The following is a 72,089-nucleotide window of genomic DNA, read 5'->3' as shown; positions in this document are numbered from 1 at the left end:
GTTTGTATATATTTCTTTAATGCTCATAGTATTATGGTAGTAAATACTTGCATGTGCATGTTAGATTGAATAAGTTTGGTAAAAACAACAAGAAATTTTCATGAAATCCCTTTTAGGGCATGCCATTGATTGAATTGAAATTATTTTCTTTCAACTCACTTGAAGTATCCTTTTTCATAGAACATAGAAAAAGAGCTAGAACAACAAACCTTGTGAGATTTGAGCCTTAAGTGTTTGGTTGCACATTAGAATTGAAATTAGTACATCATATTCAAAAGTATTGAAAATCTTAATTTAAAAAAATGAGAAAAAATTTGGGAAGGGACATTCAATTTTAGGGACTAAAATGAGACATTCAATGCAAGATCAGAGAATTTGCCTCTACATTGAGGAAATAGCGGATGATATGTGGATGAATACTGTTACAGCACGTGACACAAACTGACATGTGACCAAATAGCATCCTGACATATGACACGACTATCCACGTCAGCATACCACGTGTCATTGGTCAACATATCATCATACCGTTATACGTGGTCAAATCATAAAGTGACATGTGTCACTAATAGTCTACGTCATCAAACAACACTACAAGAAAATACGCTTTCTGCCACGCTTTTAAAGCGTGCCGAAGAGTGCAAAAAAAGCGTGTCGATAGCTTTTCGCCTCACTTTTTGAGCTATCGGCACGTTTTCGAAAGGGTCACATCCGCCAGCGTGCCGGTTGCTCTATTGCCACGCTTTTGTGGATCTATCGGCATGTTTTTTTTGTTGGCACGCTTTAATCTCTTGGTATTCTTAAAAAGCATGGCCATAGGTCTTAACCTATAGCTATGCTTGAGAAATGTACCGAAAAGTGTACATATCGCCACGCTTTTAAAGCGTTCCAGAATGTTTGTTTTGGGTACTTTTTAAAAGCGTGCCGGTAGGAGAAGATATGGCTACACTTTTTAAACGTGCCAATAGGATAAACATATGGGTATGATCCAAAAGCGTGGCTATTTATAAATACAAAAAGATACAGCTACGCTTAAAAAATGTGCCAATAGATAAAGATATGGGTGCACTTTTAAAGCATGCTGGTTGCCTAGCTATGGCCACGTTCATTAAGCATGCCTGTTGAGCCCAACACTAAGATATAGCCACCCTTTTTAAGTGTGGCCATAAATTTGGTCAAAATTTTCTTTTAATTCATCTTTGATGAGCGGATAATTTATACGCTTTTTGGCATTGTTTTTAGGTAGTTTTTTATAGGTTCTAGTTACTTTTAGGGATGTTTACATTAGTTTTTATGCTAAATTTACATTTCTGGACTTTACTATGAGTTAGTGTATTTTTCTGTGATTTCAAGTATTTTCTGGCTGAAATTGAGGGACCTGAGCAAAACTCTGATAGGAGGCTGACAAAGGACTGCTGATGTTGTTGGAATCTGACCTCCCTGCACTCGAAATAGATTTTCTGGAGCTACAGAATTCCAAATGGGGCGCTCTCAACGGCGTTGGAAAGTAGACATCCAGAGCTTTCCAGCAATATATAATAGTATATACTTTATTTGTTATTAGATGATGTAAACTGGCGCTCAATGCCAGTTCCATGTTGCTGTCTGGAGTCAAACGCTAGAAACACGTCACAAACCGGAATTGAACGCCCAAAACACGTTACAACTTGGCGTTCAACGCCAAAAGAATCCTCAGCTCGTGGATAGATCAAACTCAGCCCAAACATACACCAAGTGAGCCCTGGAAGTGGATTTATGCATCAATTACTTACTCCTGTAAACCCTAGTAGCTAGTCTAGTATAAATAGGATAGTTTACTATTGTATTAGACATCTCTGGATGCCTAGTCCTTAGACCTTCATGGGGGCTGGTCATTCGGCCATGCCTGGACCTTTCACTTATGTATTTTCAATGGTGGAGTTTCTATACACAATAGATTAAGGGTGTGGAGCTCTGCTGTACCTCAAGTTTCAATTCAATTACTACTATTTTCTATCCAATTCGATTTATTCCTATTCTAAGATATTCGTTGCACTTCAACTTGATGAATGTGATGATCCATGACACTCATCATCATTCTTACCTATGAACGCGCGTGACTGACAACCACTTCCGTTCTACCTTAGGCCAGGCGCATATCTCTTGGATTCCTTAATCAGAATCTTCGTGGTATAAGCTAGAATTGATGGCGGCATTCATGGGAATCCGGAAAGTCTAACCTTGTCTGTGGTATTCCGAGTAGGATTCCAGGATTGAATGACTGTGACGAGCTTCAAACTCCTGAAGGCTGGGCGTTAGTGACAGACGCAAAAGAATCGCGGGATTCTATTCTAGCCTGATTGAGAACCGACAGATGATTAGCCGTGCTGTGACAGAGCATTTGGACCATTTTCACTAAGAGGATGGGAAGTAGCCATTGACAACGATGATGCCCTACATACAGCTTGCCATGGAATGGAGTAAGAAGGATTGGATGAAAGCAGTAGGAAAGCAGAGATTCAACAGGGACAAGCATCTCCATACGCTTATCTGAAATTCCCACCATTAATTTACATAAGTATTTCTATCCTTTATTATTTAAGCAAGTATCTCTTTATATTTCCCATAACCAATTATTATCTGCCTGAATGAGATTTACAAGATGACCATAGCTTGCTTCATACCAACAATCTCCGTGGGATCGACCCTTACTCACGTACGGTATTACTTGGATGACCCAGTGCACTTGCTGGTTAGTTGTGCGGAGTTGTGACTAAGTGTAATTCACGTGTGAGAGCTACCAAGTCATTGGAGCCATTGTTGATGATCACAAAATCTGTGCACCAAGTTTTTAGCGCCGTTGCCGGGGATTGGTCGAGTATGGACAACTAACGGTTCGTCTTGTTGCTCAGATTAGGTAATTTTCTTTTCAAAAAGTTTTCAAAAAAAATTTTCAAAAATTTTTTTTCTTTATTTTCGTTTTTCTAAAGAATATTTTCGAAAAAAATAATAAAAATACAAAAAAAATCATAAAATCATAAAAATAAAAAATATTTTGTGTTTCTTGTTTAAGTCTTGAGTCAACTTTTAAGTTTGGTGTCAATTGCATGCTTTAAAAATTTTTCTTGCATTTTTTGAAAATTCATGCATTCATGGTGTTCTTCATGATCTTCAAGTTGTTCTTGACAAGTCTTCTTGTTTGATCTTGATGTTTTCTTGTTTTGTGTTGTTTGTTGTTTTTCATATGCATTTTTCGTTTGTTAGAGTCCATGCATTAAAGATTTCTAAGTTTGGTGTCTTGCATGTTTTCTTTGCATAAAAAATTTTTCAAAATTATGTTCTTGATGTTCATCATGATCTTCAAAGTGTTCTTAGTGTTCATCTTGACATTCATAGTGTTTTTGCATGCATCATGAGTTTTGATTCATAATTTTCATGTTGTAAGTCATTTTTATTGTTTTTCTCTCTCATCATCAAAAATTCAAAAATAAAAAAATATATTTTCCTTAATTCTCTCATAATTTTCGAAAATTTGAGTTGACTTAGTCAAAAAAATTTTTAAAATTAGTTGTTTCTTACAAATCAAGTCAAATTTTCAATTTTAAAAATCCTATCTTTTCAAAACTTTTTCAAAAATCAAATCTTTTTCATTTTTATCTTATTAATTTCGAAAATTTTAAAATTATTTACAAAATCTTTTTCTTAATTTTATTTCAAAATTTCGAAATTACACTAACAATTAATGTGATTGATTCAAAAATTTGAAGTTTGTTATTTTCTTGTTAAGAAAGGTTTAATCTTTAAATTCTAGAATCATATCTTTTAGTTTCTTGTTAGTTAAGTAATTAATTTTAATTTTAAAAATTTAAATCTTTTTCATCTTATTTTTTTATCATATGTTTTTCAAAATTTTATCTTTTTCAAAAATTTGATTTCAAAATATCTTATCTAACTTCTTATCTTCTTATCTTTTCAAATTTGATTTTAATATCTTTTTCAACTAACTATTTGACTTTTTGTTTGTTTCTTATCTTTTTCAAAACCAACTAAATACCTATCCCTCTTTAATTTTCGAAAATATCTCATCTCTTTTTCAAAAATTCTTTTTTTTAAATTGTTTTAAATTTTAATTTTAATTATATCTTATCTTTAATTTTCGAAAATCACTAACTACTTTTTCAAAATTATTTTCGAAATTCTCTATCTCTCCTCTTCTTCTATTTATTTATTTATTTACTAACACTTCTCTTCACCTCTCTTCATCTCCAATCACTGCCTCTATCCTCACCCTTATGATTGGATTCTCCACTTTTATTCCTTTCTTCTTCTACTAACAATAAGGAACCTCTTTACTGTGACATAGAGGATTCCTCTTTCTTTTCTTGTTCTCTTCTTTCCAATATGAGCAGGACAAGGAAAAAGGCATTCTTGTTGAAGCTGATCCTGAACCTGAAAGGACTCTGAAGAGGAAACTAAGAGAAGCTAAATTACAACAATCCAGAGACAACCTTTCTGAAATTTTCGAACAAGAGAAGAAGATGGCAGCCGAACCCAACAACAATAATGCAAGGAGAATGATAGGTGATTTCACTAAACCAACGTCCAAATTTGATGGAAGAAGCATCTCCATTCCGGCCATTAGAGCAAACAATTTTGAGCTGAAACCTCAATTAGTTGCTCTAATGCAACAGAACTGCAAGTTTTATGGACTTCCATCTGAAGATCCTTACCAGTTTTTAACTGAGTTCTTGCAGATTTGTGAGACTGTAAAGACGAATGGAGTAGATCCTGAAGTCTACAGGCTCATGCTTTTCCCTTTTGCTGTAAGAGACAGAGCTAGAACATGGTTGGACTCACAACCTAAAGATAGCCTGGACTCTTGGGATAAGCTAGTCACGGCCTTCTTGGATAAATTCTTTCCTCCTCAAAAACTGAGCAAGCTTAGAGTGGATGTTCAGACCTTCAAGCAAAAAGATGGTGAATCCCTCTATGAAGCTTGGGAAAGATACAAGCAGATAACCAAAAAGTGTCCTTCTGACATGTTTTCAGAATGGACCATATTAGACATATTCTATTATGGTCTGTCTGAGTTCTCTAAAATGTCACTGGACCATTTTGCAGGTGGATCCATTCACTTAAAGAAAACACCTGCAGAAGCTCAAGAACTTATTGACATGGTTGCAAATAACTAATTCATGTACACTTCTGAGAGGAATTCCGTGAATAATGGGACGCCTCAGAGGAAGGGAGTTATTGAAATTGATGCTCTAAACGCCATATTGGCTCAGAACAAATTGTTGACTTAGCAAGTCAACATGATCTCTCAAAGTCTAAATGGATGGCAAAATGCATCCAACAGTACTAAAGAGGCAGCTTCTGAAGAAGCTTATGATCCTGAGAACCCTGCAATAGCAGAGGTAAATTACATGGGTGAACCTTATGGGAACACCTATAATACATCATGGAGAAATCATCCAAATTTCTCATGGAAGGATCAACAAAAGCCTCAACAAGGCTTTAATAATGGTGGAAGAAACAGGCTAAACAATAACAAGCCTTTTCCATCATCTTCTCAGCAACAGACAGAGAATTCTGAACAGAGCCCCTCTAACTTATCAAACATAGTCTCTGATCTGTCTAAGGCCACTTTAAGTTTCATAAGTGAAACAAGATCCTCCATTAGAATTTTGGAGGCACAAGTGGGCCAGCTGAGTAAGAAAATCATTGAAACTCCTCCCAGTATTCTCCCAAGCAATACAGAAGAGAATCCAAAGGGAGAGTGCAAGGCCATTGATGTAATCAATATGGCCGAATGCACAAGGGAGGAGAAGGACGAAAATCCTAGTGAGGAAGACCTCCTGGGACGTCTATCAAGCAGGAAGGAGTTCCCTATTGAGGATCCAAAGGAATCTGAGGCTCATATAGAGACCATAGAGATTCCACTAAATCTCCTTCTGCCATTCATGAGCTCTGAAGATTATTCTTCCTCTGAAGAGGATGAAGATATAACTGGAGAGCAAGTTGCTCAATATCTAGGAGCCATTATGAAGCTGAATGCCAAGTTATTTGGTGATGAGACTTGGGAAGGTGAACCTCCCTTGCTCATTAGTGAACTTGATACATGGGTTCAGCAAACTCTACCTCAAAAGAAACAAGATCCTGGTAAATTCTTAATACCCTGTATCATAGGTACCATGACCTTTAACAAGGCTCTGTGTGACCTGGGGTCAGGCATAAATCTTATGTCACTCTCTGTAATGGAGAAGCTGGGGATCATTAAGGTACAGCCTGCCTTATTCTCATTACAATTGGCAGACAAGTCATTAAGACAAGCTTATGGATTAGTAGAGGACGTGTTAGTAAAGGTTAAAGGCCTTTACATCCATGCTGATTTCATAATCTTAGACACTCGGAAGGAGGAGGATGAATGCATCATCCTTGGAAGACCTTTCCTAGCCACAGCAGAAGCTGTGATAGATGTTAACAGAGGAGAATTAGTCCTTCAATTGAATGGGGACTACCTTGTGTTTAAGGCACACGGCTATCTTTCTGTAACAAGGGAGAGTAAGCATGCAGAGCTTCTCTCAATACAGAGTCAAACAGAGCCCCCACAATCAAACTCTAAGTTTGGTGTTGGGAGGCCACAACTAAACTCTAAGTTTGGTGTTGAACCCCCATATCCAAACTCTAAGTTTGGTGTTGGGAGTCCACAACATTAACCTGATCACCTTTGTGGCTCCATGAGAGCCCACTGTCAAGCTATTGACATTAAAGAAGCGCTTGTTGGGAGGCAACCCAATTTTTATTTATCTAATTTTATTTTTATTTTATTGTTATTTTGTGTTTTAGCAGGTTCATGATCATGAGGAGTCACGAAAAAAAATATTAAAATTAAAAACAGAATCAAAAACAGCAGAAGAAAAATCACACCCTGGAGGAAGGACTTATTGGCATTTAAACGCGAGTAAGGTGCATCTGGCTGGCGTTCAACGCCAGAACAGAGCATGGATCTGGCGCTGAACGCCAGAAACAAGCAACATCCTGGCATTTGGACGCCAGGAATATGTCCTGAGGAAAGCTGGCGCTGAACACCAGTAACAAGCATGGAACTAGCGTTCAACGCCAGAAACATGCTACACATGGGCGTTAAACGCCTAGAATGTGCACCACTTCGGCGTTTAAACGCCAGAATGGTATGCTAAGGCATTTTAAATGCCTAATTGGTGCAGAGATGTAAATCCTTGACACCTCAGGATTTGTGGACCCCATAGGATCCCCACCTAACATATTCCCACCTTATCTCCTAATACTATAACACACTTTCCCAAAAACCCTTCACCAATCACCTCAATCTCTCTTCCCAATTACCCCCTTCACCACTCACATCCATCCACTCATCCCCATAAACCCCACCTACCTTCAAAATTCAAAAATCTTTCCCACCCAAACCCACCCTAAATGGCCAAACCTACCCTCTCCCCCTCCCTATATATACCCCTCCATTCTACTTCATTTTCACACAACACAACCCCCTCTTCTATACCTTGGCGAAACCTACACCTCCCCTTCTCCTCCATCTTTTCTTTTTCTTCTTCTTCTTCTCTTCTTTCTTCTCTTGCTCGAGGGCGAGCAATATTTTAAGTTTGGTGTGGTAAAAGCATAAGCTTTTTGTTTTTCCATAACCATTGATGGCACCCAAGGCCGGAGAATCCTCTAGAAAAGGGAAAGGGAAGACAAAAGCTTTCACCTCCGAGTCAGGGGAGATGGAAAGATTCATCTCCAAAGCCCATCAAGACCACTTCTATGATGTTGTGGCCAAGAAGAAGGTGATCCTTGAGGTCCCTTTCAAGCTCAAGAAAAATGAGTATCCGGAGATCCGACATGAGATCCAAAGAAGAGGTTGGGAAGTTCTAACCAACCCCATTCAACATGTCAGAATTTTAATCGTTCAAGAGTTCTATGCCAATGCACGGATCACTAGGAACCATGATCAAAATATAAACCCGAGTCCAAAGAATTATCTTACAATGGTTCGGGGGAAATACTTAGATTTTAGTCTGGAAAACGTGAGGTTGGCGTTCAACTTACCCATGATGCAAGAAGATGCACGCCCCTACACTAGAAGGGTCAACTTTAATCAAAGGTTGGACCAAGTCCTTATGGACATATGTGTGGAAGAAGCTCAATGGAAAAGAGACTCCAATGGCAAGCCGGTTCAACTAAGAAGACTGGACCTCAAGCCTGTGGCTAGAGGATGGTTGGAGTTCATTCAACGCTCTATCATCCCCACTAGCAATCGATCTGAAGTTACTGTGGATCGGGCCATCATGATTCATAGCATCATGATTGGAGAGGAAGTAGAAGTTCATGAAGTCATCTCCCATGAATTCTACAAAATAGCCGATAAGTCCTCTACTTTGGCAAGGCTAGTTTTTCCTCATATTATTTGCCATCTATGTTACTTAGCTAGAGTTATCATAGAAGGAGACATCCTTATTGAGGAGGACAAGCCCATCACTAAGAAAAGGATAGAGCAAACAAGAGAGCCCACTCATGGAACCCAAGAGACGTATGAGGAAGCTCATCACCAAGAAATCTCGGAGATGCCTCAAGGGATGCACTTTCCTCCCAACAACTATTGGGAACAACTCAACACTTCCTTAGAAGATTTGAGTTATAATGTGGAACAATTAAGGGTGGAACATCAAGAGCACTCCATCAATCTCCATGAAATAAGAGAAGATCAAAGAGCAATGAGGGAGGAGCAACAAAGGCAAGGAAGGGACATAGAAGAGCTTAAGGACATCATTGGTCCTTCAAGAAGAAGACGCCACTAAGGTGGACTCATTCCTTGTTCTTATTTCTCTGTATTTTGATTTTTATGCTTCATGTCTATTTATGTTTTGTGTCTCTACTTCATGATCATTAGTATGTAGTAACTATGTCTTAAGGCTATAAATAATTTCATGAATCCTTCACCTCTCTTAAATAAAAAAAAAATGTTTCTAATTCAAAAGAACAAGAAGTACATGAATTTCGAAAATTGTCCTTGAATTTAATTTAATTATATTGATGTGGTGACAATACTATTTGTTTTCTGAATGAATGTTTGAACAGTTCATATTTTTGATCTTGTTGTTTATGAATGTTAAAATTATTGGCTCTTGAAAGAATAATGAACTAAGAGAAATGTTATTAATGATCTGAAAAATCATAAAATTGATTCTTGAAGCAAGAAAAAGCATTGAAAAAGCAAAAGCTTGCGAAAAAAATGGCGAAAAAAATATAGAAAGAAAAAGAAAAAGCAAGCAGAAAAGGCCAATAGCCCTTAAAACCAAAAGGCAAGGGTAAAAAGGATCCAAGGCTTTGAGCATCAATGGATAGGAGGGCCCAAGGAAATAAATCCAGGCCTAAGCGGCTAAATCAAGCTGTCCCTAACCATGTGCTTGTGTCATGAAGGTCCAAGTGAAAAGCTTGAGACTGAGTGGTTAAAGTCGTGATCTAAAGCAAAAAGAGTGTGCTTAAGAGCTCTGGACACCTCTAACTGGGGACTCTAGCAAAGCTGAGTCACAATCTGAAAAGGTTCACCCAGTTATGTGTCTGTGGCATTTATGTATCCGGTGGTAATACTGGAAGACAAAATGCTTAGGGCCACGGCCAAGACTCATAAAAGTAGCTGTGTTCAAGAATCAACATACTTAACTAGGAGAATCAATAACACTATCCGAAATTCTAAAGTTCCTATAGAAGCCAATCATTCTGAACTTCAAAGGAAAAAGTGAGATGCCAAAACTGTTCAGAAGCAAAAAGCTACAAGTCCCACTCATCTAATTAGAATTAATATTCATTGATATTTTGGAATTTATAGTATATTCTCTTCTTTTTATCCTAATTGATTTTCAGTTGCTTGGGGACAAGGAACAATTTAAGTTTGGTGTTGTGATGATCGGATAATTTATACGCTTTTTGGCATTGTTTTTAGGTAGTTTTTAATAGGTTCTAGTTACTTTTAGGGATGTTTTCATTAGTTTTTATGCTAAATTCACATTTCTAGACTTTACTATGAGTTAGTGTGTTTTTCTGTGATTTCAGGTATTTTCTGGCTGAAATTGAGTGACCTGAGCAAAACTCTGATAGGAGGCTGACAAAGGATTGCTGATGCTGTTGGAATCTGACCTCCCTACACTCGAAATAAATTTTCTGGAGCTACAAAACTCCAAATAGCGCACTCTCAACGGCGTTGAAAAGTAGACATCCAGAGCTTTCCAGAAATATATAATAGTCCATACTTTATTCGTGATTATATGACGTAAACTGGCGCTCAACGCCAGTTCCATGTTGTTGTCTGGAGTCAAACGCCAGAAACACGTCACAAACCGGAGTTGAACGCCCAAAACACGTTACAACTTGGCGTTCAACTCCAAAAGAAGCCTCAGCTCGTGGATAGATCAAACTCACCCCAAACATACACCAAGTGGGCCCTGGAAGTGGATTTATGCATCAATTACTTACTCCTGTAAACCCTAGTAGCTAGTCTAGTATAAATAGGATAGTTTACTATTGTATTAGACATCTCTGGACGCCTAGTCCTTAGACCTTCATGGGGGCTGGCCATTCGGCCATGCCTGGACCTTTCACTTATGTATTTTCAACGGTGGAGTTTCTACACACAATAGATTAAGGGTGTGGAGTTCTGCTGTACCTCAAGTTTCAATGCAATTACTACTATTTTCTATCCAATTCGATTTATTCCTATTCTAAGATATTCGTTGCACTTCAACTTGATGAATGTGATGATCCGTGACACTCATCATCATTCTCACCTATGAACGCGCGTGACTGACAACCACTTCCGTTCTACCTTAGGCCCGGCGCATATCTCTTGGATTCCTTAATCAGAATCTTCGTGGTATAAGCTAGAATTGATGGCGGCATTCATGGGAATCCGGAAAGTCTAACCTTGTCTGTGGTATTCCGCATAGGATTCCGGGATTGAATGACTGTGATGAGCTTCAAACTCCTGAAGGCTGGGCGTTAGTGACAGACGCAAAAGAATCACGGGATTCTATTCCAGCCTGATTGAGAACCAACAGATGATTAGCCATGCTGTGACAGAGCATTTGGACCATTTTCACTGAGAGGATGGGATGTATCCATTGACAATGGTGATGCCCTACATACAGCTTGCCATGGAAAGGAGTAAGAAGGATTGAATGAAAGCAGTAGGAAAGCAGAGATTCAACAGGGACAAGCATTTCCATAGGCTTATCTGAAATTCCCACCATTAATTTACATAAGTATTTCCATCCTTGATTATTTAAGCAAGTATCTCTTTATATTTCCCATAACCAATTTTTATCTGCCTGAATGAGATTTACAAGATGAGCATAGCTTGCTTCATACCAACAATCTCCGTGCGATCGACCCTTACTCACGTAAGGTATTACTTGGACGACCCAGTGCACTTGCTGGTTAGTTGTGCGGAGTTGTGACTAAGTGTAATTCACGTGTGAGAGCTACCAAGTCATTGGAGCCATTGTTGATGATCACAAAATCCGTGCACCAATCTTCCTAATATTTCGTGCAAAATTCATATATAATTTTAAAATCATAGACTAAGATAATTATGTATATTGAACTAATCCAACATATATATAAAATTTGTCACCACAAAAGTAGACTTTGAAGACAAAGTACCAAAAAGTAAAGTCATAAGAAGTAAATAAAAATTGCAATTCCAACAAGTGTCACATGTCTACTTCTTTTATATACTTAGTTACAAAATATCAAATTTCATGAGTAGTGTGATCATCCATTATGAACTCCATTATTTTTACTACTGCCCTGCAGAATTTTAAATAATCTTATGTTAGTACATGTTATAAAGGCTATTTTAATTAAGTCCAATAAATCCAATTCCAAATCCGAACTGATTAAAAATGAAAATGGCAAGGCAATTTTAATTAGGTCCCGCAATAATGCATATTCAGCCATTAGAACAAAAAACACAAATAAAAAAACAAAATTGTGACTCACTCAATTTCAATATGACTACATTAGTGAATTACATACAAACAAATGTAGTAGTAATTACATTTAACTGAGTTGCTATGGCTAACGTAGATTTCAGACCCTACAAAGTACATAGTACTTACTCTACAAAGTAAAATACAAATAAGGATAAGGTATTCTTTGTAATTTGCAAATCAGCAAACTGTAGTACTAGTATACAGAGTCCTCAATATTCAAAGAGGCAAATGCACTCAAGTGAAGGTAAATTTTAATACAATTGGGCGTGGTGTTGATAAAACAAACTAAAAACAAAGTGTATGTGTTTGAATAACTTAAATTTTTTTGCGGTCTCAAACTAAAAGAAGTGAGAACTCATAGTTTAGAGAGAAAAATGAGAAGCTTAGAGTAGATAACATGAGGTTGGATCCTTATTCATCGAACTCTACCCTTCTTTTAGATCGAGGTTGTAACTTAAATATGCCTAAAAAAATCTGCACACTGTAAGAATACTAGAACAAACATAATTGACATGATATTAAAAATTAATTCCAATACGGGTAAAACTTTTTTGAAAAGGAATGAAATGAAATATTAGAAAGACATGATCCTTTTTGGTGGTACATGCAGAAGCAGTAGTAACCCTAATTAGGTCTAGTTTGGGTAAACAACTTAATTAAGTTATTTTTGAAGAAATAGTTTAAACAATAAATGCTTATATTAAAAGTAACTTATAAATAAGTTATTTTGTATTTGGTTTTTTAGTTCTAAAAATACTTATTTTAAGAGAAAGTGATAAAAAGCTTTTTATTATGAGAGAAGTCATTTTTTTAACTTATCCTTAAACACTAAAATAGCTTTTTAGAAAGTTACAATTTTGTTTTGAAAATTGTACCGGATATTAATACTACACCTTTTCATAAGTTAAAAGTTAAAAAAGTCACTTATGAACCTAGCCAAACGGGACCTTAGTAGTTATTAACCAAAATCAAACCTAATTTGACTCGTTAATTACACTAGTTAAGCAAAGAGAAAGAATAAAAAAACAAAACAAAAATGGACAAATTAAAGGGGTTAAAAAAAGTTGGAAATGAAGAGGTAGCATTAGTGTGGAGCAGTGTTGATGATCATGATCATCATAATAAGATTAAACAAAAAAAAGTTCTAAAATCTACACACGTCTGAACTGCAAAAGACTGTACTTTGTGATAACAAGACTGAAATCAGATTAAACGGGTGTATTCTATTTTTTTTAATCACTAATTTTGGCTTTATGGTCAGATAGTGAGTGTAACCCAAAAAATAAAGTAGTTAACTAGTGAAAAGGTTTCAACAAAAATGAGCAGCTACATGCTCGTTCAAATAATAAAAATCAGTCAGCATGAGAGAAATAACAAGCCACAACAATAACAAAAGAACAGAATTAGTAAACCCGACTTCATACATCGCAGAATTTCAATTCTCACATAGCAATATAACAAAAGAATTCCTTAGGTAACATTTCTAAATAATAAAACTTCAAAAAGAAAATAATTTAAACACCAGAAAACTATCAACATATTTAACTTACTTTTTTTTTTCAAAATCATAAAAAGATCTATTGTTACATTACTGTTGCTCACATCTTACCAAGCATGCTTCTATTTGAACTTGGTATTATCCAAATATCACATTAAGTTAACACACAATTTCACAGAGCTTTAAAAAATAGAAAAGAAAAATAAAGACAGAGTGGTTTTTACAAATTTCCTGATTCTATATTTAAAAAGAAAATAAAAACAGAAAGAGAAGAATCTAAAGCTACTTGTTAGCTAATTACACACAAGAATTCTGAATTCTCATGATACTAAAAACCTTCACCATTCGCCAACTTCACAAAATAGTAATGGCAGAATTTAAAAAGAGCTAAGTTTTCATTATTTATATCAGCTACGTGATTTTGATTTGCATCAAATTTGTGTAAGCCCATCATTTCCAACACAGCAAACACAATAGCAATAATAAAGAAAATGGCAGTGCCTATGACGTGGCAGAAATTGACAAATTAAGAATTATTAAGAAAAACGGCGTTGCAAGTATAGCTCTTAACCAGCAAAAATCCACTTGTCAATTTAGAAAAAGAGTTGTCACAAAATTAGAATTAAAATACTGGGAGTATGAGTCCCAAGTCGTCTCCCAACGAGTTGCAGAAAGATGTGCTATTTTATTAATCAGAGGTTTTCCAAAATGGTTTTGAGTTTGATAAACAGGAAATTAAATAAGAGAATTTATGTAATTTAAATAAAAATCTTGACCGGGAGAGGATTAATTGGAATTTCTATCCTTGTTGAAATTTTCTCAAGATCAATTAATAATTAGTAGTTATTTCTACTTAGTTAACCCTCAACGAATGAAGGACAGTCAAGTTAAAAGTCAACTTCTATTCACAAGTCCTAATCCTCTCCCTTGGGAAGCATTAGAGTTAGTGACTAACAAGCCAACCAACAACGAGCCAATTACAATTGGACTCTTGAGTATTCCAACTCAAGGTTCTCTTTTTAATCAACTCCCAATCAAGTAGGGAAACTACTCCATTATCATAAATGTAGACTTCACAAAATTAAGAGGAAAAATGAAAAGAGACATAATAAACAATAATCAAAGAGATCAATTAAAAATAAAAATAGTCTTTATATTAATAAACTCTAAAAATAATCCAATTGTAACTCTGGACAGATTAAAGATATGAAAGAGTAAGTAAAAAGTAAGTAAACAAACTAGAATGACCAGTTCCAGAGGTATACTCTTCTCAATAACCAAAGCAAAATCTTCAAATCCTAAAACTATGAATGTAAAGAAAAAAACCTAGAGGAAGAGGTAGAATTCTCTCTCTAGATCCAAAAAATAAAACTAGAAAATATGCGAAATGAGAGTCGTCTTTAGTCTCTGCATGTTCCCTGGCTCTAATCTGCGTTTCTGGGCCGAAAGCTGGGTTAAAATGCGGCCCAGAATCCACGCCAGCATTTTCTGCAAATTCTGCAGATCGAGCACATCACGCGACTATGTCGTCCACGCGTTCACGTCATCCAGCATTTTCCGTGCCATGCGTGCGCGTTGTCCACGCATTCACGTCACTCGTGCAGCTTCCAATCCACACGTTCGCGTCAGGCACGCGAGCGCGTCACTGCGATTTCCTCCATTTCACGCGGTCGCGTGAGCCATGCGCCCGCGTCACTTCTCGCTGGTCATTTCCTCAATTTCTTGTGTTCCTTCCATTTTTGCAAGCCTTCTCTCCATTCTCTAAGCCATTCCTATCCTATGAAGCCTGAAACACTTAACACACAGATCACGGCATCGAATAGTATAAAGGAGAATAAAAATATACAATTAAAAGATCTTTAGGAAGCATGTTTTCATTCATAGAACAATTTTAGGAAGGAATCATAAATACATGAAAATCATATGAATAAGTGGGTGAAGATTTGATAAAACCAATCAATTAAACACAATATAAATCATAAAATAATGGTTTATCAACCTCCCCACACTTAAACATTAGCATGTCCTCATGCTTAGTTGAAGGAGATAAATATGAATGAATAGGGACATGTAAGACTCATGCAATGCAATGTAATGCAACCTATATATATGAATGTAACTATATGATTTTGTCTATCTGATTAAAAATAAATGAGTTCTCTAAGACAGAACATAGAGCAGATTCCACTAGTTTAAATCATACAGTAAAAGCAGGTAGATTTGTAAGAAGACAGCTCGTGAAAGCAGGGGACATGGAATCAAGCATTGAACCCTCACTGATGGTGTGTGTGCACTCTAATCTCTCTAGTGTATAGGGTAATTGATGAGCGGATAATTTATACGCTTTTGGCATTGTTTTTAGGTAGTTTTTAGTAGGATCTAGCTACTTTTTGGGATATTTTTATTAGTTTTTATGCAAAATTCACATTTCTGGACTTTACTATGAGTTTGTGTGTTTTTCTGGGATTTTAGGTATTTTTTGGTTGAAATTGAGGGATCTGAGCAAAAATCTTATTCAGAGGCTGACAAAGGACTGCAGATGCTGTTGGATTCTGACCTCCCTGCACTCGAAGTAGATTTTCTGGAGCTATAGAACTCGAAATGGCGTTCTCTCAATTGCGTTGGAAATTAGACATCCAGGGCTTTCCAGCCATATATAATAGTCCATACTTTGCCCGAGTTTTGACGACGCAAACTGGCATTCAAACGCCCCTTTTCTGCCCTATTCTGAAGTCAAAACGCCAGAGCTGGCATAAAAGTTGGAGTTAAACGCCCAAACTGGCACCAAAGCTGGCGTTTAACTCCAAAAGAAGTCTCTACACGTGTGAAGCTCAATGCTCAGCCCAAGCATACATCAAGTGGGCCCGGAAGTGGATTTCTACATCATTTACCTATTTCTGTAAACCCTAGTAGCTAGTTTCATTATAAATAGGACCTCTTACTATTGTATTTTCATCTTGGAATCTTAGATATCTTTGGAACGTTTTCCTTAGACATTGGGGGCTGGCCTCACGGCCATGCCTACCTTCATCACTTATGTATTTTCAACGGTGGAGTTTCTACACACCATAGATTAAGGTGTGGAGCTCTGCTGTTCCTCGAGTATTAATGGAATTACTATTGTTCTTCTATTCAATTCATGCTTATTCTTGTTCTATGATACTCACTCGCACTTCAACCTGATGAATGTGATGATCCGTGACACTCATCATCATTCTCACCTATGAACGCGTGACTGACAACCACTTTCCATTCTACTTAAGATTGAGCGTGTATCTCTTATCCTCCATTCCGAAAGATCGGAGTCTTCGTGGTATAAGCTAGAATTATTGGCGGCCATTCCTGAGATCCGAAAAGTCTAAACCTTGTCTGTGGTATTCTGAGTAGGATCTGGGAAAGGATGACTGTGACGAGCTTTAAACTCGCGAGTTTTGGGCGTAGTGACAGACGCAAAAGGATCCTTGTGGCTCCATCCATCTTTGATTGCTTAGACCTTGATGCATAGTCCTGTTATAGCTTCCATTCCTTGCAACAAAATTAGAACCAAACTCAAAGCGAGAGGGGTGAGAATTCATAATAGATATCAGAAATAAGAGGGAATAGAGAAAACAAATAAACAAGTAAAAGAAAATATATTTTTTTTTGAAAAATATTTACAATAACCAATAATAAGGCATACGTTTGCAATTCCCCAGCAACGGCGCCATTTTGACGTTAGGATTTTTGCTAGTAAAGAATTTTATAAAAATAGTCGCGTTGTAGATATAGATTCTAAACCAACAAAAATCCCTTCGTGCAAACTTTTGGGTTGTCACAAGTAACAAACCCCTAAATAAATTGATAACCGAGTATTCAAATCTCGGGTCGTCTTCTCAAGGAACTGCAAGGAAGTATGTTCTTATTATTGGTTATGGAGATTGTAAATTTGGGGTTTCGAGAATGAGGAACAAGTAATTTAATGATGAGTAAATTAAATGGCAATTAAAATAAATAAATAACTGTAAAATAGACTTTTGGCAAGGTATTAGAAATTGGAAGTCCAGACTTAGTTATCCTTATCAATGATGATGAAAATTGAATCTTAATTCCACTTTGTTAACCGTTACTAAGGCAAAAGAAGGTCAAGGGATTAATTAGTCTGATCTTCGGATCCTATTTATTTCCGGAGAAAAGATTGGGATTATTGAAGAACAATTCAATTAGCAAAGATAACAATTATCAAGCATGTTTGAGTTTGATAACTCATGAGTTACTGATTTCTTAACCAAGACCAAAAAGCAGAAAAGTAAATCTACTGGAATAAAAATGCCTTCAGATGGGAAGCAACAGTAACATAAATAAAAGCAACAATAAACTGAAATACCTCAAATAACATTAATTCGAAAGAGTAATCTGTAACATAGAAGAATTCATAAACTAGATTGAGAAAGCAGGTAATGAAAAAGGAATATTAAACCTGATAAAAAGATAATCCTTAAAGCAAATAAAATCCTAAATCTAAATCATAATCCTAAAGAGAGAGGAGAGAACCTCTCTCCAACTAAACCTAAATCATGGAAAGTGACTAAAATTCGAGACTCTCCCTTGAATGGATGCATTCCCTCACTTCATAACCTCTGGTCTATGCCTTCTGGACTTGGATTTGGGCCAAAAAGGGCTTCAGAATTCGCTATGAGCATTTTCTGCAATTTTTGGTGTGTGGCCTCTGTCACGCATCCGCGTGGGTCACGCGGTCGCGTCAATTGGAGTTTTCCTTGTCACATGGTCGCGTCAGTCATGCGGCCGCGTCATAGGTGTTCTTCTTTAGGTACGCGGTCGCGTCAGTCATACGGCCGTGTCGCTGCTTCTTCGCGCTTGGCATGCGGCCGCGTCGTCCATGCGGTCGCGTCGCTGCCAGTTTCTTCACAAACTCCGTTTTATGCTTTCATTCCATTTTTGTATGCTTCCTTTCCATCCTCTAAGCCATTCCTGCCCTGTAATTCCTGAAATCACTTAACACACATATCAAGGCATCTAATGGTAATAAGAGAGGATTAAATAAAAGGAAATAAAAGCCAAAGAAGCATGTTTTCAATCATAGCACAAAATCGGGAAGGAGAATGTAAAACCATGCAAATCATATGAATAAGTGGGCAAAGGCTTGATAATAACCACTCAATTGAGCACAAGATAAACCATAAAATAGTGGTTTATCACGTATCAATGCACATAGATTTTTAATTTTCTTTTATAGTTTCACATGAGTAGGTACCCAAATTCCCATTATTTTATCATGACACATTCCGTTATTAACCTTTGTTCCCACAATCTTCCCATACTCAATTAACACACAATTTCTATCTTAAGCTAACCAAAGATTCAATTGGGATATTTAATTGTTTTTCTGCTTAAGGCTAGTAATGTGGTAAAATGTAGAATAAGTGGGATTAAAATGGCTCAAAGTGGCTAACAAAGGTAATTTAAAGGGTAGGCTAATTTGGGATAAGTGAGCTAAACAAACAATGGCCTCAATCATATGCATACATATGACACATTAATATTGAACATATAGGATAAATCAAAATTCAAATTAAAATCATAGAGAAGTAAACACACAAGAATAAAATAGTTATGGTTAAATAATGTAACCATGTATTTAGGCTCAAAGTCTCACAGGTTGTGTATTCTTTAGCTCAAAAACCATGTTCCAATTACAACTTCAAACAAATCTAACATAAGGGTTTTGATTTAAATTAGTAAAAAAACAAAAAATTTGGGTCTTAGAAGAAACTTATTATCTTTTCAATCAAGTAGAACATGCATACAAATAATCCTATTTCTTAACAATCTATCCTAAAGAAAAAAACTGACTAAATGTCCTACTTTATTGATGTTAGGGAAGAGAAATTATCACCGAAAGTCAGGTACTGACCGACCTCCCCACACTTAAGGCTTTGCACCGTCCTCGGTGCCATCTGTCAGGAACAAAGGTGGGCTGGTAGTAGTATCTCCACAGTCGGGACCGTCATGACTCCCTGTGCTGTTAAAGGAAGTGGAGTCCGAAGTGTTTGGGTCTTTGTCAGGTCGGTGGTTGCATGTGAGTAGCTCTTTGAGGTATTTGAATCGGCGCTGGTTGCGTCGCTCTCGTAGCTTCACTTTTTGGTCTTGCCGGTCCAACCTCTCCAGTATTTGATGGAGTAGCTGACTTGTTGAAGGTGCTTGTGGTGTTGAAGGAGAAATGTCTGCAGCTTGTTCTGTGGACTGGCTGGTAGTGGCTGTTGGTTGCCTAAGATATTTCTCGTTAGGGACGTACTGATCATCCTGTGGAAGCATGGCTTTGGTGTCCCCAGTTCTATAGGAGACTCCGGCTACTGAGATAAGATTTGAGACCAAGGCAGGAAAAGGTGAGTTGCCCACAATTTGTATGTGTCCCATGGCATTCCAGATGTGTCTTGGTAGGTTTAGAGGCTGGTCTATAAGGATGCACCATAGTAAAACGGCCATGTCTGTAGTAAAGGAGGACTCATGAGTGCTCAGAAAGATGTAATGGGACATAATCTGTGCCTATACGCGAGCCTCCGAGGTAAGTGCGAAAGCCGATATTCCCTTAGGTCGGGAACGATGGTATCCATAAATCCATCTGCTGCCAGGTTGTGCGATAACTCTGAGAACAGCATCCCAGTCAAATTGGTACGTCTGGCACTTGAGTGCGGCTTCTTGGAATGCGTCCAGTCCTTCTGGAGCAGGGGGAAGATCTAGAGCTCGTTGAATGGCCTCTTCTGTAATGGGGACTTGCCTCTGACGGACATAGACAGACTGCAGGGTCGGCATGTGGAAATTGGAGTAGAATTCAACTACCCATGAGAGATTAACCTGCCGTAGCTGTCTCTGTAGGAATCCCCAGTTCCTTTGTTCAATTTGTGGCTCAACAAATTCAGCAATACGGGGCGAGAGGATAAGAAGGTGTTCGTTGTTGTAATTCCTCTCTGCCAGGATGGGGAACATCTGCTCACAGTAGCGGTTAGGAAACCGCGCAGTGTCCTTTGTTGGGAAAGCTTTCTCTTTTTCCTCGACCTTTATAATCCTCTTAGTTCTTTTTGTTGAGGGCTTAACTACAGTTGAAGATGGCTCTACCGCTAATGCTCTTTTTGTGCCTCTCCTTGGTGGTGGTTTGGGAGTAGCTTTCTCCTTTCCTTTCTTGGTGGCCATCCTGAGAGGGAAAGAGTAAGGACGTTAAAACTTCAAGGGTTACAGCAAGGAAGAGAATGGGAAAGGTGGTAATCAATTCATAGTAAAGAAGAATGTCGTTAACACATGGTCATGACTACATGTGAAAAGTCATCAATGGAAATATAGCAAGTGCATATGATGACAGTTAAATGCAAGGTGTTTATTGGCATGCCGGCAAAGGCATGAGTAGCATAGATCAAGCATTCAATGTCCAAGTTAGATTACCAAGTCTGTCAAACTAACAATATGTTTGTAATAACAATTATATTTAATTAATGAAATATAAAAAGGGTTTTGTGAAAAGCAAGCATTTAGAATAGTAGATTAAAAGAAATCTAAAAATAGTGCACAATGCCATACGGGCGTTTTCACAAACACATAGCATGCATGGTAAATAAGGTATTGAAAGTATTAAATTGAGCATGCAACCACCCTATAAAAAGTAATATATAATTGTTAAACAATTCCTTAACAATCCACAAGCAAAATATAAGAAATAATGACCCAAATAAATTTCCAACACCAATAAAAAAAAGTATAAAAAGAAAAAAGAAAAAGAAAACATAGATAATGAAAGGAAGAAAAAAAAGAAGAAAACATGAAAATAAGAATAAGAATAGAAAAGTAAAGAGGGAAGAAGAAAAGAAAAGACCTTGATGATGGTGGTGAGAAAAAGGGAGTAGAAAGTGAGAAAGAAGGAAGAAGGAAGAAAGGGGGGAAAGAAATAAGGATTTGGGGAAGAAAAAGATAAGATATTTTGGCTGATCTAGATAAGTTGTGCGGCGCAAGCGACGCGGATGCGTGGGTCCCGCGTTCGTGCGAATAGCACTTATATGAGTTGACACGGACGCGTCGGTCACGCAGACGCATCGGTCATGCGGACGCATGACATGGTTTGTGCTAGTAGTGCGAGGGCAGCCTTGCGTTCGTACAACTCTCTGTTCAAAACTCATTGTTGCCAAATTGCAGGGTGACGCGATCGCGTGGTGGACGCGATCGCGTGAATGGCCAAACTTTGAAAATGACGCAGGCTCGTGGGGCACGCATACGCGTGGGGCACACGTACGCATGGTAGGGCTTGTGCGTCTAGCATGAGTTTAGCCCCGTTCCAGCCTAACATTATGCCAAACACCCTTTCTTACATCGATTTTCAGGGCACACATTCGCGTGGTTGATGCGGTCGCGTGGGAGACATTTTTCCCACATGACGCCGACGCATCGGGTACGCGGTCGCGTGGATCAATTTGTGCCAAAGGCACGCCTCCAGCCACGCTTTCGCTTGACTCTCTGTTCAATCTTATTGTCTTCCCAACGCATATAGGACGCGGATGCGTCGACGACGCTGTCGCGTCGCATGTGTTTTTTTATGCAATATACAAATGCAGATGCGAACTATAGGCACTAGTACTGAGAAGAGTTATTGAAAAAGGAAGTTAAGGAGAGGGAAAAACAACGATCATATCCTGGTGGGTTATCTCCCACCCAACACTTTGCTTTAACGTCCTTAAGTTGGACGCTCCACTAGCTTAGTCTTCTGCTGTGGGTGGATCTTCCAAGAGGAAGATCTCTAGCTCCATGTTTTTCGCCATCTTTTCGCCATGAAATAACTTCAAGCGATGTCCATTGACCTTTATAAGTTCAGAGCTTGAATGATGGCTCAAGTGAAAGACTCCATATGGCTCCGCCTTCTCTACTCGATAGGAACCGTCCCATCTGGATCTCAGCTTGCCTGGCATGAGCCGCATTTTGGAGTTGTAAAGGAGGACTAAGTCCCCGGGTTGGAACTCTCTTCTCTTGATGTTCTTATCATGCACAGCTTTCACCTTCTCTTTATACAGCCTGGAGTTTACATAAGCTTCTAGGCGAATATTCTCTAATTCTTGCAGTTGTAACTTCCGTTCAGCTCTGGCTTTCTCAAAGTCCATGTTGCATTCCTTTACTGCCCAGAAGGCTTTGTGTTCTAACTCAACTAGGAGATGACAGGCCTTTCCATAAACTAAGCGGAAAGGACTCATCCCGATTGGTGTCTTGTATGCTGTCCGATATGCCCAAAGCGCATCTTGGAACCTGGTGCTCCAGTCCTTTCTATGAGGCTTGACTATCTTTTGCAGTATGCGCTTTATCTCTCTGTTAGACACCTCAGCTTGCCCATTAGTTTGGGGGTGATAGGCTGTTGATAATTTATGAATTATCCCATGCTTCTTCAGTAATCCTATTAGTCTCCTGTTACAAAAGTGAGTGCCTTGATCGCTCATGATTGCTCGTGGTGATCCAAAGCGACAAATAATATGGTTTCTAACAAAGGAAACAACAATGTTAGCATCATCAGTATAGGTCGGAATTGCTTCCACCCATTTAGAAACATAATCTACAGCTAACAGTATATAAATGTGACCTTTAGAATTTGGAAATTGACCCATGAAGTCAATGCCCCAAACATAAAAAATTTCACAGAAAAGCATAATTTGTTGAGGCATTTCATCCCTCTTGGATATATTACCAAATCTTTGGCAAGAAGAACAAGATTTACAAAGGTCAGTAGCATCTTTAAAAAGGGTAGGTCACCAGAATCCACAGTCTAAAACTATTCTAGCTGTTCATTGAGGGCCAAAATGTCCTCCACTCTCAGATGAGTGGCAGGCCTCTAAAATGGACTGAAATTCTGATTGAGGCACACACCATCTAATTACCTAGTCAGCACCACACCTCCATAGATATGGATCATCCCATATATAATATTTGGACTCGCTTTTCAGCTTGTCTCTCTGATGCTTAGTAAAATCGGGAGGAAAAGTGTGGCTAACTAGATAATTAGCTACAGGTGCATACCAAGGAACTACATCAGATACTGCCTGTAAGCTATTAAATGGGAAAGTATCATTGATAGGAATGGAGTCATCTTTAATGTGCTCAAGGTGACTCATGTGGTCTGCCACTAAATTTTGGTTACCACTCCTATCTTTAATTTCCAAATCAAATTCTTGTAGCAGTAGCATCCAATGTATTAGCCTTGGTTTAGATTCCTTTTTAGCTAATAAATATTTTAGAGCTGCATGGTCTGAGTACACTACTACCTTAGCACCAAGTAAATAGGCTCGGAATTTATCCAGAGCAAAAACAATAGCTAGAAGCTCTTTTTCAGTAGTAGTGTTATTAGATTGAGCAGCATCTAAAGTCTTAGATGCATAAGCAATTACAAAAGGATCGTTACCTTCATGCTGAGCTAGTGCTGCTCCTACTGCATGATTGGAGGCATCACACATAATTTCAAATGGTTGACTCCAGTCTAGTCCCCTCACAATCGGAGCTTGAGTTAGGGCGGTCTTCAGCTTATCAAACACTTGTTTGCAATCCTCATTGAACTTGAACTCAATATCTTTTTGCAGTAGTCTAGATAAGGGTAGTGCTACCTTAATGAAGTCCTTAATGAATCTCCTGTAAAAACCTGCATGGCCATGGAACGAATGGACTTTCCTCACAGAGGAGGGGTAAGGTAAACTAGAAATAACATCCACCTTTGCGGGGTCTACAGAGATACCAGTATCAGAAATAACATGTCCTAGAATAATTCCTTGTTTCACCATAAAATGACACTTTTCAAATTTTAAAACAAGGTTTGAACTAACACACCTGTCCAATACTCTAGATAAATTATCCAAGCAAAGGCTGAATGAATCACCATATACGCTAAAGTCATCCATAAAAACTTCCATCCAGGTCTCAATGAGATCGGAGAAAAGACTCATCATACACCTTTGGAAAGTAGCTGGTGCATTGCATAAGCCAAAGGGCAGTCTCTTATAAGCATAAGTCCCAAAAGGACATGTAAAAGTAGTCTTTTCCTGATCTTCAGGAGCTATATGGATTTGGAAATAACCTGTATAACTATCTAAAAAGCAGTAATGAGATCTACCTGACAAGCGATCAAGCATCTGATCAATGAATGGCAAGGGGTAATGATCCTTGCGAGTGGCTTGGTTGAGACGCCTGTAGTCAATGCAGACTCTCCATGAGTTCTGCACTCTGGTTGTCAAAAGTTCTCCCTGCTCATTTCTTATTGTTGTAACTCCAGACTTCTTGGGCACCACTTGCACTGGGCTGACCCATTCGCTATCTGAAATGGGGTAAATAATATCTGCTTCAAGTAGTCTGGTTACTTTCTTCTTGACAACTTCTAAGATGGTTGGATTCAATCTTCTCTGAGGTTGACGTACAGGCTTTGCTCCTTCTTCTAAGAATATTCTATGTTCACAAACTTGAGGGTTGATGCCTACGATGTCCGCCAAGCTCCATCCAATTACTTTCTTATGCGTCCTCAATACACTAAGCAGTTATTCTTCTTGTTGGGAAGTGAGCTCTCTCACAATGATAACTGGAAACTTCTGCTTGTCCTCAAGGTAAGCATACTTGAGGTGTGGAGGAAGGGGCTTTAATTCCATTTTCTGCTCATGGCATGGCTCTGTATCATCTAGGGCTGGTGAAAATGGTAACGAGTCTTCAGTACGTTCAGAGGGTGTCCCCACACTTGGATCGTGCTCCATGTGACTCTCTTCCATTTCTTCCTGGTGAGTTGCAGCTATAATTTCATCAATGATGTCACATTGGAATATGGAGTGATCTTCTGGGGGATGCTTCATAGCTTCATCCAGATTGAAGCTCACTGTTCTGCCATCTACTTCAAAAGAATAGGTTCCCAAAAAGGCATCCAACTTGAACTTTGAAGTCTTCAAAAACGGTCTTCCAAGCAGGATTGATGAAGGCTTTCTTGAGTCATTTTGGGGCAACTCCAAGATATAGAAGTCAATGGGAAACGTGAGCCCCTTAATGCTCACTAACACATCTTCAGCAATTCCAACCACTGTAATAATGCTTTTATCTGCTAACACAAAACGAGCTGCCGACCTTTTTAAGGGAGGGAGCCTTAAAGCATTATATATAGACAAGGGCATAATACTCACACACGCTCCTAAATCACACATACAGTCAGAAAATATCACACCTCCAATGGTACAGTTAACCATACATGGGCCTCGATCATTACATTTTTCAGGTATATTTCCCATTAAAGCAGATATAGAACTACCTAAAAGAATAGTTTCTAATTCATTAATTTTATCTTTATGTATGCACAATTCTTTTAGAAACTTTGCGAATTTAGGTACTTGTTGAATAACATCAAAAAGGGGAACAGTTACCTTAACCTTTTAGAAGATTTCTACCATTTTGGGATCAACTTCCATCTGCTTTCTGGCTTTCTTAGCAAGGCGTGGAAATGGGATAGGAGTGGCGTCTCTTACAGCTTTAGTTTGCTGGGGTTCTACGTTCCTTGGTTGGGTTGCTTCTACTTCAACCATGCCTTGTGCTTCATCTTCTTCTTCAACATCCTCTACCTCAACCATGTCCTCAGCTGGGGCGTGTTCTAGCAGGCTTGGCTCCTCAGGATTCCTCCTTTGTAGTGTGGTTCCAGAATTCAAGGTAATGGCATTGATGCCACCCTTGGGGTTGGGTAATGGTTGAGAGGGGATTCTACTGGAGCTCAAAGGCTGGTTGTTGGAGTTATTTAGTGATTCAATCTGTGAGACAAGAGCTTGCAAGGTAGAGTTCAAACTATTTAGAGTATAAGTAAGGTTGTTTTCCATGGCCTGCTGTCTCTGATCAATAGATTGTAATAACTCATCATTAGAAGATGAAGAGGGATAAGTGATCTGAGGGGTCTGCTGAGATACTTGAGGCTGCCTTAGATGAGGTGATATGTAGGCCTGATTCTAATTTTGCTGTCTGATGTTGTTATTATTATTCCACCTCTGGTTTCCATTGTTAGCTCTGCCTCCTCTGTTATGATTGTCCCTCCAACCCTGGTTAGAATTATCTCTCCAACCTTGGTTGGAATTGTCCTGCCATCCATGGTTGTAGCCGCCACCTTGATTGTATCTTTGATTGGGGCGGTCATAGAAGTTATGAGTGGCTGCCACAGTGTTGTCTTCCTGTTAGAGCTGCGGACATTCATCAGTATAATGACTATAATCAGCACAGATCCCGCACACTCTTTGTGGAACCAGCTATTGGCTTTGCTATAGTGGAGAAGGCTGAGCTTGCTGAGCTTATTGTTGACTCAACTGCATCTGCTTCAGTAAGTTGGTCATTTCACATATACTCTGAGTTAGAGCAGTAGTCTCCTTACTAGAAGATACATCTGTAACAACTTTTGAGTGGCCTTGCCTCTGCTTGTGATTCCTAGTGGATTCAGCTAAGTCGTTGATCAATTGCCATGCTTCATCAGTGGTCTTGTACTTTTTCATAGACCCATTGCTAGCACCTTCCAATGTGGCCTTATCTTGAGGTTTCATGCCCTGTGTGAAGTAGCCGAGCAACACTAACTTCTCAATCATGTGGTGGGGACATGCTTCCAGAAGATTGTTGAAGCGCTCCCAATATTCGTGGAGAGTCTCGGATTCGCCTTGAACAATCATGGAAATTTTCTTCCTCAATCTATCAGTAACTTCAGCTAGAAAGAATTTTTCCAAAAATTCCCTTTTAAGCGTATCCCATTTAGCAACAGTCACTCTAGGTTGGGCGTAGTACCACTCTCTTGCCTTTCCCTCAAGAGAGAACGGAAAGGCTTTTAACAGAATAGAAGTTTCATCTGCACCATCATGCCTGACAGTAGAATAGGCTGCCTGGAAATCCCTAAGGTGCTTGATAGGCTCTTGAGCAGGTAAGCCATGAAACTTAGGCATCAAGTTGAGTAGTGCAGTCTTTAGTTCAAAATCTGCAGCCACCGCTGGGTGATGTGCTTGATACGGTTGTAGTGTAAAATCAGGGGCTCCAACTTCCTGGCTAGTAAATCTCCTAGGTGCTGCCATGTCACCTGCACGTAAATCAACTGTATCAGTAGAAAGGGAGCTTGTTTCTTCCTTAAGTGACGTTTCAGATTCGTCCTCGGAGAGGACTAACCGACGCCGAGCTTGCCTTATACGTGAAATAGCTCTTTCAATCTCAGGATCAAATACTGGCAAGCTTGGATCAGGAAGTGAATGCGTCATTCAATGAAAGAAACATGCAGCTCATAGTAGCAAAATAAAAAGAAAATGCAAATAAATAAATTCCAATAAAAAAATTAGTAATCTGTTGCAACTCCCTGGCAACGGCGCCAAAAATTGACGTGGCAAAAATTGGCAAATTAAGAATTATTAAGAAAAATGGTGTTGCAAGTACAGCTCTTAACCAGCAAAAATCCACTTGTCAATTTAGAAAATGAGTTGTCACAAAATTAGAATTAAAATACTAGGAGTATGAGTCTCAGGTCGTCTCCCAACGATTTGTAGAAAGATGTGCTATTTTATTAATCAGAGGTTTTCCAAAATGGTTTTGAGTTTGATAAACAGGAAATTAAATCAGAGAATTTATGTAATTTAAATAAAAATCTTGACCGGGAGAAGATTAATTGGAAGTTCTATCCTTGTTGGAATTTTCTCAAGATCAATTAATAATTAGTAGTTGTTTCTACTTAGTTAACCCTCAACGAATGAAGGAAAGTCAAGTTAAAAGTCAACTTCTATTCACAAGTCCTAACCCTCTCCCTCGGAAAGGATTATAGTTAGTGACTAACAAGCCAACCAACAACAAACCAATTACAATTGGACTCTTGAGTATTCCAACTCAAGGTTCTCCTTTTAATCAACTCCCAATCAAGTAGGGAAACTACTCCATTATCATAAATGTAGACTTCACAAAATTAAGAGGAAAAATGAAAAGAGACATGATAAACAATAATCAAAGAGATCAATTAAAAATAAAAATAGTCTTTGTATTAATAAACTCTAAAAATAATCCAATTGTAACTCTGGACAGATTAAAGATATGAAAGAGTAAGTAAAAAGTAAGTAAACAAACTAGAATGACCAGTTCCGGAGGTAAACTCTTCTCAATAACCAAAGCAAAATCTTCAAATCCTAAAACTATGAATGTAAAGAAAAAAAACCTAGAGGAAGAGGTAGAATTCTCTCTCTAGATCCAAAAACTAAAACTAGAAAATATGTGGAATGAGAGTTGTCTTTAGTCTCTGCATGTTTCCTGCCTCTAATCTGCGTTTTTGGGCCAAAAGCTGGGTTAAAATGCGGCCCAGAATCCACGCCAGCATTTTCTGCAAATTCTGCAGATCGCGCACGTCACGCGACCGCGTCGTCTACGCTTTCGCGTCATCCAGCGTTTTCCGTGCCACACGTGTGCGTCGTCCACGCATTCGCGTCACTCGTGCAGCTTCCAATCCACGCGTTCGCGTCAGGCACGCGAGCGCGTCACTGCGATTTCTTCCATTTCGCACGGTCGCGTGAGCCATGCGCCCGCGTCACTTCTCACTGGTCATCTCCTCAATTTCTTGTGTTCCTTCCATTTTTGCAAGCCTCCTCTCCATTCTCTAAGCCATTCCTGCCCTATGAAGCCTGAAACACTTAACACACAGATCACGACATCAAATGGTATAAAGGAGAATAAAAATATACAATTAAAAGATCTTTAGGAAGCAAGTTTTCAATCATAGAATAATTATAGGATGGAATTGTAAATATATGCAAATCATATGAATAAGTGGGTGAAGACTTAATAAAACCACTCAATTAAACACAATATAAATCATAAAATAATGGTTTATCAGCCTAATTTAAGAAAGAAAGTAGAAACACTGAAGGGTGATGTCAAATTTTGCGTTCATAAGCTTACAAACACAAGCACTTAAGAAAAGCATCATGAAAGTTAATATCAACATATAATATCAGGAAACTGTACATTCATATAATAATAAAGACAAAGAGCATAATGATTTTGAAACTTAAGAAAATCACATACCATTATTATTACTAGTCTACTACTATCTGCTACCACATCAAAGGACATTCTTCACTAATGATTTTGAAACTTCTTTGCTATTTTTCACATTCTTTTGGCTGTTCATATGAAAGACAAAGAGCATTCTCATTTTAGAGGGAAAAATTGATGGCCAATGGAGGAAACTGCTAACTTGTTTAATTATAAAGCTGTCATATATTTCTTTTAGATTTAAAATAAAAAATTATAAAGAAAAACAAAAGCAAGCAACAATGGTGACATAATTCCTTCAAGTAACTGACATTCTCCTACAAAGCAAACTAGAAAAGACAAACTTACTCCCAAAGCTAATCATGTATTCCGAGCCGTCGAGGAGATCCCTCAATTTGCTTTTGCTTGAATTATCTCGGCTAGAAACTCCATGAGAGCTGCATTGACCTGAACTTGTTAATGAAACATCATTAGAAGCTGTAACAAAAATGAAGATGGCAGTTAATTCAAATACAATTAAACCTATAAGTCCCTACATTATATATATATTTTACTTTGACAAGTGATTTATTAAAGATAAATTACAAAAATTTTATTAAAATAGTATAAAATAGTATAAAAAGGAATAAATGATAGCTATTTTGCTATTTTCTAATATTGCATATTAGCGACAAGGACCAATTCTGCTAAAAAATATTTGTGAGATAATTTGGTTTTGATGTATGGACAATTTATAAGCATGCTCACCTTATAGACCTTATACCATTTTCCTATACAGAGTTTGACATTATGTAATACAACACCCTACAAAAAACCACTCTTTGGGCTTGAAGCATAGGTAATGTACATCGAGAATGAGAGCGGCATGGATCAAATTCCTGATAGGCAAAGGCTATACCTTTAGATATTCTTTCTTTTAGTCGGGGCACTACTGCATTTGGTCCAAGAGATCAATCACAGGGATTCCACATTCTGCAGCCACAGAAGTGCATGCTCTAGCATACTCGCCAGCAGCTCCATTTGTCTGTATATGGATATCTGCAAAAGATATTTTGCAAATCGTCAACTTTAAATCTCTATCAATATCTCCAAAATTCTATAGGTGGATAGAAAGAAAGAGGAAAAAAACCATACTGAAGACGTGCAACTTCATCAATTGGTGGAGGCGTTATAAGTAGAACAATTGCTTTTGGCCATAAGTTCTGATGAAATTCAAAGAAAGATTATTGATGAACAAGGGTTGGGTGCGAGGGTTGAGAAACAGCATAAGCAAAAAAAACCACAAGATACAAATTAAAATAGCAGCACAGCCAGAGGTAATCAATAATCAATTCAATAAAAAGTTAACAGCAAAAAATATTCAATAATCATCCAATTTTCTTGATTGATTTCTAAATGGAGCATTTAAAAAAATGAAGATGGAGTACAACTAAGCACTAACTTTCGAGCAGCACGGCGAGCAGAACCGCGAGAGAGAGGCGAGCAGAACGGCGAGAAGGATGACAAGCAAAATAGCAAGAGGAATGGTGAGCTAGTGATGAGCGGATAATTTGTACGCTTTTGGCATTGTTTTTAGTATGTTTCTAGTAGGATTTAGTTAGTTTTTAGTATATTTTTATTAGTTTTTAGTTAAAATTCACTTTTCTGGACTTTACTATGAGTTTGTGTGTTTTTCTGTGATTTCAGGTATTTTCTGGCTGAAATTGAGGGACTTGAGCAAAAATCTGATTCAGAGACTGAAAAGGACTGCAGATGCTGTTGGATTCTGACCTCCCTGCACTCGAAGTGGATTTTCTGGAGCTACAGAAATCCAATTGACGCGCTCTCAATGGCGTTGGAAAGTAGACATCCTGGGCTTTCCAGCAATATATGATAGTCCATACTTTGCCCAAGATTTGATGGCCCAAACCGGTGTTCAAAGTCACCTTCAGATTTCCCAGCGTTAAACGCCGGAACTGGCACCAAAATGGGAGTTAAACGCCCAAACTGGCACAAAAGCTGGCGTTTAACTCCAAGAAGAGTCTCTACACGAAAATGCTTCAATGCTCAGCCCAAGCACACACCAAGTGGGCCCGGAAGTGGATTTTTATGTCATTTACTCATCTTTGTAAACCTTAAGCTACTAGTTCCCTATAAATAGGACCTTTTACTATTGTATTTTCATCTTGGTTTTTCTGGTTCCCTCTCTGGGACCGAAGCCAATGATCACTTTTGTTCTTATGTATCTTCAACGGTAGAGTTTCTACACACCATAGATTAAGGTGTGGAGCTCTGCTGTACCTCGAGTATTAATGCAATTACTATTGTTCTTCTATTCAATTCAGCTTGTTCTTATTCCAAGATATTCATTCGCACTCAAGAACTTGATGAATGTGATGATTATGTGACGCTCATCATCATTCTCACTTATGAACAAGTGATTGACAACCACTTCTGTTCTACAAGCAAACAAGTCTCTAATGTTTATCTCTTGGATTCCTGATACACGACGCATGGTTGATCGCCTGACAACCGAGCGCTCGCCTGACAACCGAGCCAGCCATTCCGTGAGATCAGAGTCTTCGTGGTATAGGCCAGAACTGATGGCGGCATTCAAGAGAATCCGGAAGGTCTAACCTTGTCTGTGGTATTCTGAGTAGGATTCAATGATTGAATGACTGTGACGTGCTTCAAACTCGCGATTGTGGGGCGTTAGTGACAGACGCAAAAGAATCACTCGATTCTATTCCGACATGATCGAGAACCGACAGCTGGATAGCCGTGCCGTGACAGGGTGCGTTGAACATTTCCACTGAGAGGATGGGAGGTAGCTACTGACAACGGTGAAACCCTTGCATAAGCTTGCCATGGAAAGGAGTAAGAAGGATTGGATGAAGACAGTAGGAAAGCAGAGAGACGGAAGGGACAAAGCATCTCCATTCGCTTATCTGAAGTTCTTACCAATGAATTGCATAAGTATTTCTATCTTTATCTTTTATTCATATTTTATCTATAACCATCTGAGTCTGCCTGACTAAGATTTACAAGGTGACCATAGCTTGCTTCATACCAACAATCTCCGTGGGATCGACCTTTACTCGCGTAAGGTTTATTACTTGGACGACCCAGTGCACTTGCTGGTTAGTTGTGCGGAGTTGTGATAAAGAGTTGAGATTGCAATGAGCGTACCATGTTGATGGCGCCATTGATGATCACAATTTCGTGCACCAAGTTTTTGGCGCCGTTGCCGGGGATTGTTTCGAGTATGGACAACTGACGGTTCATCTTGTTGCTTAGATTAGGTATTTTTCAGAGTTCTTAAGAATGAATTCTAGTGTTTCAAGGTGATGTTCTTATCATCACCAAGGCTGATTGATTATCATCAATTTAGCTCTTGAATGCAATGTCTTGCTGAAGCTTGGCTATTCATGTCTAATTCCTTTAGACTGAAGCTTTAGACTAACATTGCATGATTCCTGGAATTCTCATTAAGAATTTTGATACCTTTATTTTCTTTTTCACTTAATTTTCGAAAAAACCAAAAAATTTTACAAAATCGTAAAAACCAAAAATATTTTATGTTTCTTGTTTGAGTTTAGTGTCTTATTTTAAGTTTGGTGTCTTGCATGCATTGTTTATTTGATCTTGGTTCTATTTTCAAGTCAATAGTACAGGGAACTGAAGATTCAGAACATGCAGCAGAGGAATTACACAGAAAAAGTTGGGCGTTCAAAACGCCCAGTGAAGAAGGACAGACTGGCGTTTAAACGCCAGCCAGGGTGCCTGGTTGGGCGTTTAACGCCCAAAAAGGTAGTGCATTGGGCGTTAAACGCCAGAATGTGCACCATTCTGGGCGTTTAACGCCAGGATGGCACAAGAGGGAAGATTCTGTTTTTAATGCAAATTTTTTTTTTCAAGTTTTCAAAGTTTTTCAAAATCAAATCTTTTTCAAATCATATCTTCTCAATCAAATCTTTTTCAAAATTAATTTCTTTCCTTTTTCAAAGATATTTGCTAACAATTAATGATTTGATTGAACATTTCAAGTATGTTGCCTTTTCTGCTGAGAGAGGTTTAATGTTTGAATCATATCTTTTCTTGTTAGGTAAGTCATTAATTTTTTAAATCAAATCTTTTTAAATTGTTTTTCAAATCATATCTTCTCAATCACATCTTTTTAAAAACCATAACTTTCAAATCACATCTTTTTCAAAAAAAAAAGGTTTTCAATCATATCTTCTTCAAAATTTTTCAAAATGTTTTTAAAATCTTTTTAATTAATTTTCGAAAAATCTCTTCCCTTCTTCTCACATCCTTATATTTATGGAGTATCACTCCTCCTCAATGCACAATTCGAACTCTATCTCACTAAGTTCGAATTCTTCTACCTCTTTCTTCTATTTTTTTGTTCCTCTGACACCTCAAGAAATCTCTATACTGTGACATAGAGGATTCCACATTTTCTTGTTCTCTTCTCTTTCATATGAGCAGGAACAAAGACAAAGACATTCTTGTTGAGGCTGACCCTGAACCTGAAAGGACCTTGAAGCGAAAGCTAAGAGAAGCTAAGGCACAATTCTCTATAGAGGACCTGACAGAAATCTTCAAAGAAGAAGAACCCATGGCAGCCGAAAACAACAACCATGCCAACAATGCAAGGAAGGTGCTGGGTGACTTTACTGCACCTACTCCCGACTTCTATAGGAGAAGCATCTCTATCCCTGCCATTGGAGCAAACAACTTTGAGCTTAAGCCTCAATTAGTTTCTCTAATGCAACAGAATTGCAAGTTCCATGGACTTCCATTGGAAGATCCTCATTAGTTTTTGGCTAAATTCTTGCAAATTTGTGACACTGTCAAGACTAATGGGGTTGACCCTGAGGTCTACAGACTTATGCTATTCCCTTTTGCTGTAAGAGACAGAGCTAGGACATGGTTGGACTCACAACCTAAAGAAAGCCTGAACTCTTGGGAAAAGCTAGTCAATGCCTTCTTGGCAAAGTTCTTTCCACCTCAAAAATTGAGTAAGCTTAGAGTGGAAGTCCAAACCTTCAGACAGAAGGAAGGAGAATCCCTCTATGAAGCTTGGGAAAGATACAAACAATTGATCAGAAAATGTCCTTCTGACATGCTTTCTGAATGCAGCATCATAGGTATTTTCTATGATGGTCTCTCTGAACTATCCAAGATGTCTTTGGATAGCTCTGCTGGAGGATCTCTTCATCTAAAAAAGACGCCTGCAGAAGCTCAAGAACTAATTGAAATGGTTGCAAATAACCAATTCATGTACACTTCTGAAAGGAATCCTGTGAACAATGGGACAAGTCAGAAGAAAGGAGTTCTTGAGATTGATACTCTGAATACCATATTGGCTCAGAACAAAATATTGACTCAGCAAGTCAATTTGATTTCTCAAAGTCTGTCTGGAATGTAAAATGCACCAAGCAGTACTAAGGATGCTTCATCTGAAGAAGAAGCCTATGATCCTGAGAACCCTTCAATGGAAGAGGTGAATTACATGGGAGAACCCTATGGAAACACCTATAATTCTTCATGGAGAAATCATCCAAATTTCTCATGGAAGGATCAACAGAGACCTCAACAAGGTTTCAACAACAATAATGGTGGAAGAAACAGGTTTAGTAATGGCAAGCCTTTTCCATCATCTTCTCAGCAACAGACAGAGAATTCTAAGCAGAACCACTCTGACTTAGCAACCATGGTCTCTGATCTAATCAAAATCACTCAAAGTTTCATAACTGAAACAAGGTCCTCCATTAGGAATTTAGAGGCACAAGTGGGACAGCTGAGTAAGAAAATTACTGAACTCCCTCCTAGTACTCTTCCAAGCAATACAGAAGAAAATCCAAAAGGAGAGTGCAAGGCAATCAATATGGCCGAACTTGGAGAGGATGAAGAGGCAGTGAACGCCACTAAGGAAGACCTCAATGGGCGTGCACTGACCTCCAATGAGTTCCCTAATGAGGAACCATGGGAATCTGAGGCTCAAAATGAGACCATAGAGATTCCAATGAATCTACTTCTGCCATTCATGAGCTCTGATGAGTATTCTTCCTCTGAAGAGGATGAGTATGTCACTAAAGAGCAAGTTGCTAAATACCTTGGAGCAATCATGAAGCTAAATAACAAGTTATTTGGAAATGAGACTTGGGAGAACAAACCTCCTTTGCTCACCAAAGAACTGGATGACTTGTCTAGGCAGAAATTACCTCAAAAGAGACAAGATCCTGGAAAGTTCTCAATACCTTGCGCCATAGGCACCATGACCTTCAAGAAGGCCTTGTGTGACCTAGGGTCAAGTGTAAACCTCATGCCTCTCTCTATAATGAAGAAGCTAGGGATCTCTGAGGTACAAGCTGCAAGAATCTCACTAGAGATGGCAGACAATTCAAAGAAACAAGTGATGAGCGGATATTTTATACGCTTTTTGGGGGTAATTTCATGTAGATTTTAGCATGTTTTAATTGGTTTTTAGTTAAATATTATTAGTTTTTAGGAAAAAATCATATTTCTGGACTTTACTATGAGTTTGTGTATTTTTCTGTGATTTCAGGTATTTTCTGGCTGAAATTGAGGGAGCTGAGCAAAAATCTGACTTAGGCTGAAAAAGGACTGCTGATGCTGTTGGATCCTGACTTCCCTGCACTCGAAATGGATTTTCTGGAGCTACAGGAGTCCAATTGGCGCGCTCTCAACGGCGTTGGAAAGTAGACATCCAGGGCTTTCCAGCAATATATAATAGTCCATACTTTGCGCGAAGATAGACGACGTAACTTGGCGTTGAACGCCAAGTACATACTGTTGTCTGGAGTTAAACGCCAGAAAAACGTCATGATCCGGAGTTGAACGCCCAAAACACGTCATAACTTGGAGTTCAACTCCAAGAAAAGCCTCTACTCATGGATAGCTCTAGTCTCAGCCCCAGCACACACCAAGTGGGCCCCAGAAGTGGATTTCTGCACCAATTATCTTAGTTTACTCATATTCTGTAAACCTAGGTTACTAGTTTACTATTTAAACAACTTTTAGAGACTTATCTTGTACCTCATGACATTTTCATATCTGAATTACATACTTTTTGACGGCATGAGTCTCTAAACTCCATTGTTGGGGGTGAGGAGCTCTGCAGCGTCTCGATGATTTAATACAATTCCTTTGTTTTCTATTCAAACACGCTTGTTCTTATCTAAGATGTTCATTCGTGCTTAATTATGGAGAAGGTGATGATCCGTGACACTCATCACCTTCCTCAATCCATGAACGTGTGCCTGACAACCACCTCCGTTCTACATCAGATTGAATGAGTATCTCTTAGATTCCTTAACCAGAATCTTTGTGGTATAAGCCAGATTGATGGCAGCATTCATGAGAATCCGGAAAGTCTAAACCTTGTCTGTGGTATTCCGAGTAGGATTCTGGGATTGAATGACTGTGACGAGCTTCAAACTCCTGAAGGCTGGGCGTTAGTGACAGACGCAAAAGAATCAATGGATTCTATTCCAACCTGATTGAGAACCGACAGATGATTAGCCGTGCTGTGACAGAGCATAGGAACGTTTTCACTGAGAGGATGGGAAGTAGCCATTGACAACGGTGACACCCTACATAGAGCTTGCCATGGAAGGACCTTGCGTGTGTTGAAGGATTTCAAGGAAGAGTTGAAGTCAGAGGACAAAGCATCTCCAAAACTCCAACATATTTCTCATTACTGCACAACAAGTAACGCTATTATTCTCTTTTATTTTTCCAATCTAATAATTCCAACTGATAATTTTGATTAATATCCTGACTAAGAATAATAAAATAAACATCGATTGCTTCAAACCAATAATCTCCGTGGGATCGACCCTTACTCACGTAAGGTATTACTTGGACGACCCAGTGCACTTGCTGGTTAGTTGTGCGGATTGCAAAAGTGTGATTGCAATTTCGTGCACCAAGTTTTTGGCGCCATTGCCGGGGATTATTCGAGTTTGAACAACTAAAGGTTTATTTTATTTCTTAGATTAAGAATAATAAAATAAACATCGATTGCTTCAAACCAATAATCTCCGTGGGATCGACCCTTACTCACGTAAGGTATTACTTGGACGACCCAGTGCACTTGCTGGTTAGTTGTGCGGATTGCAAAAGTGTGATTGCAATTTCGTGCACCAACAAGCCTATGGACTTGTAGAGAATGTTCTGGTAAAAGTTGAAGACCATTACATCCCTACTGATTTCATAGTCCTAGAGACTGGGAAGTGCATGGATGAATCCATCATCCTTGGCAGACCCTTCCTAGCCATAGCAAAGGCTGTGATTGATGTTGATAGAGGTGAACTGATCATTCAAGTGAATGAGGAATCCCTTGTGTTTAAGGCTCAAGGATATCCCTCTGTCACTATGGAGAGGAAGCATGAAGAGCTTCTCTCAAAACAGAGTCAAACAGAGCCCCCTCAGTCAAACTCTAAGTTTGGTGTTGGGAGGCCACAACCAAACTCTAAGTTTGGTGTTGAACCCCCACATTCAAACTCTAAGTTTGGTGTTGGGAGGTTCCAACATTGCTCTGAGCATCTGTGAGGCTCCATGAGAGCCCTCTGTCAAGCGACTGACATTAAAGAAGCGCTTATTGGGAGGCAACCCAATGTTATATTTTATCTATTTTCCTTTGTTATTTTATGTTTTCTTTAGGTTGATGATCATGAGAAGTCACAAAATCAATTGAAAAAGCAAAAACAAAATGAAAAACAGGAAGAAAAACAGCACACCCTGGAGGAAGAACCTACTGGCGTTTAAACGCCAGTAAGGCTAGCAGATGGGCGTTTAACGCCCAGTCTGGCACCATTCTGGGCGTTTAACGCCAGAAAGGGGCACCAGACTGGCGTTAAACGCCAAAAAAGGGCAAGCACTTGGCGTTAAACGCCAGAAATGGGCACCAGCCCGGCGTTTAACGCCAGAATTGGCTCAAAACGCATTTTTGCATGCCATTTGGTGCAGGGATGACTTTTTCTTGACACCTCAGGATCTGTGGACCCCACAGGATCCCCACCAATCCCACCACCCTCTCTCTTCTTCACCCATTCACCAATCACCTCAACCACTCTTCCCCAAAAACCCTTCACCTATCAAATCCCATCTTTCTCTTCACCACTCACATCCATCCTTCATAAAACCCCACCTACCTCACCATTAAAAATTCAAACCACTTTCCCTCCCAAACCCACCCATAATGGCCGAACCCTACCTTTCCCCTCACCCCTATATAAACCCATCCTCACTCCTTCATTTTCACACACCCTAAACACTACTTCTTCCCCCTTTGGCCGAACCACACAGCCTCCTCCATCTCCTCTATTTTCTTCTTCTTCTCCTCTATTCTTTCTTCTTTTGCTCGAGGACGAGCAAACCTTTTAAGTTTGGTGTGGTAAAAGCATTGCTTTTTGTTTTTCCATAACCATTTATGGCATCCAAGGCCGGAGAAACCTCTAGAAAGAGGAAAGGGAAGGCAAAAGCTTCCACCTCCGAGTCATGGGAGATGGAGAGATTCATCTCAAGGGTGCATCAAGACCACTTCTATGAAGTTGTGGCCTTGAAGAAGGTGATCCCCGAGGTCCCTTTCAAACTCAAAAAGAGTGAATATCCGGAGATCCGACATGAGATTCGAAGAAGAGGTTGGGAAGTTCTCACCAACCCCATTCAACAAGTCGGAATCTTAATGGTTCAAGAGTTCTATGCCAATGCATGGATCACCAAGAGCCATGATCAAAGTGTGAACCCGAACCCAAAGAATTGGCTTACAATGGTTCGGGGGAAATACTTAGATTTTAGTCCGGAAAATGTGAGGTTGGCATTCAACTTGCCCATGATGCAAGGAGATGAACATCCTTACATAAGAAGGGTCAACTTTGATCAAAGGTTGGACCAAGTTCTCACTGACATTTGTGAAGAGGGCGCCCAATGGAAGAGAGATTCAAGAGGGAAGCCGGTTCAATTAAGAAGGCATGACCTCAAGCCCGTGGCTAGAGGATGGTTGGAGTTTATCCAACGCTCAATCATTCCCACTAGCAACCGGTCTGAAGTTACTCTAGACCGGGCCATCATGATCCATAGCATCATGATTGGAGAAGAAGTAGAAGTTCATGAGGTTATAGCCCAAGAACTCTATAAGGTAGCGGACAAGTCCTCTACCTTAGCAAGGTTAGCCTTTCCTCATCTCATTTGTCACCTTTGTTATTCAGTAGGAGTTGACATAGAAGGAGACATCCTCATTGATGAGGACAAGCCCATCACTAAGAAAAGGATGGAGCAAACAAGAGACCCCTCTCATCATGAGATCCCTGAGATGCCTCAAGGGATGCACTTTCCTCCACAAGACTATTGGGAGCAAATTAACACCTCCCTAGGAGAATTGAGTTCCAACATAGGACAACTAAGGGTGGAGCACCAAGAACATTCCATCCTCCTCCATGAAATTAGAGAAGATCAAAGAATCATGAGAGAGGAGCAACAAAAACAAGGAAGAGACATTGAGGAGCTCAAGCACTCCATAAGATCTTCAAGAGGAAGAACAAGCCGCCATCACTGAGGTGGACCCGTTCTTTAATCTCCTTGTTCTTTATTTTCTTGTTTTTCGAATTTTCATACTTATGTTTATCCATGTTTGTGTCTTATGATCATTAGTGTCTTAGTGTCTATGCCTTAAAGTTATGAATGTCCTATGAATCCATCACCTTTCTTAAATAAACAATGTTCTTAATTGAAAAAGAGTAGAATTGCATGAATTTTGAATTTTATAACAGATTAATTATTTTGATGTGGTGGCAACACTTTTGTTTTTTGAATGTATGCTTAAACAGTGCATATGTCTTTTGAATTTGTGGTTCATGAATGTTGGCTCTTGAAAGAATGATGAAAAAGGAGACATGTTACTGAGGATCTGAAAAATCATAAAAATGATTCTTGAAGCAAGAAAAAGCAGTGAATACAAAAAAAAAGAAGGAGAAAAACGAAAAAAAAAAGAGAAAGAGAAAAAGAAAGAAAAAAAGAAAGAAATAAAGTTGTGATCCAAGGCAAAAAGAGTGTGCTTAAGAACCCTGGACACCTCTAATTGGGGACTCTAGCAAAGCTGAGTCACAATCTAAAAAGGTTCACCCAATTATGTGTCTGTGGCATGTATGTATCCGGTGGTAATACTGGAAGACAGAGTGCTTTGGGCCACAGCCAAGACTCATAAAGTAGTTGTGTTCAAGAATCATCATACTCAACTAGGAGAATCAATAACACTATCCGGATTCTGAGTTCCTAAAGAAGCCAATCATTCTGAATTTCAAAGGATAGAGTGAGATGCCAAAACTGTTCAGAGGCAAAAAGCTAAAAGCCCCGCTCATCTAATTAATACTGATCTTCATAGATGTTTTTGGAATTCATTGCATATTCTCTTCTTTTTATCTTATTTGATTTTCAGTTGCTTGAGGACAAGCAACAATTTAAGTTTGGTGTTGTGATGAGCGGATAATTTGTACGCTTTTTGGCATTGTTTTTAGTATGTTTCTTGTAGGATTTAGTTAGTTTTTAGTATATTTTTATTAGTTTTTAGTTAAAATTCACTTTTCTGGACTTTACTATGAGTTTGTGTGTTTTTCTGTGATTTCAGGTATTTTCTGGCTGAAATTGAGGGACCTGAGCAAAAATCTGATTCAGAGACTGAAAAAGACTGCAGATGCTGTTGGATTCTGACCTCCCTGCACTCGAAGTGGATTTTCTGGAGCTGTAGAAGCCCAATTGGCGCGCTTTCAACGGCGTTGGAAAGTAGACATCCTGGGCTTTCCAGCAATATATGATAGTCCATACTTTGCCCAAGATTTTATGGCCCAAACCGGCGTTCAAAGTCACCTTCAGAATTCCCAGCGTTAAACGCCGGAACTGGCACCAAAGTGGGAGTTAAACGCCCAAAAGCTGGCGTTTAACTCCAAGAAGAGTCTCTACACGAAAATGCTTCAATGCTCAGCCCAAGCACACACCAAGTGGGCCCGGAAGTGGATTTTTATGTCATTTACTCATCTTTGTAAACCTTAAGCTACTAGTTCCCTATAAATAGGACCTTTTACTATTGTATTTTCATCTTGGTTTTTCTAGTTCCCTCTCTGGGACCGAAGCCAATGATCACTTTTGTTCTTATGTATCTTCAATGGTGGAGTTTCTACACACCATAGATTAAGGTGTGGAGCTCTGCTGTACCTCGAGTATTAATGCAATTACTATTGTTCTTCTATTCAATTCAGCTTGTTCTTATTCCAAGATATTCATTCGCACACAAGAACTTGATGAATGTGATGATTATGTGACGCTCATCATCATTCTCACTTATGAACAAGTGATTGACAACCACTTCTGTTCTACAAGCAAACAAGGCTCTAATGTTTATCTCTTGGATTCCTGATACACGACGCATGGTTGATCGCCTGACAACCGAGCGCTCGCCTGACAACCGAGCCAGCCATTCCGTGAGATCAGAGTCTTCGTGGTATAGGCCAGAACTGATGGCGGCATTCAAGAGAATCCGGAAGGTCTAACCTTGTCTGTGGTATTCTGAGTAGGATTCAATGATTGAATGACTGTGACGTGCTTCAAACTCGCGATTGTGGGGCGTTAGTGACAGACGCAAAAGAATCACTCGATTCTATTCCGACATGATCGAGAACCGACAGCTGGATAGCCGTGCCGTGACAGGGTGCGTTGAACATTTCCACTGAGAGGATGGGAGGTAGCCACTGACAACGGTGAAACCCTTGCATAAGCTTGCCATGGAAAGGAGTAAGAAGGATTGGATGAAGACAGTAGGAAAGCAGAGAGACTGAAGGGACAAAGCATCTCCATTCGCTTATCTGAAGTTCTTACCAATGAATTGCATAAGTATTTCTATCTTTATCTTTTATTCATATTTCATCTATAACCATCTGAGTCTGCCTGACTAAGATTTACAAGGTGACCATAGCTTGCTTCATACCAACAATCTCCGTGGGATCGACCCTTACTCGCGTAAGGTTTATTACTTGGACGACCCAGTGCACTTGCTGGTTAGTTGTGCGGAGTTGTGATAAAGAGTTGAGATTGCAATGAGCGTACCATGTTGATGGCGCCATTGATGATCACAATTTCGTGCACCAGCTAGCTAACATAACGACAAACCTGGTTACGATCTTGAGCGTGAAGGGTGGCGACCGTGAGATAGATGGTGGCGTGATGGAGGTTAGGATTTTCTGAACCTTTCAAGGAAAAGACATTCAAAACCCTTTCAAAGCAGCATCGAGGAAGACAACGACTACTGACGGTGATGGCGACGACAAGCTCGAGGAAGACCACAGTAATGAATGATGAAGATGACGATGAAGGTGATGAAGGCTGGGTGCGATGAAGGAGATGAAGGATAGGTGCGATGAAGGGCAGTGATGAAGATGACGATGAAGGCGATGAAGGTTGGGTGCGATGAAGATGACGATGAACGACGTACGAAAGCAGGGTTAGAAAGAGAATAGGAAGATGACGGCGTGGTTTAGGGTTTAAAAGTGAATTTTAGGGTTAAAAGTGAATTTGGTAATAATGTAAAACTAGTTTATCACTTTTAGGGTTAAAATTGAAAACTTAGAAAAAAAAAGTTAAGTGTGGAAAAAAATAAGTGGGAAATTAAATTTTAGGAGAGGGAATTCTATCGGCACGTTTTTGTACTGTGCCTAATTAAACACAGGATAGCCACGCTTTTCATGCATGCCGATTTTCTTCTATGGCACGCTTTTTAAGCATAGCAAAAAAAAGCGTAGCTAAATATCAAATCAGTGGCACCCTCGTAAAAGCGTGCCGATTTCTCTCTGTGGGCATGCTTTTCAAGCATGGCAATAAGAAAGCGTGGCCAAATTTCAAATAAGTGGGCACCCTTGTAAAAGCGTGCCGATTTTCCTAAAGCGTGACCAAAAAAAGTGTGGCCAAATCCCAATTCAGTTGCGACCCTCGCAAAAGCGTGGCCATAGACCACTTTTGGGCACGCTTTAAAAGTGTGGTAAGAAAAAAGTGTGCTGACAGGCATTTTTTCTTGTAGTGTCATATCATCACGTTGTTAATAAAAAATTGGTCAAAGACTAACATGATGCACTTTTTGTCAATTTCAGAGACCTAATCAATACAATTAGAATTTCAAAAATAATTTTAATGCACGACGCTAATTTCAGAGATCATTTTAGAACTTAACTTGGTCGGATAAAATTTATCTTTATGAGGATCCCGCTAGGGAGACAATGGACTATTTGTACAATGTGTACAATGGCTATTGAGTTATGAAATGAACATCCCCTATACTATTTAGAATAACCATCCGAGTACAAAGGATAATAAACATCTTTTCGAAAAATTAGTTTAATTTTTGGGTTCACCAAGGATCGAACTTTTGACCTTTCGGATCTAGTGCTTTAATACCATGTCATGATACCACTCATCCCAAAAGCTTCAGCTGATGGGAAAATGTAACACTAATAATTATATCTCTAATACTCTATAAACCTCCATTGTACATATTGTATAAATATCTCATTGACTCCTCATACTTTCCCTTATTTATATATGTTATCATTCAAATTTTTATTGTACAAATTTATGAGCATCGCCATCGTCTAAAACAACGGTAACTAAACAATGAAGGGTTCTTGTTTATTGACAATCTCGGGAGCCGAAATTTCACTGCTACATATTGGGCAAACCTTTCTTACTTGAAGCCACTTGCTTATGCAATCCGTGTGGAAAGGATGTCCGCAACGAAGTGCCACCAACGCTTCACCTTCTTCATACTCAATCTGGCAAATCACGCACCGATCGGTTCCACTGTTTTTCCTCTCGTTAACAGAATCGAAGGTGTAGGAATGCAAGCACGAAGAAACCTCATTTGCTGATAACCCTCTCTTCTGCTTCCCTATAAAGTCTTCCAACTCAATTAACTCTTCGTATGTCAATTCGTCCACGTCGAAGTCAAAGTCATCCATGTCTTCGTCATCACCGTAGTTGCTTCCTTCGCTTTCAAGAAACTGAAGGTCCTCCGTTTCAAACTCATAGCTCGTGAAGAAATCAGCGTTATCATCGTCTTCCTGCTCATTATCAAGCGACGAGGAGGATCCTTCGCTTTCCAGTGTCGCTGCTAGCGCTGTGAATATTGTTGCGTTTTGCTCTTGCAGGCCAATTGCTAGAAAGAAATCAGAGCTAACCTGTTCAAGCTGAGTGTACGGAGTTTTGTGAGAAGTTTGTTTATGGCCACCGTCACGTTCCATTGAAAGAGAAAATAGATGCAAATTAAATTGACACAATAATATTGATAGATGGTTTAGAATATGGAGAGATCACAAATTGATTGTTGCATTCAAGTAAATATATATCTTTAATTTGGGGATGAACAGAAACAACTTCCATATAAAGTAAATGAAATCCTTTTGCGTGGGTAAGCTTTTTGGCTCCTTTAATTTTTGGACAGCTTGCTTGCAAGGTAATATCAAAACGTCCTCCATAAGTACCAATATGCCTTGTCTCCAAATTCGAGATATCAGCGACCAATTGCTGCGCGGTTTCTCATCTGAATTAATATTTATCATCATTCTTTAATTTCAATTACAAAATCTGATACGAGAAGTAAAAATTTAATGGTAAATTCTAACCAATCATTTTTTATAGAGATATGTTACCTTTGATGATATATTTTATGGTTATTGAAACATTTAATTATCATAATAATTAATATTAATTTAATTAAAATTTGGACAACCATATAATTATTTATAATAAAATTATTAACTTCATTTTTTGTTTTAAATTAACCATTAATTATTTAAACAACATTAATAATCTATTTGGCATAAACCATGTGTGTAAATTACATAGAATTTTAATTCAAACAAATCAATGTATATTTAAATTAGATTAGCCACACGAATCATATCTTCTCTACTGGTACTCAGCGTTGAAACCCCAGTTTTAGAAATAGTGAGACAATCCTCGTAGTTCTTGGCCAGGTAAATAGCTTGATTAAGTAATATATCAAGGTTAGAGGGAGAGTTTTGAAATATGAGTTCATTTTTGCTTTTCCATGCTAGGTTGTAGGTGGTGATGAAAATAATGGGCCAGCTGGTTCCATTTCTGTTATGAGAACTCCACAAATTCTTTTTCAACCAGGTTTGGGTATCTGTCTGAAAGAAATATTGCTGTGAATTCCTGTTTACCAAGCTCTTCCAAGTTCTACTGATGAAAGGGCAATCATGCATAACATGGAGCAAGGTCTCGAGGTTATTTGGATGTCTTAGGCAATCCGCTACTTCAGTAAGTTTTTTTCTAGCTCTATTCTCATTAGTTAGGAGGGCATTTTGAGAAAGAAGCCAAGTGAAGGCTCTCAGACGTTGGGAAAAATTAAGTTTCCATATTTTATCAAAAGAAAACTCACTACTTGAGTTGGATTGATGTATTGCTAGATATGTGGATTTAATAGAAAAAATTCTTGTAGCTGCAAATCATATCCTCTCCTAAATCCCATTAGGGTGCTTTAATTGATCTAATCATATCGACAGCTTCACTAGGTAGAATTTGGTTTAGATTGCTAAGCTTCCAAGTACTGTCTGAGTTTGCATAATCAGCCACTGATAAACTACTATTTTATGGTTTATTTTGAATTGAATTGAGTAGATTTTGTCAACTATTTTCACACTTATTCATATAAATTGCATGGTTTTGTGAATCCTTCCTAATTTATGCTTAAGAATGAAAACATGCTTTTTAGGCCTTAAAATTGCTAATTTTTAATCCTCTCTTATTACCATTCAATGCCATGATGTGTTTATTAAGTGATTTCAGGGTTTATAGGGCAGGAATGTCTTAGAGGATGGAAAGGAAGCATGCAAAAGTGGAAGGAATACAAAGAATTACATATTTGAGAAGCTGGTCCTGACACGTACACGGGGCTGACGCGTTCGCGAGACCAGGAGCATCATCCACTGACGCGTACGCGTGACTGACGCGTACGCATGACCTTGTGCAAAGTTCAACTGACGCGTACGCGTGACAAGCGTCACGTGCCTCACTTAAGGGAACACGCCAGGGGAGATTTCAGGCTGATTTCTGGCCCAGTTTCGAGCCCAGTCGGCAGATTAGAGGCTGAGGAGTGAAGGAGGATGGGGGACAAACATTACACACATTAGACTAGTTTTAGTTTTAGAGAGATGTAGAATTCTAGAGAGAGGCTCTCTCCTCTCTCTAGGTTTTAGGGTTTTATTTCAATTTCTTCTTAGATCTAGATTTTAATCTTGCTTCATTTTAGGTTTCCTTTACTTTTATTTGTTCTAGCACTTTAGTTTATCTAATTCTCTTGTTAATTTCTTTATTTTGCCAATTTAGTTTATTTGTCAATTTCAATTTTCTTTCATTGCAATTTTATGTTTTCATGTCTTTTGATGTTTACCTTAGTTGTTATTATTGATTTCTTGCTTATGTTAGTTATGGCTTTTATTAATTCTTGCAATTTATGATGTTTACTTTTATTGCATTCTAGGTGTTTGATGAAATGTTTCTTTTAGCTATAGTGTAGATTTTCCTATTCTTGGCTTAGGTTGGTAACTTAGGTGACCTTGAGTTGCTAATGTCCAAGTGATTAATAATTGATGTCCATTGACTCTAGTCTTCGCTAATTCAATTAGTGAGTGGCTAGGACTTATGGATTGGGATTGATGGAGCTCATTTGACTTTCTTCCAATTGTTAAAGGTTGACTAAATGGGATTGATCCTTACAATTATCATATTATGGTTGGAAACAAGGATAGATCTTTAACCATCAACCCTTGCCAAGATCTTTTTACCATTTGATTTCCTTTCCTTTGTTAGTTAATTGCCATTTACTTTCTTGTTATTTACATTTCTTGTCTATTATTCAAAACCCCAAAAACACCTCTTCATAGCCAATAATTGAGCACTTCATTGCAATTCCTAGGGAGAACTACCCGTGATTGATACTCCCAGTTATTTTGATTTGTATTGTAACAACCTTTTTAAACTCTGATTGGTGGATAAATTGTTGGTTTGGACTATGCTTGCAACGAAATTCCTTTGAGAAATTTCTAGACCGACATTTATACTCCATTAACCACCTTGTCTTTAACGATGGGGTGGATATCTTCTAGTGCTAGATCACCAAGTTTAGGAATCCCTGTTATCCATTGATCTGTCTAAAAGGCTACTTCTTTACCGTTGCCTACTGATAAATCACAATTTTATGGTTTATCTTGTATTGAATTTGGTGGATTTTATCGACTTTTCTCACATTTATTCAAGAAAATAGCATGGTTTTGTGAATTTCTCGTAAATTGTGCTTAAGAGTGAAAACATGCTTTTAGGCCTTAAAATTGCTAAATTTAATTCACTTTAATTCCATTCGATGTCTTGATATTTTTGTTGAGTGAAGAAGTGATATTTTTGGATTGAAGAAGTGAAGAAAAAGCATGCAAAGTGAAGAATTCATATAGAAATGAGGAATTAGAGAAATTCATGGTGACGCATACGCGTGGCCCACACGTACGTGTGAGAGGGAAAACTTGCCAGGCCACGCGCACGCGTGATCAGCAACACGTGACCTCATTAAAGGAAATACGTTGGGGGCAATTTTCGCGCCCATCCAAGCTTAGATCCAACTCATTTCTGATGCTATTGAACCCAAGGATTGAAGGGAATGAACCAAGTAGTCATAATTAAGTTTTAGCCATGTTTTAAGTTAGGTTTCTAGAGAGAGAAGTTCTCTCTTCTCTTTAGAATTTAGGGTTTTGTTCTTAAATTTTTCTTAGATTTAGGTTTAAATTCTTGTTTTGATTTTGTTTTCTTTACAATCTCTTGTTATTACTTCTTAGTTTTATTTGTTATTTCTTTTGCTTTGTTGCTTTGATGCTTGTGAACTCTTGTTAATTTTCATTTTCATTAATGTAATTTGATGTTTCTTTGTTTGTTGTTACTTAATTTAGTTGTTATTATTGTTTTCTTGCATTTGGTAGCCATAGATTTTATATTCTTGCACTTTTATCATGCTTTCATTTTATGCTCTTTTCTAATCGCCTGACTAAGATTTACAAGATAGCCATTGCTTGCTCAATCCGACAATCTCTGTGGAATTCGACCCTCACTCACCTGAGGTATTACTTGGACGACCCGGTACACTTGCCGATTCTGTTGTGCGGAGTTTAATTTCGTGCATTAGTTAGCTATCGGATGTGTCGAGTTCTGATAGATCAACCGACACGTGAACACATGGCCAATAGGGCATGCATGCATCATATGGCATTTACTTGCCATTGTTTGGGTGTGCTTAATTGTCTTTGGTTGCCTAACTGCTTATCCTGATTAATTGTTATCTGTATTACTTGTCTAATTGTGTTTGACTTGTATTGCTTATTACTTGTGTTTGTTACTACTGAACAAAATACTAAATACTGAACTAATTATTTGAGATATTGGAAAATAAAGATGTTGAAATGCATTGGGATGCACTGAGGCTAGAGACAAATGATAATAGCTAAGACTTAGCATATTAACCCTATTGGGATTAGTTAAACCCTAGTCTTGAACCTTGTGTGTTTAGAGATTAGGATTGCCTAGTGGGTTCATATCTCTTTATATAGTCTTTATTTAGAACTATTACCCTACTGAGAACCTTTGGGTTCTCACCCATTGTGAAAATTTATGCTTTTCAAATACAGAGCGGGATACACCTCGCTGAATGTGCAAGATTCTCTTTGATGAAGTGAAGAAGACTCTTTTGGATTTATTTTGATACTTAGTATTATTCTCCACTTTTGGAACATATTATTGCATATTGCACTTAGGGGTTTGTATTTTTGGAGAAATAGGATATTATTTTGTACACTTTCTGGTTTTTAATATTCTAGCCATTCTTTTCTTCGCAGTATACGACGTTTTTTACGTTATCATTTTGTGTGTGATAACAGTTGTTGTTTTGTTTATCTTCCTTTCACAGGCTCTTAGTTATATCGTTATTCTTCAAATATTATATATGTATCTTTTCTTTTAGGTTTCGTAATGCCTCACCACCTCTGATATATCGTTATAACGTAAGCATTTGTATAGTAAGGTGTTACACCCAACTCCAATGTACTGGGGACCTAGCACCCAATCCTGGAGCCAGGCTCTGAAGTGAATTTCCAACTCCCAGGGGCCTAGAGTTCCTCAAAGCCCAGTGTCAGTGGATCAAACCCAGCACCAAGATCATAGTCCACTCCCAGGAAGCTCTAAATTCAACCGAAGATTCAAGATTTAAATGATTAGTTAGCATTAACTTGTTCTAGAAAGATAAGATTCGGTTGTTTAGATTTAGTTTATATTAGGTTTGAATTATTGTTTCGAATTTGAATAAGTTGTTATCTTATCCTTTGGAGATAAGAAGATAGGATGAGTTTCTCAATTACAATAGTTAGGCAAAGCTAGAATATAAATAAGTAAACAAGGTTCACAGAGGATCATCGATAAATCATCGAAAAATAACTAGATCCATCTAGTACCTCGTTAATCTTAAGTTATTTTCTTTTATACCAGGAGTAACTAAACCTTCTCATGATGAAGGTTAGGAACTCTATTTGATTTTATGGATTAGTAATGTAAGTGTTTTCTTTATTTTGATTCATGTTTTTCTACTTTTTCAAGATTAAGTCTCGTTTTTCATCTTTAATGATTAAAAGTATTGAAAAATATTCTAATTCTATCTTGGATTCTGTTATTATTTTGAAAAGTTTAATATCACTTTGAAAAATTTAATATCAGAATTAGCTTGAAACTCTTTCTCATAATTTTCAACTTGACTAGAAATAGTATTTTGAAAGTCATGTGGCCTTAAATCAAAATCGTGCTTAACTTCTTCTTTTAATTAGCTGAGCAAGGAATTGTTGATTAATTAAGTTAACAGAAATTAAATTGCCAAGAAATTAGAAATTGATTATAAATAATTTGCTGTGAAAAGATTTTTGCATGAGTCAAATTAGGAAAACATAAGCATTACTTTTTCTAAGAGTTAAACATCTCCAAAGCCCTTAACATCTCATTCATTAATTACTTTCTTAAATTCATAAGCTTTCTCTCATTCAACTTTAACATACTTCATTATTCTTTGCTTCTACTTCAAGATTCATAATTCTCTTGCCAATGTTTGATTGATCAAATTAGAGATCCAATTATACGTTACTTGATTCAATCCATTAATCCTCGTGGGAACGATATTGTAACACCCTAACTTTTAGCACACCTCATGATTGCACTAAAAGTCCAGGAACTACCTACCTCTACTCCTTTTATTTAGTAATATTTATTTAAGGGTAAAGTATATTTTTTGTCGCTGAAGTTTGGCAAAAATTTCAAAAATATCCTTAAGTTTTATTTTGTTTTAATTTTATTCCAGAAGTTTTCGATTTACACCAAATATGTCCTCGATGGCTAAATTTTTAAAAAATTTAAGACCAATCTAACAATAATGCATGAAAATTATGCTTGATTTGCTTGTATTGAGGGTTCTTCTTATGAAATTATTTTTGAATTGGTCTTAAATTTTTTGAAAAATTAGCTGTCAGGGGTATATTTGATGCAAATCGAAAACTTTTGGGACAAAATTGAAACAAAATAAAACTTAGAGATATTTTTGAAACTTTTGTCAAACTTTTGGGACAAAAAGTATACTTTACCCTTTATTTAATATTGAACCTTCACGAATGCAAATTGAATTTTTAATTATGAAAATGAAAAGCCTTTTCATAATATATAATGTTATTCAACAGTTCCCAAATATAAATCTTGCCTCTCTAAAAATTCAAAATGACAAATGATGAGGGAAAAAATATCAATTAAACTAAAAACAAAAAATACAAATAAATATAGCTCTGTAGTTCGGTCACAGCCTTCGTGCCAAAGCTTTCTGAGCTTATCACTGAAATATTGGATATAAAAAGGGATGAGAACATCAACCTTTCAGGCTTTCAGTAGGGAAAGGAATACCCTCAAAATAAAGAAATACTTGCAAATAGATAGAATTTCATTATAAAAATAGTTTATCCTTGAAATGACCTTTGCGAAAAGTTTTGTGAGAAAATTTACTTTGAAAGGTCATAAAGAAACTCCTTTAATTTACAAATCTGTAAAGTAAACTGTTTAAAGAAAAGAAAAGGACCAAAGATGTGCCTAAGGATTTTTTACCCAACAATTTACCCCACTCTAATCCGAAACCGGGTAAACCTACTATATACTCCCTATGTCAATGATACTACGCACTCAAGCTCTCTCCAACACTCTACTCAGCCCCGTCTCTAACTACAAGAAAGTTTTAGAATTGCGACCGATTTTAGTGACCGAAAAAATTGGTTGCTAATAGCGACTGATTTAGCAACCGATATAAGATTTCAAGGACCAAAAAATTTTTAGTTGCTAAATCGGTCGCTAAATCACAATCAGTGACCGATTTTAGTGACCAAAGAAATTGGTCACTAATAGCGACCGATGAGATTTTTATACGAGCAACATAAAATTGATTGCTAAAATTGGTCACTATTTTTTAACACAGCAACCGAATTAGCAACCGAAATGAGGAAGCAATACTTGGAATTATTGGTCATAAAATCGGTCGCTATTTTTTAATTTAGCAACTGATTTTGCAACCAATAGAGAAATAAGCTGAAAAAGGTTGGTTGCTAACTCGGTCGCTAAGCTGGTGATCACAAAATCGGTTACTAATAGTTAAGATAGCGACCAATTTAGCAACTAACTATAAATACTAGTTTAAACGATTGGTCACTAAATTGGTCACTATTTTTTAACTTAGCTACCGATTTAGCGACGGCTTTATAATATATCACTAATCGGTAGTTAAATCAGTCGCTAATTTAAAATAGTTACCGAATTACTCTACCCCTCAGTAACCCTAACTCAGCCTCACCAATCACCATTCTCGCATTCTCAAAAGGTTACTGAGCTATACTTCTTCCCCTCCACGGATGTGACCACAGCCGGAAGCACCGCACAACACAACACCCTCTCCATTCGCGACGTCGTCGTCTTCTGAGTTCGCAGCTCCATTCGCATCGTCGTCTTCTTAGTTAGCGCCGTTGTCGTCTTCTAAGTTCACAGCGCCGGCGTCGTCGTCTGAAACTATCTGAAGAGTTCACAAAAAAGTGTGATGGTGTGCCACTTGCAATTGTGGCTATAGCTTCTCTTCTGTCAACCAAGAAAGAGAGAGTCTCAGAATGGAAGGTGGTGTACAACAGCCTTCAATCAAAGCTTGCAAGCGATTCTCATCTTAAAGGTTAGCATCAGGCACTGTTAGAAAGCTATCAGGATCTTAGTTACCACCTCAAGTCATGTCTCTTGTACTTTGGCCTTTTTCCTGAGCAATACACAATCAATAGTGCAAGGCTCATCAATTTGTGGATAGCTGAAGGGCTTGTGGAGTGCAGAGAGCACCAAACTCAACGAGAAGTTGGAGAAGAGTACTTAAGCTGATCTCATTCATAGGAGCTTGGTTAAGGTAGCTGATGTGAACCCTTACGACGGCAGAGTTACAAAGTGTAGAGTTCATGATTTGATGCATGACTTCATTGTCAAGAAATGTGAAGAGTTCAACTTGTGTCAAGTGAAGAAAGGTAACCCATTTTGTTTTGATAAATGGACTAGACGTTTATCAATTGGCACAAATGTTGACTTTGCTGATCTGGGAACAAGTGCTTCAACTACAGAGTTTGATAGAAACCAATTTAGCTTGTTGCGTTCTTTCCTTCTTTATGATATTATAGATGAGGAGGAAATGATAAGCACTTTTGTGAACTCACTTTTCTCTAATTTCAAGCTCTTGGTGACACTGGACTTTGAAAAAATACCACTTGGTCATCTTCCAGAAACAATTGGAAACGTTAAATTTAGTAATATGAGAGCTAATAAATTTAAAGTGTAATGAATTTAAATTGATATGAGAGCTCATTAAAGCGTCTAAAGGCGTGGTCGGCTAAGAAGCAGGGTAGTGTAACTGCATTGGAGGTATAGAGCACAGTTAGAAGCATCTTTTAATTTTTTTGATGGAAAATTACATTGATCTGTGTCATATTTGTTGAAATTCAATTTGACTCTTCTTTATTTCTAAACACATACATTCATCTCTCAAGGTCTTTCTCCTGGCAGCGTTAGCAAAACTTGGAGAAACCGTTTCAACATATCTCTTACTGGTTGTCAAGGTAAAACCAATCACTAAACTGGTTTAAATTAATTATTTTATCTCTATCTATTGCAAACCTATCTCAGATAAACATCTATTTCATTATTTATGCCTTGGTAGTTGGAGTGTAAATATTCTTATTAATAGTGGACACTGTACTGCTTGAAGTAAAGAGAGAAGATAGACAGCTTCATTTTAGTTCTTTAACATTAGAAATCTTCTACTACAAAGCTTAAGACAACAATTTTGTTTGTTACTTTTAATCAGCTAAAGAATTATTGTCCAAATTGTGGCTACTTTAATTAAGCATGCATGTGGAAGTGTGCTTGAGGTCAAGTTTGACCTATAGAAGAAAATTTTGAATACGTGTTGCATACAGGGTTTTTCCTTTCCAAACTATCAGTTTCGCAATAGAAAACTATATGGTCAGTTATATTTGCGATAGTTTCATCATAGAATGGTTTTATTAATTTTAAGTTTTAAACTAAAGCTATTCAAATTGGTTGATGCTGTTGATGATGATTTATTTTCCATGTACTTTTAATTAGATTCAAATCTAATCTAATTGGTTAAACAGTCAACTTTCATGTACTGCAATTGGTTAAACATACTACTGCAATTTGCCATATCTCTTACTGGTTGTCAAGGTAAAACCAATATATATATATATATATATATTGCAGATCTAGTTCTTTTGTATATGCCTAATGAGTCTTATAATTTCATATTGCAGTCAAGGCTTCAAGCAAAACAGGAGATTGGTGCTAGTAACTCATTAAGATACTCAGGTTTGAGTTTAGATAGATTCCATCTATATCAACTCTTCTTTTGGACTTTTACATTATTTTTTATATAATGTTATTTTCCACAATACCACTTTAACTTCTCAATTTTTTTCTTTTGACATTTTGTAATGTTAAAAATGCAGGTACCTTTGATGCAATACTGAAAATGATCCGTTTTAAAGGATTGCCTGGTTTCTATAAAGGGATGAGCACAAAGATAGTACAGAGTGTTTTTGCAGCTTCTGTTCTATTCATGATTAAGGAGGAGCTTGTTAAGGCTTTCATTTCATTGGCTGATAAAGTAAGAAAGTTGCATCAAATTTGAGGAATTGACTTCTATTCCTCCTTATAAGCTAAAGAAAGAAATGAGCAGATAAACTTTGCAATATGGAAGAAAGTTCCGTTCCCCAATGGAGTTATAATGCTTACAGTTTGTGGTGAAATAATGGATAAAGCATAAAAGTAAGACTAACTTTGACAGCTTTGGAGAGCTAATGAAGCTGAGAGTGCTGCAGAAGAATATTTAGTCTCAAACGTGAATATTAAGAGCACCCTTTCTTTTTCTCAACTTTCATTTGTAACCATATATTTGCAGCATGCTGCAGACATTATAAAATTGTTGCGTGCTGGCGTCATAATAATTGTTATTGTTATGAATATGATTGAGGGAATTTATCTCTAATTATAGCTAATTGTTTGTTCTTTATAAGAACTACTATATTAATAGGCGCTGCCTAATAATTCACTTTTCTTTTTATAAATAATAATAATAATAATAATAATAATAATAATAATAATAATAAAGTGTTGTTTACTTTTATGTGTTAAAGTGTAGATTTTATGTTGATGGTTTTTTAATATTTGATGGTCTAGTCATAAAAATTTAGTAAAAAATTGATAATTAAAAAATTAGTAAAAAATTGATAATTAAAAAATTAGGATCAGGCATGGAAATTTGGTCACTAAAATGCTTAGTTGTTAATTAGCGATTGAAATGTTGGTTGCTAAAATACTGGTCCACACTTAGCGACTGAATTAGAGTCCGAAAAACTAGTTGCAAATTAGCGACCGATTTAGCGACTGAAAAGTGGGTCACCATTTAGCGACCGATTTACTCAGAGACCGATTTAGCGATGGAAAATTTGGTCACAATTTAGCAACCGATTTTGTCAGTGACCGATACTCTTTAGTGAGGATTTGGTGGCCTTGCTAAAAAATCGGTTGCTAAAATCAGTCGCTAAACTTTAGCGACTGAAGTTGGTCGCTATTTTCTGATTAGCGACCATGGTTTTAGCGGCCACCCAAATAGGTCGCTAAATCGATCGTTATTCCGATAATTTCTTGTAGTGTCTTTAAATTCAATACCACATAATTTCGATATTAAATTCAGTAATCATACACTCTTAAAATCAAATACCACAGAATTTTATATATATATATATATATATATATATATATATATATATATATATATATATATATATAAGTGCATTACGAGATATGGTTCCTGATCACGCTCTTACAGGATATAATGCCCGAGCACTTACGACCAGAGGGAGCCACGAAACAAGCGAAATTTTACCAACCGTCCTTGTTTTGGCATAGCTCGACTCAGCGCAAGCAAGATCATACCACCATCCTTGCCAATAGTACACAAAAATCAGAGCACAAGCGGGATAAACCACATCCCTTGTCAGAATACCAATCAAGTCAATATGCAAGCGGGAATTAACCCCAACCATGCCAGAATACTAATCAAATCATCATCAGTCTTATCATAATGTCTTTCATCAACCAGAACCATCACCACGTCATAATCATTACTAATATCTGTATATATCTCAATTTAAATCACAATTCTCATCATATCCATCAATAACACAATGCCAAATCTCTAGTCCACACTCTTTGACATTCACCGGGTTGGGCTTGGGCCGTTACATACGACTTGTGTATATGAGGCGTCTAATATAATACCCTAGACTCAAGGTCAAGGTTGCGAATAAACTAGCTTATAGAACAAAATTATTTATACTCAATGACAAGCTAACTCAAACACCATCATGTCTTTCTTATTCAAGCTCATTACACCATTCTTTAATTAACCACTTATAGGCTAACAAACCAATCCTTCATAATCCACAATTTCAAATTAAAGTACTTCCAAGGTCGTCAACCATTGTCTCATAATTCTTATAAATCGCAACTTAACTACATGTTCCACAAGTATTTCTTTTTTGATCAACTCCATTACTTAGCTCTATTAACCCTATCTTATTTCACACTTCCTAAATCCAAACCCGTTGATTAATAAGTAATTTAACTTTTAAAAACTTCAACTAAATAAATAAATCCCTTTGTGTTGTTTTTCAAAATTAAATAAGTTAAATCATAAACTAATTTCAAAACCATTTCAAGTATGAAAACTTTTCAATAAGGTTCCAAGCCATATTAATTAAAAATAAAAAATTCTAATTGAAAATCCCAAAAGTATTTATCCTCAAATTCATTTCTTTAGTTGCTTTAAAATCTTAAAAAATAGTCAAGACATATTTTTTTTTGATGAATTAATCAAATTAAACTCATTTTTGAAACCATAACCAAAACTTCCAAAACTCTTCAATTTTTACAAACATTTGGGTAGAACCTCTCTTAAAAACTAGAGTTTTACCACCCTTCGCGGATTCCCTCAATTCAACCTCAACTGTCTTCCATAGCCAACAACAACATTTAACATATTCCAAGCCATCAGTGGCCTTTTAATTTTCAAAATTTAAAATTGCATTTCAATCTTTTTCCTAACTAAACTTTTGCAGAAAAGTTAAAGGAATTGCTTCCAAAGCTTCTAAATAATCCTTTGAAAAATCCAAACACAACAAAATCAACCAGTCCCACCAAAATTCAAAAATCAACCAATCACTAACAAACACAACATATTCAATCATAGTAGAAAACTATTTACATCACTAGCATTCATTCATTTGCATTAATTTACTAAACTTGTTAGGTATTCAAAGTTTAAAGCATTTTTAATTTAAATCCCCTACCTTAGCTAATCAAATTCACAGCAATTAAAATGCAATAAACCCTCTTTTCTTTTTTATTTCGCCGCAGCAACAGCAACCTCGATAATTTTCAAGCAACCATAAGGATCACAGCAACAACAACGTATCTGGCATAATTTGGAATTAATGCAGAAATTGAGGTTAAGTGAAACTAGAATAAATTATTGTGGCAAAAAGAGTAAAACAAATTCGATCATACCACGAAGGATAGCCAAGAATGCTGCGACAACAACTCCGACAGCAACAAACGTAGCATGCAACAATGGTACACAATCCTATGACATCAAATACCTTAAATTCTTTAACAAGCTATAATCAAACAATAACTACGAGGGTCCAAAATAAAATACACTTACTGTAACAACAGAACGAAATAGCATCAACTCCAAATTGACCCGGCAGCAGCTCCAACAACTACCTCAAGCGACGACGGCAACCAGAAGCTCGGGTGATAGCGAATGTAACAACAATGTTCTAGGAATTTAAAAGAACAAAAACTAGAAGCAAGAACACCATTACTGGCAGTAGATCCCGACGGCGACAGCACCGTTTTTCAGCGACAAAAGCTTAGCAACGCAACTCACAACGACGGCGACGGCTGGGTAGCGATGGAGCTCTCGCGAAGCTCCCTGTTCTCTCTTTTATTTGAGACTCTCCCTTCCTCCTTTCTCATGCCAACTCGATCTCTCTCTCTTCGAGCTTCACCCATGGACGATGGTGACGGACCCAACGGCGGTGATGATGGCACATGCAGTAGCAGCCTGCGATGATGATGATGATGGTGAGGGTTTTGATTGGCGGTGGCAACAGCTCGCAACATTGGTGACACGGACCTCTACAAAGATGACGATGTAATGGGACGCGACGGCGCCGCCTTTCCTCTCTCCTCGACTGAGCTCGCTTGCATGGTTCCTCCTCCTCCTCTGAGCAACGTTGATGACAATGGTGGCAGTGACACCCACCGGCGCCGTCACCCTCTCCTTCTCCTCTTTTCTTTCTTCTCTTCACGTGTGTGTGTGATCCGTTGGTGAGGTGAGGGTGAGGGGCTGGGTGGCGGCTGTTAGGATAGAAGGAGTGTTAGGGTTCCATTATACCACTATCAACGTTCCATTTCCTTCAAATTCACTAACCCCATTTGCGCGAAGAATCCTAGCATTCGCGTCCATTATACCATCTTCAACATTCCATTTTCCTCCTTCTGCTCCCCCATAACCACCACTCCTCAAGCTCCATCGCCACCACTCTGGCGACACCTAACCGCCGCCGATCGCCTCCTTCTTTTTCCTTCTCTCTTCTTTCTTTCCTCTTTTCTTCTGCCATTTTCCCCTTTCGCCTCCTCTCGACAGTATCCCCTTCTGCCTCCGACTGACGCCGCCGCGACTCCAGTGCTGCCGGCAAACTCCGTCCCACCATCACCGAACCTGTCCTTCTCTCTCTGCCGATTCCTCTCCGTCGCGGCACCTGAGTCAAAATTTGGTGCCACGCCCCCTAATTCTCTGAGTCTGTGCTACTTCTCGACGCCCCAGTACCACTGTGTAAGCGCTGCTCCACCACCAGTAGCCGCAATCTCTAGTTGGCACTGTACTCAATCTCCCGCCTTCTCCATTTCTGTTTGCTACTGTTCCCAAGTTTTCCCATGTTCTTCCCTCTGTTTTAGTACTACTCTATTTTTCATATCCTTTTAGTTCATTTTTCAAGTTTATATCAGTAGTTGATTAAACTCTGTTTAGTTTAGGTTAGTTAGATATGCATGTTTTAGTTGATCTTAGGTGGTTAGGTAGTTAGGTTGTGGTTGGAGGATTCTAAGCTTGATAAGTGCTCCGTTTTTGCTTAATTTCTGAATGTTAACTGCTTGCTGAATAGTGAATGATGTTGTTGTTATGTATATATATTGTTACTACTGTGCTTATTTTGGATTTACATGAATTGCTTAATTGCTGCCTTGCTTGATTAATGCTACCTGAATCATATGCAATCCTTGCTTGTTGACATGTTTGATGTATTTTGGATTCATATGACACTGTTTTTGCTGTTGTTTGCCATCCGGGAACGTCCAATTTATTGCTGGAATGCTGCCAAAATTTTTGGAAAGTAATCGGTTGTAAACTTGCCACTTAGGGGCTGCACTTGGCACCTGTTGGTTTGAAAATTCATTCATTTTATACCAAGTGCAATTTCTTAGTTAATTTGGTCGGCGTTCCCGCTCTATTTTAGTTATAGAGCCTTAACTAATCAACCCAATGTGAACCTTGTTTGTGTTTTAACATTCTATGGTTAAGTCAAATGCTTTCTGACTTCATGGTCCGGTTCGATTTTTGCCTTAGCCGACCAATGAAGCCTATTTCCATGATTATGCCATTTGATTTAAACCTATTCCTTTTGTTTAAGGTTCTCACATTGTAATTATTGGTGTTCTGCATTAGTGTACACTCTTTCAATTAAAACTGTCCTAACTTTTTTTTTAGTTACACCAAGTACACTTTTGAATTTTTCCAACACCAAAGATTACAAACTTAAGTGACCAACCCATTGATGATGATTTGTTTTCCTCTTCTATGCTTGTATGCATTACATATTTCATCATCAATGGCTTACATCATCCTCATGAATGAGAGTATGCTTATCCTCTATACTTTTTGAGCTTCTCTTGGTTAAGTCTCATAATTGTTATCTGAATTATGTTTGCTTGCACTACAAGAATTCATTCCTATGACTCACTTCATGAGAGTTTCTTAATGTCTTGTTGTTTCCTATTTTTCTGTCCATACTTGATTCCTTGCTTTATATTCCTCTACTTGGCTTAATTGTTTATATCATGTGATTTCTATTTTTCTGTCCATACTTGATTTCTATACACCGACCCTTGATTCGATTCACCTGAGAGGTGGGCGAGTTCTGATGACAGAAGCTGACATTGAGGATGCACTCCGCTGTCAGCCCAAGACCAGTGATACAGATGCTTTTATGCAGGCTGAGGCGGAGATGCACTGTATGACATATGATTATAATGCACTGACGAGTATAGTTGCCACCTCGGATGCCCCTTGGGAGATGGACGCCAATAAAACGAAGCCCAAGGGAATGATGTTCGACTATCTGACTAGGGAGGCGAGGACATGGCATCAGATCTTTGCTCATTTTGTGATGCCTACCACGCACTTCTCAGAGATTTCGATGGACATGCTCGCTCTGATCAGGTGCATTATGGAGGGGCACCAACTATATTTTCCCCGCCTGATCAGGAAGTATATGTGGCAAGCGCATATCCGTGGCACACTCCCGTTCCCTGCCTTGGTCACAGAGATGTGTTAATGGGATGGCGTACCCTGGCATCAGGATGATGAGTCGTCACCCCCAATCCACGGGAAGGAGAAAGTGATTCCATGGGGGACTTGGGTGGACGAGAGACCAGCCCCGCATAGATCTAAAGCCCGCTCAGCAGCAGCAGCATCTAGGCCACCACCTTCTTCAGCAACAGCAGTGTCTGAACCATCATCTTCTACAGCAGCAGCCGGATCATCAGCACCATCCGCATCAGCCAGTCAGCCACCACCACCACCTTCATCAGCACCTCAGCCGACCTACAGGCTAGTTCAGCATCTGATAAGGCATATGGATAGGACCGATCGTCGCATCGAGCGACACTTTCAGTGCGTGTTCAGATGTTGGCATCACTGGAAGCAGTCATACCCCTTGATCCCGACACTTCTGATCATTCTGAGGAGGCGGCGGATCATGAGGAGGAGGCTGGGTAGGCAGAGACACCTCCAGAGACTCAGGCTTCTACACAGCTACAGCCGCAGCCACAGCCAGGGCCCCAGCTAAATGCAGATGTCGATCCTTCCACCTAGTCCTACTTGTAGCATCGAGGACGATGCTTCATTCTAAGAGTGGGGAGGTCGACGTCGTCAGCGGAGATGTTATTTTAGTGAAAATTTTCAGACTTCAGCTTAGTTGCTTTATTTTATCCTATTTTAGTACTTGCACTCTCATTTACTGCATTTTGGACTATTGTATTGGTATTTTGGATACTATTAGTTTATTCCACTTAGCATCTTTAGTTGTGTATGTTTTGATATTTTTAGTTGGATTTGCATTTGTAGTTGATAGTGTGTGTATATATATATATATAGTTCTTTTAGTTTAATGGTTGTGATGTGAAAAAAATGTGGATTATTGGAGCTTAGTTGACCCTTTTCACACAAGAGAATTTGGTTTGATTGAAAAAAAAGGGGATAAACTAAGAGATTTCTAAAAAATTCTCAATCACAACATTGTATTTAGGTAATAAACTTTGTCAAAATATTGAGATTTTCCAAGGAATTTACTTATAGGGCCCCAATCGATTTGAGTGAAAAATTTTGATTCCATGGAACTTGCTTGAACCATATCTTGTGGAACATGTTTTGAGCTAAGAACACAAGCTTGTGAGTTTTGAGTCCAATGGTGTGGTTACATCTTATAACTATTTTATTTCCTTCTTGTGTGCATTATTTTCTTTCTATGATTGTGATCCTTGATTTGTTTGATTCTTTATGTCCATTATTCCATGTATTTATGCATATATATGATTGAGGCCATTGTTTTATGTAGCTCACTTACCCAAATAGCCTACCTTCCATCAATCTTTGTTAGCCAATTTTGAGCTTATTTTAAATCCCCTTTGTTCTTAATATTAGCACATTACGAGCCTTAAAGCAAAAAATAATAAATGTCCTTTATTTGGATCTTTGATTAGCTTAGGCTAGTGAGAGTGCGTACCATTCAAGTGTGGAAAAACTTGGGACACTGGTTGAGAGAAAATGTGTGTTTTGTACTTCTATATTTGGGAATTGGGTGCATACTCGTGTATTAATCAAATGTTAGGCCTTATGCATTGATGTTCTTGCATATAGTTTGAAAGAAAGAAAAATGAGAAAAACAAAAGAAAAAAATATGAAAAAGAAAAGAAAAAAATAGAAAAAGAAAAAAAAGAAAAACAATAAAAAAGGGGACAAAGTGCTCCAAGTGAAGTTCAATAAAAAATCAATGCATATGTGTTGTGAGTGAAATGAAAATGCATGAGTATGTGAAAAAGTGAGGATTATGGTAGTTAGGTTAGCTTTGAAATTGTATAGGTTATCATAGGTTAGGTGGGAAGTTTAAGTTGATCAAAGATTCAAATCTCAAGCTCACTTGACCATATGCATTCCTACTTTGACCCTAGCCCCATTACAACCCAAGAAAAGACCTCATGATATTTGCATGTATGCATTGAATAATTGTTGATTGTTAGATGAAAAACAAATCTTGGAAAGTATGATTAGGAGGGAATTGAGTGATCAACCCTATACACTTGAGCGACTAGAGTGCAAACACATCCGGTGAGGGTTTAATGGTCAATTACATGTTTTCACCTAGAATCATCTTCTTTCTTGCAAGTTTGTATAATCTTTAATAACTTTTATCAATTGTGGTTTGGCTTGGTTGTTAATACCCTTAGCCCTTACGCTTATATTGGTTTTCTTAGAAATTGATTTATTTTGACTAAGTACTTGCATTCATTTAGTAACTTGCATTTAGATAGTTGCATCTAGGTAGATTGCATATAGTTTATTTGCTTTGAATAAATTATAGTACCCTTTGCTTCTTTCTTGGTTAAGCATGAGGACATGCTTGGTTTAAGTGTGGGGAGATTTGATGCGCCACTATTTCGTGGTACATTTTGTGCTTAATTTAAGTGGATTTTATCCACTTTTCCCATATTTATTCAAGGAAATAGCATTGTTTCATAATCTTCTCCTAAATTGTGTTTAAGTGTAAAAACATTCTTTTTAGGCCCTTAATTTGTTGATTTTAATTCACCTTTGATTCCACTAGATTCCTTGATGTGTTTGTTAGTGATTTCAAGATGAAAAGGCTAGGAATGGATCAAAGGAGCAAAGAGAAAAGCATGCAAAGAGGAGAAATCATGGAAAATCAAGGATTTGGGATGCATTCACCGACGCGCACGCGTGGATGGAAGGTCACATTGTGACGCGTACGCGTACAAGACGCGTATGCGTGGATAGCAAATTGTCAAGCGACGCGTACGCATGACCGCACGTGACCCACTTAAAGTGAATCCGCTGGGAGCGAATTTTGAGCTTCCTAGGCCCAAATTCAACTCACTTCTGATGCTATTAAACCCAAGGATTGAAGGGGGAAAGTTACGAAGGAAGTTACCAAGTTAGTTACCAATAGTCTTAGAAGTAGTTTTAGAGTTAGTTTCTAGAGAGAGAAGCTCTCTCTTCTCTCTAGAATTAGGATTAGGATTAGATTTAATTCTTCTCTAGATCTAGGCATTAATTCATGTCTTGATTTACTTCTCCTTCTCAATTTCTAGTTCCTACATCTTGTTCCTTCATTCTTTTTTATTCATCTCCTTTATTTTGTATATTTTGTTGTTGATACACTCTTGTTCCTTTTATTTTCTTTTAATGCAATTTGAGGTCATTCATGTTAATTGTGCCTTCTTTGATTGTTGTTGTTAATTTTCTTGCAATTAGTAGTTGTTAGATTTCATTCTTGTTGTGATTTTACCTTGCTTCCCTTTTATGCCTTCCAAGTGTTTGACAAAATGCTTGAAAGGATGGTAGAGTAGAATTTTTCTCCTCTTGGCTTAGGTTGAGTAATTGGTGACTCTTGAGTTGTCAAAGTCTCTTGTTGATTGATAATTAGGAGTTGCTAATTGATTTGAATTCCATTAAAGCTAGTCTTTCCTTAGGAGTTGACTAGGACTTAAGGAATCAAATTGATTATTTCCACTTGACTTTCCTTCATAGTTAGAGGTTAACTAAGTGGAACAATGGACAATTCTTGTAACAATTGAGGATGATAATAAGGATAGGACTTCTAGTTCTCATTCCTTGCCAAGAGCCTTTCTTAGCTATTAGTTTAATTCTTGCCATTTACATTTCTTGTCTCCTATTCAAAACCCCAAAATATACATGGCCATAACCAATAACAAGAACATTACCCTGCAATTCCTTTGAGAGACGACCCGAGGTTTGAATACTTCGGTTTATTTTATAGGAGTTTGTTACTTGTGACAACCAAATTTTTGTATGAGAGGATTCTTTGTTGGTTTAGAAGCTATACTTGCAACGAGAATTTATTGTGAAATTCTATACCACACAAAAATCCGCTCATCAGTTAGTGTGAGATGTGTGTGTAATAGATTTAGAGTAAGGGTTTTTAATTTGGGTATTTTTTGGTTAATTAGGGTAGGATAATTTTAATAAAATTAGGAGATAAAGTATTTATTTGAAACCTAAATTAATCCTTAAAATTACTTTTAAGAATACTATTATTTACCAATTTACTAATTGGCTTTCAATCGAATACTCTAATTTAAAAAATATATTTAATTTCTTTATTCATAAAACTTAAAGTATTAAATTCCAAAATCTCAATCATTTAAATAAAATCTTATAAAATTCTTCTTATTTTACAACTACTAAAATTTATAATTTAAATATAAAAAAATCCAATAATTATAAAATTAGATAAAAATTCTAATTTAATTCAAACTCAATTTATCAAAACTTGGTTCAATTATTCTTAATAAAATAATTTTTGAAAATTGAACTTTGACCCATTAATATATCAAAATTAAATTTTTAATCTAATTTCAAAAAATTTGAATTTTACAGATATCCACTCACCGTAATATTATTTAAAGCGAGGTTGCGAGAACCGGACCGGTCATTGAACCGGTCAAATAACTAGTTCAATGGTTCAATTGTCCAATCGGAGTCGAACCGTGGTTGAACTGGTTTAGTTAAATATACAATAAAATTATAAAAAAAAATTCGATATATAATAACAATAAACTGTGTTTTCTTAATAGCAGAAAATTTGCTGACCAAACATTTGTTCCTTGGTCTTATTCATAAGACCATCTTAATCTTTAGATTCATTGAACAATTCATTGCCACGGCAATTGATTGTTACAGCTTTCATATGCAGTAATCATAAAGAGGAGGAACTATTAAACAGAGGATATCCCTGTCTCCAATAAAACCATGTCAAATATTATCACAATTATCGTTTTTTTTAATCAAGAGAGGCAGCAAGAATTAAAAAATAAATAAATAAAGTATTAGAAACTAGAATTTAGAAACAAATTTATGTTGGATAACGAAATTATCATGAGCCAACAACAATATTAGCCCCTTCCCAACCTAACCAGAGACTTCTAAAACTCGATTAAGAAAAGAAATAAAAATAATAATAAAATTTGTTTATTCCCAATTGTAGCTATATGACAAACAGTACTTCCACATATCAAAATTCAGAAATTACAGCAAAATTCATAATAATAAACTTCTGCCATTACAACAATTATAGCAAAATTCAGAATTATAGTCATTCAGAATCTAAAATTATATCAAAATTCTATTCAGCATTCAAAATCCCAAAATTGAAAAACTAATACAACAACCATTACAAATAATTAACCAAATAATCCAAAATTAAATTACATACAACAGCCATTACATACAGAACTCCGTATCAATTCATATAATTAAATAAATAAAAAACCCTGTATCAATTGATATAGTTCATTAACAAAATTAAAAAAATAAGTTGAAAAAATAGTACAACTCACCGCGACAAAGAGCAGAGTAGGTGTCTAGGTCATAGCGGCAGAATAGATGCCCAATGATGTTGACAGAGAAGCTTACCAGATGAGGAGACGATGCCAACCATGGAAGCTTCGGAGTCAGACGACCAGACGAAGCTGACGACGCCGCCCGTTGGAGGTCCTTCTGCCCGGTGACAGTGGTGGACGGATTTGTGATCATCAACAATGACTCCAAAGATTTGGTGATCTCAAACATGAATCACACTTTGTCACAACTTCGCACAACTAACCAGCAAGTGTACTGGGTCGTCCAAGTAATAAACCTTACGTGAGTAAGGGTCGATTGATGAGCGGATAATTTATACGCTTTTTGGCATTGTTTTTAGATAGTTTTTAGTATAATCTATCTACTTTTAGGGATGTTTTCATTTGTTTTTATGCTAAATTCATATTTTCTGGACTTTACTATGAGTTTGTGTATTTTTCTATGATTTCAGGTATTTTCTGGCTGAAATTGAGGGACCTGAGCAAAACTCTGATAAGGAGGCTGACAAAGGACTGCTGATGCTGTTGGAATCTGACCTCCCTGCACTCGAAATGGATTTTCTGGAGCTACAGAACTTCAAATGGCGCGATCTCAATGGCGTTGGAAAGTAGACATTCAGAGCTTTCCAGCAATATACAATAGTCCATACTTTATTTGTGATTAGACGACATAAACTGGCGCTCAACGCCAGTTCCATGCTGCATTCTGGAGTCAAACGCTAGAAACACGTCACGAACCAGAGTTGAACACCAAAAACACGTTACAGCTTGGCGTTCAACTCCAAAAGAAGCCTCAGCTCGTGTAAAGTTCAAGCTCAGCCCAAGCACACACCAAAGTGGGCCCCGGAAGTGAATTTCTGCACTTAGACTTATTTCTGTAAACCCTAGTAACTAGTTTAGTATAAATAGAACTTTTTACTATTGTATTTTTATCTTTGATCAGTTTATGCAATCTTAGACATTTGGGGCTGGCCATTCGGCCATGCCTGAACCTTTATCACTTATGTATTTTCAACGGTGGAGTTTTTACACACCATAGATTAAGGGTGTGGAGCTCTGCTGTACCTCGAGTTTTAATGCAATTACTACTATTTTCTATTCAATTCGACTTATTCCTATTCAAGATATTTGTTGCACTTCAACATGATGAATGTGATGATCCGTGACACTCATCATCATTCTCACCTATGAATGCGTGACTTACAACCACTTCCGTTCTATCTTAGACCGGGCGCATATCTCTTGGATTCCTTAAGCAGAATCTTCGTGGTATAAGCTAGAATTGATGGCAGCATTCATGGGAATCTAAAAAGTCTAACCTTGTCTGTGGTATTCCGAGTAGGATTCCGGGATTGAATGACTGTGATGAGCTTCAAACTCGCGATTGCTGGGCGTAATGACAAACGCAAAAGAATCAAGGGATTCTATTCCAACATGATCGAGAATCGACAGATGATTAGCCGTGCTGTGACAGAGCATTTGGACCATTTTCACTGAGAGGATGGGATGTAGCCATTGACAACGGTAATGACCTACATACAGCTTGCTATAGAAAGGAGTGACAAAGATTGGATAAAAGCAGTAGGAAAGCAGAGATTCAGAAGGAACACATCACCTCCATACACTTATCTGAAATTCCCACCATTGAATTACATGAGTAACTCTATCTTTATTTTCTATTTATTATTTATTATTATTCAAAAACCCAATAATCAATTATTATCCGCCTGACTGAGATTTACAAGCTGACCATAGCTTGCTTCATACCAACAATCTCTGTGGGATCGACCTTTACTCACGTAAGGTTTATTACTTAGACGACCCAGTACACTTGCTAGTTAGTTGTGCGGAGTTGTGACAAAGTGTGATTTATGTTTGAGAGCACCAAGTCTTTGGAGCCATTGTTGATGATCATAATTCCGTCCACCATCGATCCCACAGAGATTGTTGGTATGAAGCAAGCTATGGTCACCCTGTAAATCTCAGTCAGGCGGATAATAATTGATTATTGGGTTTTTGAATAATAATAAATAATGAACAGAAAATAAAGATAGAGAAAGTTACGCATGTAATTCAATGGTGGGAATTTCAGATAAGTGTTTGGAGATGCTTGTCCCTGTTGGATCTCTGCTTTCCTACTGTCTTCCTTCAATCCTTCTTGTTCCTTTCCATGGCAAGCTGTATGTAGGGCATCACCGTTGTCAATGGCTACATCCCATCCTCTCAGTGAAAAAGGTCCAAATGCTCTGTCACAGCACGACTAATCATCTGTTGGTTCTCGATCATGTCGGAATAGAATCCCTTGATTCTTTTGCGTTTGTCATCTCGCCCAGCAATCGCGAGTTTGAAGCTCGTCACAGTCATTCAATCCCGGAATCCTACTCGGAATACCACAGACAAGGTTAGACTTTCCGGATTCCTATGAATGCTGCCATCAATTCTAGCTTATACCACGAAGATTCTGCTTAAGGAATCCAAGAGATATGCGCCCGGTCTAAGGTAGAACGGAAGTGGTTGTCAGTCACGCATTCATAGGTGAGAATGATGATGAGTGTCACGGATCATCACATTCATCATGTTGAAGTGCAACGAATATCTTAGAATAAGAATAAGTCGAATTGAATAGAAAATAGTAGTAATTGCATTGAAACTCGAGGTACAGCAGAGCTCCACACCCTTAATCTATGGTGTGCAGAAACTCCACCGTTGAAAATACATAAGTGATGAAGGTCCAGGCATGGCCAAATGGCCAGCCCCCAATGTCTAAGATCGCATAAACTGATCAAAAATTAAAATACAATAGTAAAAAGTTCTATTTATACTAAACTAGTTACTAGGGTTTACAGAAATAAGTCTAAGTGCAGAAATCCACTTTCGGGGCCCACTTTGGTGTGTGCTTGGACTAAGCTTGAACTTTACACGAGCTGAGGCTGGAGTTGAACGCCAAGTTGTGATGTGTTTTTGCCGTTCAACTCTGGTTCGTGACGTGTTTCTGGCGTTTGACTCCAGAATGCAGCATGGAACTGGCGTTGAGCGCTAGTTTACGTTGTCTAATCACGAATAAAGTATGGACTATTATATATTGCTGGAAAGCTCTGGATGTCTAATTTCCAACCTATTGAGAGCGCACCATTTTGGAGTTCTATAGCTCCAGAAAATCCATTTCGAATGCAAGGAGGTCAGATTCTAACAGCATCAGCAGTCCTTTGTCAGCCTCCTTATCAGAGTTTTGGTCCCTCAATTTCAGCCAAAAAATACCTGAAATCATAAAAAAATATACAAACTCATAGTAAAGTCCAGAAATGTGAATTTAGCATAAAAACAAATGAAAACATCCCTAAAAGTAGCTAGATTATACTAAAAACTATCTAAAAACAATGCCAAAAAGTATATAAATTATCCGCTCAGCACAACACCAAACTTAAATTATTGCTTGTCCCCAAGCAACTGAAAATCAATTAGGATAAAAAGAAGAGAATATACTATAAATGCCAAAATATCAATGAATATTAATTCTAATTAGATGAGCGGGACTTGTAGCTTTTTGCTTCTGAACTGTTTTGGCATCTTACTTTCTCCTTTGAAGTTTAGAATGATTGGCATCTATAGGAACTTAGAATTTCAGATAGTGTTATTGATTCTCTTAGTTAAGTTTGTTGATTCTTGAACACAGCTACTTTGATGAGTCTTGGCCGTGGCCCCAAGCACTTTATTTTCCAGTATTACCATCGGATACATAAATGCCACATACACATGACTGGGTGAACCTTTTCAGATTGTGACTCGGCTTTGCTAAAGTCCCCAGTTAGAGGTGTCCAGGGTTCTTAAGCATACTCTTTTTGCTTTGGATCACGACTTTAACCACTGAGTCTCAAGTTTTTCACTTGGACCTGCATGCCACAAGCACATGGTCAGGGACAGCTTGATTTAGCCGCTTAGGCCTGGATTTTAGTTCCTTGGGCCCTCCTATCCATTGATGCTCAAAGCCTTGGATCCTTTTTACCCATGCCTTTTGGTTTTAAGGGCTATTGGCTTTTTCTGCTTGCTTTTTTTTTCGCAAGCTTTTGCTTTTTCACAGCTTTTTCTTACTTTAAGAATCAATTTCATGATTTTTCAGATTATCAATAGCATTTCTCTTTGTTCATCATTCTTTCAAGAGCCAACAATTTTAACATTCATAAACAACAAGATAAAAAATATGCACTGTTCAAGCATTCATTCAGAAAACAAAAAGTCTTGTCACCACATCAATATAATTAAACTAAATTCAAGGATAAATTCGAAATTCATGTACTTCTTGTTCTTTTGAATTAGAAACATTTTTCATTTAAGAGAGGTGAAGGATTCATGGAATTATTTATAGCCTTAAGACATAGTCACTACATACTAATGATCATGAAGTAGAGACACAAAACATAAACACACATATAGCATAGAAAACGAAAAACAGAAAAAATAAGAACAAGGAATGAATCCACCTTAGTGGCGTCTTCTTCTTGAAGGACCAATGATGTCCTTAAGCTCTTCTATGTCTCTTCCTTGCCTTTGTTGCTCCTCCCTCATTGCTCTTTGATCTTCTCTAATTTCATGGAGAATGATGGAGTGCTCTTGATGTTCCACCCTTAATTGATCTACATTATAACTCAAATCTTCTAGAGAAGTGTGGAGTTATTCCCAATAGTTGTTGGGAGGAAAGTGCATCCCTTAAGGCATCTCCAGGATTTCTTGGTGATGAGCTTCGTCATGCGTTTTTTGGGTTCCATGAGTGGGCTCTCTTGTTTGCTCCATCCTTTTCTTAGTGATGGGCTTGTCCTCCTCAATGAGGATGTCTCCTTCTATGATAACTCCAGCTGAGTAACATAGATGGAAAATAAGATGAGGAAAAGCTAGCCTTACCAAAGTAGAGGGCTTATCGGCTATTTTGTAGAATTTATGGGAGATGACTTCATGAACTTCTACTTCCTCTCCATTCATGATGCTATGAATCATGATGGCCCGATCCACAGTAACTTCAGATCAGTTGCTAGTGGGGATGATGGAGCATTGGATGAACTCCAACCATCCTCTAGCCACAGGCTTGAGGTCCAGTCTTCTTAATTGAACCGGTTTGCCTTTGGAGTCTCTTTTCTATTGGGCTCCTTGGTGCGCGAAATTGCAATAACACTTTTGCAATCCCACACAACTAACCAGCAAGTGCACTGGGTCGTCCAAGTAATACCTTGCGTGAGCAAGGGTCGATCCCACGGAGATTGTCGGCTTGAAGCAAGCTATGGTTATCTTGTAAATCTTAGTCAGGATATCAGAAATTATCAGGATTGATTGTAAAAAGCAAAAGAACATGAAAAAGGTACTTGTTTTGCAGTAATGGAGAATAGGCTGAGGCTTTGGAGATGCTCCATCTTCCGAATCTCTGCTTTCCTACTGTCATCTTCATCAAACACGCAAGTCTCCTTCCATGGCAAGCTGTATGTAGGGTTTCACCGTTGTCAATGGCTACCTCCCATCCTCTCATTGGAAATACGTCCCTGATGCTCTGTCACAGCATCGGCTATCCATCTGTCGGTTCTCAATCAGGCCGGAATAGAATCCAGTGATTCTTTTGCGTCTGTCACTAACGCCCCGCCTTCAGGAGTTTGAAGCACGTCACAGTCATTCAATCATTGAGTCCTACTCAGAATACCACAAACAAGGTTTAGACCTTCCGGACTCTCTTGAATGCCGCCATCAGTTCTAGCTTATACCACGAAGATTCCGATTAAAGAATCCAAGAGATATCTACTTAATCTAAGGTAGAACAGAGGTGGTTGTCAGGCACA

At 37.9% G+C, this 72,089-nt stretch overlaps 3 protein-coding genes and 2 non-coding genes across 8 annotated transcripts; 1 reads left to right on the top strand and 4 right to left on the bottom strand.

Moving 5' to 3' along the window:
* Window positions 1–4,916: 4,916 nt before the first annotated feature.
* Window positions 4,917–5,020, bottom strand: LOC130959125 (small nucleolar RNA R71). The gene has a single exon (XR_009078220.1). It is a non-coding gene; the product is annotated as a small nucleolar RNA R71 (small nucleolar RNA).
* Window positions 5,021–22,241: 17,221 nt separating this feature from the next.
* LOC130957334 (uncharacterized) lies at window positions 22,242–22,640 on the bottom strand. The gene has a single exon (XM_057884203.1). It carries the CDS (start codon window positions 22,638–22,640, stop codon window positions 22,242–22,244), a length of 399 nt encoding a protein of 132 aa, XP_057740186.1.
* An 11,894-nt stretch (window positions 22,641–34,534) lies between these two features.
* LOC130958673 (small nucleolar RNA R71) lies at window positions 34,535–34,642 on the bottom strand. Its single transcript, XR_009077783.1, has one exon. It is a non-coding gene; the product is annotated as a small nucleolar RNA R71 (small nucleolar RNA).
* A 9,341-nt stretch (window positions 34,643–43,983) lies between these two features.
* Window positions 43,984–44,887, bottom strand: LOC130957979 (E3 ubiquitin ligase BIG BROTHER-related-like). The gene has a single exon (XM_057884849.1). It carries the CDS (start codon window positions 44,817–44,819, stop codon window positions 44,187–44,189), a length of 633 nt encoding a protein of 210 aa, XP_057740832.1. The 5' UTR covers window positions 44,820–44,887; the 3' UTR covers window positions 43,984–44,186.
* A 7,611-nt stretch (window positions 44,888–52,498) lies between these two features.
* LOC130956197 (peroxisomal nicotinamide adenine dinucleotide carrier-like) lies at window positions 52,499–55,233 on the top strand. Of its 4 annotated transcripts, XR_009077033.1 has the most exons (5): window positions 52,499–52,867; window positions 52,971–53,204; window positions 53,721–53,789; window positions 54,504–54,558; window positions 54,699–55,233. XR_009077033.1 is itself a non-coding variant. In XM_057883243.1 (4 exons), exons 1-4 carry the CDS (start codon window positions 53,147–53,149, stop codon window positions 54,878–54,880), a joined length of 348 nt encoding a protein of 115 aa, XP_057739226.1. In that variant the 5' UTR covers window positions 52,499–53,146; the 3' UTR covers window positions 54,881–55,233. The 4 variants fall into 4 exon arrangements, 1 of the variants encoding a protein (XP_057739226.1); XR_009077031.1 differs by having other exon boundaries at window positions 52,499–53,204; XR_009077032.1 differs by having other exon boundaries at window positions 52,499–53,595.
* The last annotated feature ends 16,856 nt before the right edge of the window (window positions 55,234–72,089 follow it).

This window comes from Arachis stenosperma, chromosome 10, assembly GCF_014773155.1.
Source record: "Arachis stenosperma cultivar V10309 chromosome 10, arast.V10309.gnm1.PFL2, whole genome shotgun sequence".
NCBI classification, from domain to species: domain Eukaryota; kingdom Viridiplantae; phylum Streptophyta; class Magnoliopsida; order Fabales; family Fabaceae; genus Arachis; species Arachis stenosperma.
This window is presented reverse-complemented; position numbering and strand designations above follow the sequence as displayed.

Bases quoted from the DNA above. Each gene is read 5' to 3' on its own strand.
- LOC130957334 (XM_057884203.1), bottom strand. From the start codon at position 22,640: ATGGACTTTGAGAAAGCCAGAGCTGAACGGAAGTTACAACTGCAAGAA.
- LOC130957979 (XM_057884849.1), bottom strand. From the start codon at position 44,819: ATGGAACGTGACGGTGGCCATAAACAAACTTCTCACAAAACTCCGTAC.
- LOC130956197 (XM_057883243.1), top strand. From the start codon at position 53,147: ATGCATGACTTCATTGTCAAGAAATGTGAAGAGTTCAACTTGTGTCAA. The intron at 53,205-53,736 runs GTAACCCATTTT...TTCTCCTGGCAG, and splicing joins CTTGTGTCAAGTGAAGAAAG to CGTTAGCAAAACTTGGAGAA. The intron at 53,790-54,503 runs GTAAAACCAATC...TTCATATTGCAG, and splicing joins ATCTCTTACTGGTTGTCAAG to TCAAGGCTTCAAGCAAAACA.